At 46.8% G+C, this 70937-nt stretch overlaps 4 protein-coding genes across 10 annotated transcripts in view; 2 read left to right on the forward strand and 2 right to left on the reverse strand.

Moving 5' to 3' along the window:
- Window positions 1-334, forward strand: part of LOC114662149 (tyrosine-protein phosphatase non-receptor type substrate 1-like) — a 3645-nt gene extending 3311 nt beyond the window's left edge. The window contains exon 3 of the mRNA XM_028815506.2: window positions 45-334. Within this exon, the coding sequence (XP_028671339.2) occupies window positions 45-316 (272 nt within the window). The 3' untranslated portion in view covers window positions 317-334. The remainder of the gene's footprint in view (window positions 1-44) is intronic.
- Window positions 335-20535: 20201 nt separating this feature from the next.
- Window positions 20536-56181, forward strand: LOC114661607 (uncharacterized). Of its 7 annotated transcripts, none has more exons than XM_051934749.1 (10): window positions 20537-20769; window positions 25670-25894; window positions 27267-27605; window positions 27861-28172; window positions 29562-29894; window positions 30131-30442; window positions 34093-34362; window positions 36807-37145; window positions 37429-37740; window positions 39259-39724. In XM_051934749.1, exons 2-10 carry the CDS (start codon window positions 25852-25854, stop codon window positions 39294-39296), a joined length of 2298 nt encoding a protein of 765 aa, XP_051790709.1. In that variant the 5' UTR covers window positions 20537-20769; window positions 25670-25851; the 3' UTR covers window positions 39297-39724. The 7 variants fall into 7 exon arrangements, 4 of the variants coding, with proteins under 4 accessions (XP_028670573.2, XP_051790709.1, XP_051790711.1 ...); XM_028814742.2 differs by lacking the exons at window positions 20537-20769; window positions 25670-25894; window positions 27267-27605; ... (4 more) ...; window positions 36807-37145; window positions 37429-37740 and adding exons at window positions 37748-39084; window positions 41489-41790; window positions 52669-53010; ... (4 more) ...; window positions 55354-55732; window positions 55885-56181 and having other exon boundaries at window positions 39259-41306; XR_003717881.2 differs by lacking the exon at window positions 25670-25894 and having other exon boundaries at window positions 20536-20769; window positions 37429-39084.
- A 1936-nt stretch (window positions 56182-58117) lies between these two features.
- LOC127529825 (uncharacterized) lies at window positions 58118-60673 on the reverse strand. Its single transcript, XM_051934753.1, has 6 exons — window positions 60542-60673; window positions 59949-60284; window positions 59542-59826; window positions 59188-59454; window positions 58958-59053; window positions 58118-58667 (listed from the first exon to the last, which is right to left on the reverse strand). The coding sequence occupies exons 1-6, from the start codon at window positions 60579-60581 to the stop codon at window positions 58291-58293; spliced, it is 1401 nt and encodes a 466-aa protein (XP_051790713.1). The 5' UTR covers window positions 60582-60673; the 3' UTR covers window positions 58118-58290.
- Window positions 60674-66364: 5691 nt separating this feature from the next.
- LOC127529827 (tapasin-related protein-like) overlaps window positions 66365-70937 on the reverse strand; it is a 9491-nt gene continuing 4918 nt past the window's right edge. The window contains exons 5-6 of the mRNA XM_051934760.1: window positions 68507-68602; window positions 66365-68193 (exon numbers count right to left, since the gene is read on the reverse strand). Coding sequence (XP_051790720.1) covers window positions 68597-68602 — 6 coding nt within the window. The 3' untranslated portion in view covers window positions 66365-68193; window positions 68507-68596. The remainder of the gene's footprint in view (window positions 68194-68506; window positions 68603-70937) is intronic.

Consider the following 70937-nt stretch of genomic DNA (forward strand, 5'->3'; position numbering starts at 1 on the left):
TTCTTCATCTTCTCCATTTTCTCTCCCTCTTGTTTTTTTTCCAGTTGTTCCAGTGGTCTCATTGGTGCTGCTCCATGCCAGTCAGGTAGTCTGCCGTGCTGAGAACTTCTACCCATCAGAGGTGGTCTTTACCTGGAGGAGAAGTGAGGAGGACATGAAATCAGAGACCCCAGAAGCGTCACGGACCCCCACTGGCACCTTCACTGCAGAAAGCTTGTTAGAGTTCACTCCACACAGTCGAGATCGGGTGTCCTGTCAAGTGGAGCACATGACTGGCGTGTCTGAGAGGAAATACGTCACAAGTGAGTACACTTAATGGGGGCTGTCATCATGGGGAGGGGAGGGCAACGTGGGGGAGGGGATGAGGGACGCCTTTGAATGTCATTGAGTCCACAGTGGAATTCTGCTGTTTAACCTGAAGAATTAGGATGTGCAGTTAAAGACCTTAAAGTGAACAAAAGGTCAGCTCAAGTCATTTCATTGTTATACAGCACACTTCTCACGAGTATTAAACGTAACAACACGAGAGAACCAGACCTGTGTATCTGTGAACCAGGCAACCACCTAAGGCTCTGACTGTCTGGGGGTCCCACACACAGAGTCTGGAGTGGTACAGCGTGCATCTGGAGCTGGGCCTGGGGGGCAGTCTGTCTGTCTTCTCAGGCTAAGGGGTCAGAAATGTGACCTTAGGACCCTTCAGGTTCAGCCTGCAGTCCCGGAGCTCTGTCACCTGATGCAGGTCATTGTGTCACAGGCCTGTACTTAGTGCCCCTAACCCTGCTTAGCTCTTCAATGAAACCCCTAAGATGACACCGCCCCCCTACACCTGAACTTCTGAGAGCAGAAAAAGGTAAGAAACTGAAACTAATTAATATTAAAGAAATTAAGCAAATTTATTATAACACCAAATAAAATACAAGGATAAAAGATTAAATGTAAATTTAAGTTATAATAAGAAATAATCTTCTCACGACAGTCTGGCAGCCCTCCTCTCCGTCCTCGAGGTGTTCTGTGCTCTTTTACAAACCTCATTCTGTTTATATGTGAAGTTTCTGCTCCATCTTGTCCTGATCTTCTACATTCTTACTTCACTTCTTGTTCTGCCGTCGACTTCCCTTCTGAGAAGCACAACACTTGGATTGAGTGGTTTCTTTTATATAAAACGACCCATAAAGCTTAGAAATAAAGTAGACATTTGTTTGCAATCTTATATATTTATAAAATATATTTAAATTAATATTGAATCACTAGCCAACCCGCGGCGTACCATATGCCGCATAATCAGGCTGGGTTTTTAATGATTTTTAAGCACAGGGAAAAAATTAACATTTGAAAAATCCGGAGGAGAGGGGAAGGACGCCCATTACGCCCCATCCGTCATGCTAGTCTGCTGATTATAACACGTTTGAAGGAATTGTGTCGGAAATCGTATCGAAGCATTTAACACTCACCTCTCTAGTGACACCTCCTGGCCATTTTCATTAACGTTACAGAAACTTATGATACACTTCAATGATGTCTGTTAAAACTCATATTGCTTTTATTTTTTCGCAGCTACAGACTGACAACGAAGAGAAGGGTTCGTCAGCAGCTTCTAGTGTGTGATGTGTAAAAAATATAAATATAACTTCTTTAACTGCCTTGTGGCGCTGTAGTAGTACGGCTGGTTTGCAGTAAGGAGACAGTGGAAGCTTGTGGGTTTGCTTCCTGGTTCGTCCCTGTGTGGATAGCAAATTATCCGCGACAAACAAACTGTTTTACACGCTGCAAACCAACCCGCGCCGCTTTTTCAATGTTTTTTAAGCAGAGGGAAAAAAATGAACATTTGCAAAATCCGTAACGCTGCTTTCAGTAAGTACAATGGACACGCGTTTAGTTTGTTGGTGACTTTTTGCCAGCTGTCTTTCCTGGTTTGGGCTGTTTTTGCAGTGTTACCGCTTGTGCATATTAAATCTTGAATTCCTTTGACTAACTAACTAACTAACTAACTAACTAACTAACTAACTAACTAACTAACTAACTAACTAACTAACTAACTAACTAACTAACACCCACCCACTCAGCTTGTGTGAAAAAAATGCGCCCGTTCTTTCATCATTTTGTTGCAGCAATATACATTGTGTTTTCACTCAGCGCGGAGGTGCGCATTCATCTCGGATTAGTACATCCAGCTAAGATGAGTTTCACCGGCATTAATGATTAGGAATCTGGTTGGAACAAAACACTGCAGCCACAGGGGTTCAGCAGGACCGAGTTTGGGAAACACCGCTCAACACTCGTGGCTCTTGCCAACTCACGGCGTATCATATGTCGCATAATTATGTATTGATGGGTGAACGACACAGTTGTCCAAACAGAAGTGAAAGTAAAATCGAGCCTGGTGCATTCTTTAACTGTATTCTCTGTCTTGTAGCGCAGTGGTAGTGTTGCTGCTTTACAGTAAGGAGACTGTGGAAGATTTTTGGTTCGTTTGGGCTGCATTTGCAGTGTTACCGCCTGTGCATATTAAATCTTAGACTATCAAAGACTTGCTGCCCCCAACTCAAGGTGGGTCAGATGTCGATGTGTAGCGTACAACAGATGAACATAAATGACGGCGTTTTTTTCGAGGCATCGCGTCCCAGTTAGTGGGCGTGGCTCTGCGAGTTGTCGTCGTATCCAATGGTCATAGAGTTGGTGGGCGAGGCTCTTTCCTACTTGTCGGCGGCTTAGTGAATCCACGCCTCTTCCTGCGGGCTTTCATGGGTGTCTTCCCCTTCTGGCGTCGACTTTGTGATTTATATATATAGATATGAATTCTCAGCTTCACATTTACTTTGATCTCAGAGCACTCTTATGATTAGAATCTTATTGATTATTTCAAAGCATAATTAAACACTGCGGTGGGCTGGCGCCCTGCCCGGGGTTTGTTTCCTGCCTTGCGCCCTGTGTTGGCTGGGATTGGCTCCAGCAGACCCCCGTGACCCTGTGTTAGGAAATCGGATTGGAAAATGATAATAAAACAATTACATTTTTTCTCCAATCCCACACAGGAAACTAACAAAATGCTTAGCTCAAGTTTTCAAGCTAAATACGAGAAAAAAATAACAAACTGCTCAGTTCAGATCTTCATTGTGGAGTTTCAGGAAGCCCCCCAGTTTAAGCATCAGTGGCACCACCAAGAGGAGGCCAATATGCCCCCAAAAATAAAGTGTCTCCCTGTGTCCCCCAACAGCCCATCTGTGTTCATTTATTTACACCTGGAACTGTAAATGTGTGTCAATGTGTGTTACACTGGGACTTTTATAGCAGCACACCATTTGTTTCTTCTCTCCTCTTCATTCATATTGCAATCCAAGTTCAGAAGGTGGGCACCACATATGCCCGACTGGTTCAGTTTTTGTAGCTGAGAATTTAATTTGCAAATCTCTTTTGTCATCTTGTTAAGTCATTTTATTGTGTTTACGGTGACTACAAGTAACCTGCCTGGCCTGCTTGTTTGCTGTTTTACTCAAATGTTGTTCAAGTAGTCACTTCTGGAAAACGTTCTGTTGAGCTTCAACGCAGTGAGCTCAGACGTGAACAAGCATTTGAGCCGCAGACCTTCCTCCTGTCATTACGTTGAAATTCATCACGATTATTTAGCGCTGTGCTCTGAAACTTGACGGGTGAGTTGACCTTCCACTTGTCGCAGCCTCTCAGATACGCACAAGTCTGAGGCGCTCTGTCTTCTTGTTAATACCTTCATGTGTTGCTGTAACGGTTAGTCTTCAGTTGTACTCGTCTCTTGGTGAAGTTTGTTTGCACTGTTGCTGTCAGGTGAAATGAAATGTCAGCCAATGAATAAGCTTTTATTTGACTGGAAGTGTGACCAGTGAATGGGGTGGTGGGGGACAAGTCTTCAGTTCAAAAGCACACAATTACGGGAATTCCTTTCCTGCTTGCCTTCTGTGCTGCTCACGTGAGGGGTTACCACAGCTTATCATCTGTTTCATTGCTGCCCTTGTCATCTTGCTCTGCATGTCCTCTCTCAGCACATCCATAAACCTTCTCTTAGGCCTTCCTCTTCTCCTCTTCCTGGCAGCTCTATCCTTAGCACCCTTCTAGATAGACAGATAGATAGTAAAGGCACTATATGATAGATAGATAGATAGTAAAGGCACTATATGATCTATCTATCTATCTATCTATCTATCTATCTATCTATCTATCTATCTATCTATCTATCTATCTATCTATCTATCTATCTATCTATCTATCTATCTAATGTTAATGTTTACCCCCCCGGGTGTAATTGAAGAGTCACAGTGGAGCAGGATGGTGACAGCAGTCTGTCGCTGAAGCTGCTCCTCTGTCTGGAGATGATCCTGTTTAGTGGATGCAGTGGCTTCTCCATAATTGACAGGAGTCTGCTCAGCGCCCGTCGTTCTGCCACAGATGTCAAACTGTCCAGCTCCATGCCAACAATAGAGCCTGCCTTCCTCACCAGTTTGTCCAGGCGTGAGGTGTCCTTCTTCTTTATGCTGCCTCCCCAGCACACCACCGCGTAGAAGAGGGCGCTCGCCACAACTGTCTGATAGAACATCTGCAGCATCTTATTGCAGATGTTGACGGACGCCATCCTTCTAGTGAAGTATAGTCGGCTCTGTCCTTTCTTACACAGCACATCAGTATTGGCAGTCCAGTCCAATTTATCATCCAGCTGCACTCCCAGGTATTTATAGGTCTGCACCTTCTGCACACAGTCACCTCTGATGATCACGGGGTCCATGAGGGGTCTGGGCCTCCTAAAATCCACCACCAGCTCCTTGGTTTTGCTGGTGTTCAGGTGTAGGTGGTTTGAGACGCACCAATTAACAAAGTCCTTGATGAGGTTCCTATACTCCTCCTCCTGCCCACTCCTGATGCAGCCCACGATAGCAGTGTCATCAGCGAACTTTTGCACGTGGCAGGACTCCGAGTTGTATTGGAAGTCTGATGTACATAGGCTGAACAGGACCAGAGAAAGTCCAGTCACCTGTGGTGCTCCTGTGTTGCTGACCACAATGTCAGACCTGCAGTTCCCAAGACGCACATACTGAGGTCTGTCTTTAAGATAGTCCACAATCCATGTCACCAGGTATGAATCTACTCCCATCTCTGTCAGCTTGTCCCTAAGGAGCAGAGGTTGGATTGTGTTGAAGGCGCTAGAGAAGTCTAGAAACATAATTCTTACAGCACCACTATATCCCAGTATACCCAGCATTTCTCCTCTGCACATGTCCAAACCAACACAATCTCGCCTCTCTGACTTTGTCTCCCACCCTGAGATGACCCTCTAATGTCCTCATTTCTAATCCTGCCCATCCTCGTCACACCCAATGCCAATCTTCTCATCTTTAACTCTGCCACCTCCAGGTCTGCCTCCTGTGCCACCGTCTCCTGCCCATATAACACAGCTGGTCTCACTACCGTCTCTGTCACTCTTGCTGATACCCGTCCATCACAAATCACTCCTGACACTCTTCTCCACCCACTCCACCCTGCCTGCACTCTTTTTCTCTTCTCTTCCACAATCCCCATTATTCTGTACTGTTGATCCCAAGTATTTTAACTCCTCCACCTTCACCAACTCTACTCCCTCATCCTCACCAGTCCACTGACCTCCCTCTCATTCACACACATGTATTCTGTCTTGGTGGTCCTACTGACCTTCATTCCTCTCCTCTCATATCTCCACCTCTCCAGGGTCTCCTTGACCAGTTCCCTATAATAATAATTGTAATACATTTTATTTATATAGCACCTTTCCCATGCTCAAAGTGATAACAATGCTGCAGAGCTTTTTGCACTTCCTAATTACACTAATTATCAAACCATCATAGTAACAGTTAAGCACTACAATGACATTAACAGACGAGGGCCATTTTCAGAATCCAGGTAGCATGACAAGCCTTTCTAGCAGAGGAAGAGTAAGGTGTCTTTGTGAACGTCGTGCTCCTTCCTCCAACACACTGATAACTGAATGCGATGACATACACTAGCTCTGTTTTAATACCATTGTACTGAACTGGGACTGTAATGGTACGTGGATTCACACCCAACTCTCCCAGTGCGGGCGTTACGGTTTGGTACATGTAGCCATATGGAGAATATGTCGTGATTGTGCGAAGATTTATTAACGTAGCATGGAGTTCCACACAGAAACCTTAAATTGTAAGCCTTTAGCGAGTTTAGCCACAAGCTAATTGTACAGAAACACATTAAATAAGTCCAATCACAGGTGCTAGCCAGAAAAATAAACCAGGGGTCCAACTACTGACCTCCACGGTTATTAAGAAGCCTCTAGATGTGACGGCAGACAGGACCACATAATCACAGAAGCAACTGGCATTTATGAAGACCCGGCTCCAAGAATTATTAAGAGAGCTCAAGCCAGTCAGTGGTCTCTGCACTTGACCAGTGGTCTCTGCACAAGTTGTCCACTGTAGTATGAACAGCTAATGGATGGACTGCTCATGGTCTCTCCCACTTTATCAGCTCAGAGTGTGAAATGAGAAATCCAGTCCTTCAAACGCTCCGTGTGAGTTTGTCTGCTGCTTACACCATGTAGCACATGAAATCATTTTAGTTTTTAATTTTTATAAAGAAGTAACCAAAGTTACCAGATGGCAAAATGACACCTGACTCCACCCTCTGGGCTTCAGGCCGTCACTGGCTATCTGGTCACAGGACACTTCACTTGATCTCCGTGAAGCTTTATGGGTAGCCGTGGTGTGTGTGAGGTGTGCCACTCGGCTCAAAGTTGTATCCTGAGTGTGTCACATCTACGCTGTGCCAGCCACTTGTGTTGTGCCATGGACTACAAATCTAATGTCTTGTTTGTCACCTCAGAGAAAGTCTACAGATCAAAATGGAGCAAAACTGATAAGAACAGGAAAGACATTTAGAGCTGAAGGTCATATCAATGAGTGGTCAGCGGGGTCCATCAAATGAAAACAAGTGAAGTCTGAGGTGCAGAAATGGCCATTTGGTGTCCCCTTGTTTATAAGCCCTACTAAACTGTTCATCAGCGTCCGACACCTGGATCTCCTGCTGTGGGATCAGATAACAAAGGGTTAAAGTGTCAGACATCTGCTAACATGAGTTTATCTGTCTGTCTTTGTCTTCAGCAGACAGCGCCCTGACAACGCAGGAGTTCATGCGGATAGCTGTAACCATCATCATCAGCATCTTTCTCACCCTTTTTATTCTAAGCTGGTCCTCAGGTAAGCCCCCCTCTACTCTGTCGGTCCCATGTGTCCCCTACATGTCCACGTCTCTGTCTGTTCCTTTGACATTTTTAACTCAATGAGTAGACTGAGTTTCAGTCAATGGCAGATGGGCTCTTCTCTCATTTTTCTTTATGTTGTCTTCTTTTTAAAATATTCCAGTTTAATAAGAATGTCAAGTTTTTAAATAAACCAGGAATGACCTGCAGGGGTCTCATTCAGGGTCACCTTGAGTGGTAGGCTGCAGTCCCCCTGACCCAATGATTAGATAAAGAAGGTTTGAAACTGGACATCATGAAATGACTCTGACTCTTACCATCTGTTAGTGGCATAGTAAAGTGAGCCAAAAAATAAAAAAGGACATCAGATGGTCACATCAAACACAGAAACTGTTTAGGAATGATGGGTCTTTACTATAATCATGTACTGAACAGCCACAAGATGGCGCTGTGTCAGCTTTTGTGAACCTCATCCTATTCAATATAAATGGGTGCTATAAAAAAAAACAAAAGAAAGAACAGAAAACAGAAAACAGACAACACACTACAGACAACGGCTTATTTACTAAATTACAGAGGCACCAGTCATAGACATCCAGCTTCTGCTCAAGGCTGCAAGTTTAATCTATCTATCTATCTATCTATCTATCTATCTATCTATCTATCTATCTATCTATCTATCTATCTATCTATCTATCTATCTATCTATCTATCTATCTATCTATCTATCTATCTATCTATCTATCTATCTATTATATAGTGCCTTTCACTTTTCATCTTGTTATTTCCATGGTCATGTTCATAAGTGTGGCCCTCTGACTCTTCAGTTACCTCGCCATCCTCTCCTCTCTGTTCCCATTGACCCCTGAAGGTTTGTTTCCAGCCCACCCATAGTCAATGGAGTGTGCCAGCCTCCTATCCACCTTAATGTTTCTCAAGATCACCACCCTCACCTTCTCTTTTTCTGTCTCTGTATTTTTAGTGAACATGTCATCTCCCATGCTTTTGAAAGACATTAATGGTGTACCACAGGCCCTGCAGTGCACCCTCACAGGCTGGTGTCTCCAACTGGTCGCTGTGGAGTGGTTTAAGGAGATCGGTAAGGACACAAAGCCAAAAGACTTAAAAGATGGTGATAAGAAGGCCTTCAAAGACCCATTTGAATACAAAGTGAAGAGACTTCCCATTAAGAACCTCATCTGTTTTGAAGGGAATGCCCTCATACTAGAGATGAATCTCACAACAGAAGAGCCGGAGGAGTCCAAGTTCAAGTGCCGAGCCACCCACAGTCTGACCAGGAGGAGCCTGGAGTGCAGTTTTGAGGTATGAGAAGAACATGAGAACAATCTGGACGAGGACAGGCCATTCAGCCCAACAAAGCTCGCCAGTCCTGTCCACTTAATTCTTCTAAAATAACATCAAGTCGAGTTTTGAAAGTCCCCAAAGTCCTACTGTCTACCACACTACTTGGTAGCTTATTTCAAGTGTCTTTGGTTTTCTGTGTAAAGAAAAACTTCCTAATGTTTGTGTGAAAAGAATGTGGTAAGTGACTGGACTTCATTGTGTCGTGGGCATCATGATGTTTCACTTTCAGGAGGGTTGAGAAGGACTTGATAGGTTTCATGGTTTGATTGGACAGAGCTGGAATATGACTTGTGGAGGAGACCACTAGGTCAGAGGCCTCCTGGATAGTCAATCCTGTATGACCTCAGCTGGTCAGTCACATGACTCTTCAGTCCCCGCCAGTCCCATGTTGGTCTTTATTTCTGCTCTCCATAGATGCCATACTTCATGAAATTCCTCAACACTCAGTTTCACCCTCAATTTCTCCCCCACTTGAGTGATATTGAAGTCATGTGACTCTAGCTTGACTGTCACACAACCGAGCTGGCGAGATGATGCCAGTGGGCACTGTGGATGGCACTGTCTGCCTGGTCTCTTTTACCCCCCTAGATTTTAAGTGGGATGTGTCATGTGACCAGAGGTCTACTGTCCAATGGCTGTCACTTATCTCACTGGTACAGCTTTTTGAAGGTCAATCTCAGTGTCCAACCGTGTTAACAGGAGAGTCCTGTTCAAGACTTTAAAGACATATGATCAGAGAGCCCCTTATTGTTGCGATTATTAGACTTGTGTTACTTCATTCATCACAGGCTTTGTGTGTTGAGATTAGGAGTCCCAAACTAGGAAATTGCGTGTGATGCCACATAAAAGTCCCATACAAGTCAGGACCACAACCTAAACAGCCTGCCCAAGGAGCCTCACCCCAAATCCAGCCAGCCTCAAAACTGCAATCTGCAGGCTTCCCACCTAGCCGACCTCAAAAATGGAAAGCCAGCTGAAATAACCAGAAAAGTCTCAACAATAAAAACAAAACCCCACAAGATAAAGGACAACCCCAAACCCTCAACTTGTGTACAAAAGGCAACCAAAGGATCTTGATAAATGAAAGATTCATTAGAAAAAATAGAAACATTCAAGCAAAATCCTAAAAAGAGCAAGGACAGGCAAAAAAGGCGTTACCTGAAAGGTGATCCAAATCAGAAATGTCCAAATCTACAATCCAGGAAAGAAGACCAGGACCAGAAACAAAACAAATCAAGAAATCCAGAACATCCAAAGAAAAGTGAATGACCTCCTGGAGCTGAACCTGCTCTGCTCTGGTAAATAGAAAAAAGGTGGAGTCACGAGCGGTGACATCAGGGTGGCCCTGCCTCCTGCGGCTCCACCCACAAAGAACAAGGAATGGCAGGATATTTAAATGAATGGTACACAAGCACAAAACTGTACACATGGATACAAAAAAGAATAATTCATAAACAACAATAAAACACAGAGATACGTTAATGCATAACATTATATGTGTAGAGAGGTGGCGCCCTCTAGAGGTTCCTGTCTCTGCTAACAGTGTTTCAGTGTACAGTCTCTGACATCAGTCACCTGTGACAAAGAGCGTCCGGTGGCACTCTGTGACGATGGCACTGTGCTGAGACAGCAGTGCCAGGCAATATGGAGGTGACATTGTGTGGCTAGGGGACTGTCAACATGGCTCAAATCAGGCAAACTTGTGGATGGGACTGTAGCTAAAAGAAGATTAAATAATGAATGTGAGCATCTAATTAGTCTTCTTCTTATTAAATAGACACCTTAAGATAATGATTGTTTCTAAGTATACGTTAAGTGGCTCACTCTGGTCAAACAACACAAGTCAAAGACGATGTTAATCTGAGTACCTTATGACCTAAGATCCACAGCTGTTCTGTGTTTTGACCCTGTGCCCATTAGGGAACGCTGTGTCCATAGATGGACCCGAGTCAAAGCTGGGAATCACATTCTGGTTAGAGTGCTGCCTCAAAGCCATTATGGTGACAAAATGACCACAACAACCAGAACACCAAGGACCAGTCTTGGCTTATATGAATTAGTATTGTGGTGTACATTCAACAGCAGGCTCGGCCCTCACTTACTTGATGAACGTTGTGCTCTTCTTCTCTGTCTGTTCCTTGAGGTGCTCTCAGTGCTCTGTTTTCAGGTGCTTTGGATGATGGCAGGTGACAATTCAGCAGTCCCCGGCATGTCCAGGATACAGCAGATGTGCAGGGCTCTGGTGAGCTTTTTATTCTTCTGAGATCATATTGTGGACGGCTTAGTGGCACGGTGGCAGTTCTGGAGACTGAAGTTCAAGTCCAGTATGGTGCTTCCCGTATGGAGTTTGCATGTTCTCCCCATGTCTGTGTGGGTTTTATCCTACAGTTAGCATGCAGGTCAGGTGGGTTGGCTTTTCTACATTAGCTATTGTGTGTGTGTGTGTGTGTTAGTCACCCCGTCCAGGTCCTGTGAAAGTCATTGGCACTTCTAATAGCGACCATCCTTCAGAAATGGCAATGCCAGCACGACAGATTCTATTTCTAGTGGTAGTAAAGCATGTAAAGAGGAAGATTATTTTGTAAACTCTGACACCAAATGTCTGTGTTCTGACGAGAGTTTCAAAAAACTTCAAAGCAGCTCTTCACTGATTTCAGATTCATCAGGTACAGATAATCCTTTACAATTTCAGGCTGTCAGTGACAGCGCATGAGTTCTAATTGTGACAGCGGTGAGAAACCCTGTTTGAAAATAAAATCACTCTGTGTACTTTGTAAGCTTATGGCTAACGGTAAAGAGGAAGACGTCAGGGCAGAACTGGCAGGACCCTCCAAATACCACGGGGTCGCACTGGCCGAGGTTAATGGCCTTGTCAAAAATACATTTTAAATCTTCATTAACGTTGTGTAAATAAACGTCTTGAATATGAAGTACACTTGTCCAGGATGTCTGGCATATATGACAGTATTGTCACATTTTGCAGCTTACTGATTAGACTTTTTATCTGTAATATTTCTTTGAATTGGAATTTGTCTCCATTAATAAGTTATTTTGTCAGCACAAAGGTGTAGCAATGGGCTTCGCGTTCAGCCTGAACATTACTAACTTACACAGCACGTGTCCAATTCTCAAAAGCAATGTCTTCATTCCTGTGACAGAACATAATACTGTATCGTTTTGATATCTTGATGATGTTTCGCTAATTTGGAGTGGTGACCTTAGTTCATAAAGATTATGAGAAGTTGTGACCCTTATCTTACATTTATTATTCATGTTAGTTTAATTTCTCTTCCTTTTCTGGATGCTTTGGATAATATTGTCAATAATAATAAAATTTTTTTACATTGATATGGCGCTTCTCTCACTAAGTGACCGAGTAGCGGGGCCCACCTTACTTCAAGCAGCACAGCAGGCCACCCTCAGAGTCCTCGGCTTCAGATCTTGTGTGTATCTGTGTGACTGTCTGTCAAAGGCGCTATATAAAGTGGGCTGGTGTGGAAACGAGGAGAGTGAAATCAAAGAGTTGGCTGTGAACACGTCTGGAATGTTCAGCAGGTCCGAGTGACACCCAGTGACCCCTGACATTGAAGAGGGTCACCTTGAGCAAGAGGACACTTGGGGACCTGGGTCATTTGTCTGAGAATCTGTCCCTTAGTGAAGGTGGCTGTGAAGTGGATCATCAGAAGTGGACAGTCATTCGACACTCTGGTCATCATTACTGAGTGGACTTAAGGTCAGGAACTGAGGATCACTTGGGGACACAGGCAGACTTGACCTGAAGGGACCAACTGCTGCCTTGTGGCTTACTGTCAGCTCAAAGCCACGTTTGTAGCCGTAATGAAAAGCGATGTAAGTAGACCAAAGAAAACAAACTACACAACTGAAAAGAAAAAGATTTCTGCTCAATTTGATTTGTTTATTTCAGGCGCTATATCAATAAAATGTATTATTATTATTATTATTATTATTAGTGTTTCTAAGACGTCAAATCGCACCGCTCGTGACGCATGCGCTCTAACTGGCCAAGTCGACGTAGTGGCGAATATAATCCTTTGCGTGTAGTGCGCAGTCTGAGCCACTAGATGGCAGCAAAGACCGCGCTATGTGCAGTAACTCGCACTCACTTGGCTGTTCAGCGTTCTGAGGCATGCGCAGTCGCTCTCGTCCAAAGAACTCGTCCGCATATCTTTGAGAGTTGATTACATCTCACCTGAAGAAGGGGCCTGAGTTGCCTCGAAAGCTTGCATATTGTAATCTTTCTAGTTAGCCAATAAAAGGTGTCATTTTGCTTGGCTTTTCTCTACATTCATAATGGCTAGCACGGTACAACACCCTAGAGCTGTAGGAAAAAATGACAATTAAAAAATGACAGTAGTAGAGAAATAACGGAGTTTATATTCTCTGTCACGTTCCTTCCAGTGGCGTTGTTGTGGGGGACAGGGGGTGGGGTCAACTGGGGTTTTAGCCCCCTGATCTTAGACGTCCAGAACTTCGAGAGGATCACCCCCACGTTGTGTTATGATCTCCAGCTCCCGGCCCCTGATCTTTGAGATGTCATGATTGACTTGTGTAAAATTCCTAGGCAGACCACCAAGTCCTAGATTTGTGGAAGTAACATGGGGGCCTAAGCCCCCAGTAAGCACTAAAGCTAGCAATGCCCCAGTACCTTCTTTCAAATCTGTGATACTATATTAGACTACAATTAGATAAAGGGGTCTAAAATAAAGCAAAAAAGACCAACCTGCAGTGAGAAGGATCACCTACAGTCTGCATGGCTGGACCACCAAAGCCCCCAGGTCATTCTTCTGTATTAAGGTGGTCCTTCACATTACTTCATATTACAAACTGCTAATTTAATCAGTTGATCATGTCCCATCATCTCCAGTCAGTCATCTCTCCTGATGTTTTCTGCTCCTTCACAACCTTAAAGTTCACTTCCAGGACAAGTCGGAGCCCAAACTGCAGCAGGACAGCATGAAGGACGTGTGGAGTGGGACGAGGATATCAGTGGCTACCAGCAGGCTGTAAATCTATGTAGGAGTTAAACAAGAAAAGGTGAAGGAACTTAAGCAGGTCTTCAACAGGCATGTCCCGCACGTGACAGTACAGCCACTGTGTGCCAGCCGACTGTCATCTCCACCTTTCATGACCTCCCCTCTGAGGACTTCACCCCTGTGCTCTCCGTCCCTCTCCTTCTTCCCAGATCGACTGTCTCTGCTGACCAGGTGAGGAGAAACTCAGCATGAACAAGACTATGGAGACCGAGGGTGCTGAAAACAGGTGCCAACCTGCTCTGGGGGTCTTTCAGCAGCTGCCCTCCCTTTCTCGGAGTTTACAGAAGGTCCAATGCTGAGGAGAACATCTTGAGTAGTCCCAGTGCCAATAAAGGGGCAGCCCAATGCCCAACCAGGTTTTTAAATCAGTTGCTCTCACTTCATTCACTATGAAGACCTGTGAGAAGGTGGTCCTGAATCAGCTGAGACCTCTGCTTACAGCTCATCTTGACCCTCTGCAGTTTGCCTACCAGGCTCATGTAGATGTGCAGCGCAGCCCAATACGAAAGCCAACGACGTAGTCGAGAAACAGACCACAAAGCAAAGCAACGAGGCGCAAGAAACACAAGAAACACTCAATGAACCGCAAGGAACTCTGGGAGGTCCTCCTTTAAAGAGGGTGGAGGGACGTTACTGGCTCCGCCCACTGGGGGACCACCCACAAAACACAAGGGACATAACCAAGGCCCTCCCCCTTCTTCCAACATAAACTTTAAAAAGTGTACATAATAAATAAAATAAACTTTCAAACAAATAAATGGCATAAAATAACACAAAACAAACCAGAAACAACACTTTGAACTTCAGGCAGGGGGGACATGCGGGCACTTCAGTCTCTAAGACTCTTTATGCTGGTGGCCTTGATTTCCGTTGTCACACACGTGTGAATGGGAGGCGGCTGAAGGGCTCAGAGAATAATGTTAACATGTCCGCCACGGGGCGGCGGGGTGCACTGACTCTCTTTTAAGTCTCCTTCAGGAGCCAGTGCCTCAGCTCAGAGCACGTCACTTCTGGTCCCCGCTCCGAGGACGACATCACTTCCGCCAGACTCCCTATAAAGCTTCTCTCCCCTGCTCTGGATTTCAGTCCTGTAAACTACTCTGGTGTTACAATTCTTTATTTTTGCGGTCAGGAACATATTATACGGGTGGCTGTCCCAAACCTTCATCATGTCTGCAGTCTCGTTTTGTCACACTGTGTCCATCCCTGTGCCCTGCTCACTGGGGTCGAGTTCTTCAGTGAGTGCAGAACAGACTGGCGCCTGAGACATGTCCCTTTAGTGACCATGAGGTGACAAATATGACACCAAAAGAGATAAATGTATTGAAGTTGCTTTAAAACGGAGCTTCCACTCCCAGTTACAGTGCAGCCTAATCATTTCTACTTACTGTACGTCTCCAGGCCAGAGAGAAGCCAATGGAGCAACGCAGACATCATCCAGTTCTTCAGGGGGATGCTGATGAATGTACAGCCAGTTTTCAGCAGAGTCTACGGTGGCCTTGGGTACGACTTGTGGCTTCGTGACGGATCCTCGCCATTATGAACATTTTAATTTTTTAGCACCCTGGCCAGGTATGGGCGGCTGCCATCTGAGCTGTCTGTGTTATTTCTGGTCTGTGCCCACACAGCACCTTTCTTTGTTTTAATCACTCATGGCCTCCGCAGACTGTGACCCTGACCGTATACGAGGTGAGACACAGAAATAACCGGATTGGTAAAAAAAAATAATATTTATTGCTGAATTACAGCCTTCTAAACATCGTCACCTTCTCTATTGTCCCCCTCGTGATCTCCACACCGCTCCGTAACCTCCATTGATTCAAACAGAGCTGGAAGTCTTCTTGCTTGAGGCTCTTCAACAGGCTCTCCGTTTCTGTCTTCCCTTCAGGTCACTTTTGATTTTCGTGAGGAAGTAAATGTGACAGGGAGATAAATCGGGCGAATAGGGAGGATGATCGAGGAGAGGACAGGAATGTTTCTGACAGTCAAAAACTGCTTTACGGTAAAAGATTGTGTGCGGGAGCGTCGTCTTGTCTCGTCTTGTCTCGTCTTGTCTTGTCTTGTCTTGTCTTGTCTCGTCTTGTCTTGTCTTGCTCTTTGCTTTTTTCACCTGACATTGTCGCGGCAACTCGTGTAACGCTTGTTGTGCAAATACCGACTGGGCTCTTCACGTGATATACCTGGCTGGTCAGCGGTTTGAGAGGTCATGTAGGAGGGGATGATAAGAGTTCTAGGATTCACGTCCAGCAGATCTCCAGATGGTTTTCCAGGAAAGCCCCGAGTCCAGTCCGGTTATTTTTGTGTCTCACCTGGTATATCGATGAGGCCACATCAGTACTTTTAAAGGGCCTGCCTGTGTCACACGTCACATGTTTCATCTCCCTGGCAGATTCTGTCACTCAGCTGAACTGCATGGCTTCATAACAGAATGTGTCTGGAGTTAAACTTCACAGATCACAGTGTCACACTTCACACCCGGTGCTACAACCCCACAATACGTACCTACGTGACATCCGCTCGTTACTCAAATCTCAAACACGCACATCAAGTCGAGCCATCTGGCTGAGGCTGACAACCACAGCTTGAAAACTGAGCAGACAGGAGTCCCTTTAGAGGTCTAAAGGCCTGTGACTTTCCCTGGTCACCTCCTCACGGTGCCTTCACTAAGGTCACTTCACAAGCTCTGCTGCTGCTGGGACCTCCCAGATAAGCCACCTTTAGAGGGGCAGCAACAGAGGCAGGTGACCTCAGCTTCAGTACCTTAGCAGGGCCTCCTTCAGCTTCCTCACCGTTATTCCTGAAAGAAACGCTCGATTCTAGCAGAACGAGCACAGCTGGCACCACAGCAGACATTAAGGACATTCCCAGGCCCGATCGCTGCCTTCAAACGAGCCAAACAGACAAGGGATCACACGGAACAAGCAGATGATTTTAATAAATGAGGAGATATTCAGACTTCACGTTAATCATAACTTCTGATTATTGGCCGGGCATTAAATATCAGAAGTGAAAAGGAGAAGAGAAGAAGCCACCTGAACGATTCAAGACCGAGTCCATTTGAAGGACAGGGGGGTCCTCTCTTCTTAAAATGAGGCGCCATAGTGAAGCAGCCTTGGTGCTCCTGGTCTTTCCTTTTCCTAGCAGACGCTGCATTCTCACACTAACGCCGGTGTCACTCCTCCATGTTAATGTTGTCCACCTCACGCCATCTCTCTCCAGACGTGAATATCTGTCTGCGTCACACCGGCGGGTGATTTCTTTATACTGTGACTTGATGGCTATTTTTAGTAACGGACGTTAGTCAACAATTAGACGGCTGTCAGTTCCTCTTGGTGGTCCTGCACTTCTGTCAATCTGAAGTTATTTTAAGTTAATTTTATGATCCAAATTCACCATCAAAGTCCCCCAAAGCCCCCACTGCACATCTTCTTACAAGCACATACACTCTGGTGAGTTTATCATAAACCAGTCTGACAGGTTAACACTTCTGCCCAGCATGTGATGTACATTTGCATATTTCTCCCAGAGTCCTCTGTATTAGCATCTTTATTGTATCCCAGAATTCAAGGCTGTGTTCAATTACGTCACGTCTTCCTTTGATTTGTTGAGCCGATTTTTCAAATGAAGAGCAGATCTGGTGGACTGCCTTTCCCTAAAGTGGTTTCAGACTTGCCCACTATGTCTTGTAACACTGTGACCTTCCTCGCTAGCCCTTCACATACTCGTCTTCGTTCAGCGTCTCCTTTGTCACCTGCCCTCCCTTGACTGTCCCTGACAGTTTGATGTCACCACCTGCTTGTCCCCCCTTCTTGTCCTCTACCTGCATTACACATAGTGCTGGTGTTCCCTCAGGAGCTCGGTGGTGTAGCCAGTCTGTGCTGAGATTGAATTACAAGAAGAGGTGGCATCACCAGACGCCATTCATCAGCAGACCTGAGGTGTGGAAGACCCTCCAATCTCCATGGTCCACAAGGCCTAATCCCACCTGGACCACCGTCACCATCACGTTCTTTGGGGAATAAGCTGAGGGCTAAGCATCTTGATGCCCCCCAGTCCCCTGGATCTTGGACCACCTGACCAACAGACAGCAGTTTGTGAGGCTCAGGACCTGTGAGTCAGAAATGGTGGTTATACCTCACATGTCCACCTAGTCTTTCTTTAAACGCTGGTCACTTTTGTTACACATCACTTAAATTCATTGCCACCTGAGATGTGGGTACACCCTGGTTTTCCTTTTGGTTTGCCCTCCACACCAAACGGACTGGCCATCCTCAGATGTTCTCAGGCAGCCCCTCCATCATCAATGGAGATAAGTTGGAGTTTAGCTGGCTGGACGAGGACTTGATCTTGTGGTGCAGGGAAAACCACCTGCAGCTGAACATCAGCAAGACAAAGAATTGGTGGTGGACCTCCAGTGTGCAAACCACCTCTGAGACCACTCGCCATTCAGGGGGAGGACCTTCAAGTACCTGCAAACTGACAGCACAGTGGAGTCGTAGAAGAAGGGGCTGAGCAGACTGGACCTCCTGAGGAGACTCAGGTCTACTGATGTGTATAGCAAGCAGCTGGAGATGTTTTACCAGTCCAGTGTCACCAGTGTATTGTTCTCTGCTGTGGTCTCCTTGTGAAGCAACTTGAAGTAAAATGATGCAAAATGCCTGAATAAACTGAGCAGAAAAGCAGTCTCCACCATAGGACCGACTCTGGACCCTCTGAAGGCTGCTGTGCCAAAATTGAATACCATCCTGAACAATTCTGCCCATCCCATGCAGGGGGCACTCTCTTTAAGAATCCCAAGTCCACACAGTCCAGTGTTGAGGTCTCCACAGATACTGAGAAGAAGCTCAGACCTGGTTAGTCAGAACAACTGGATGTGGGAAAAAACTGTTTAGGTGACAATGTGACATTTCAGTATTCACCACACAAGGGTTCTTGGAGTTGGTGAGGCCCTGGGTAGGTGGGATCAGTCTGTGCCCTTACCCAGGACTCACAGAGGACTTGAATGGGTGGTCAGTCACTGCCTCTAGTCTTCTCACAGGCGCCGATGCTGTGCTCATATTGGCTTATCCTGAGCAGAGGCAGCACCAGACCTAACAGTTGGTGTCGAGGTCAGGATGGACCCCATTGCAGAATTGGACCAGAATTGTTTGGGCAGATTGGATTTCCTGAGCTGACGCAGAACATCCTCTGATGGGCTCTCTTGGTAGTTTATGTGATGTTTTAGTGCCAGCACTGCGCCCAGAAATTTAAATGACTCTACCATCTTGATGGCCAAGCAGGTGGCTGTTTCTGAAACTGAGGATCATCTCCTGAGATTTTCGAATGTCACACTCCATATGATTGTGGCCGCACCGCACTGTCAGATGTCCACCTCTCGTCTGCATGGCCTCAGTGAGTCGATAGCTTTGTGTTTTTTATGTTCCTGCTGTGGTGTGCATTTGAATGAACTCTTGGAGGTTAATAAAGCACATCTCATCTCACCGAAGAGGAGTTGGGGAGCGCAGAGGTGACGCTTGTCCCACATTGGGGTGCAGCTCTTTATAAAACCAGACACTGAGTGTATTAAATTAAAAATGTGGTCAGTGTCAGCGTACGGCTGGTCAGCATTCCTCCTGACCTTTACAGAACACCTCAGACCCTCCGCTGTCCCTCAGGATGTCAGCACTGCTACTCCATGGATCTGCGTGTCCTGAATTTGAATCCCCTCGTTATTTAATCTGTTTTCAAGGTCACTCAGTCCAGTCTCTTTACTTTATCTGTTTTCTCCAACAATCCTGCGTTATTAAATACAAATGTAATGAGCTGTTATGTGGGTGGTCCGTGGCCTCGGGTTCAAATCCTTGACTGCTCTGCTGTGCTGTGCCTGTATATCGCTGTAATCTGAAAGGCGCTATGTAAAAAAATCAATATAAAAAATAAAAACCAATAGAATGAAAAAAGTGATTTTGACTAATCAGGTGGGAGTGTGCGAGAGTGACCAAGTGAGTGACCAGTTCAGATTTGCACTGGGCTTTGACCCACCAGAATCAGGGGCCATCAAGAGTCTGTAGCTCAGATGGAAATGTGCTGACCCCTTAATTCTGCAGGTCCATTCACCTCCTCCTCCTCCATAATGAGGGTCCCCACGACAAACTGGACATCTGCAGCCTTCCATTGTACACAGGAGGACCAGGAGCTCAAGGGCAGGAGGGAGGCCATCACTTAACAAGGAAGGTCCTCCGAGCTCTGGTCATTTTGACAAAATGAACATGACATGAGTGACACTGTGGGTGCAGCGTCCACATGGGGGTCCAGTTAAATACGCAGACTGGGATATCTGGTCACTAACAAGTGGATGGTGTAGGTGTGAGTGAGTGGACCTGTGATGGACTGGTATCCCCTTCGGGTGATCCCCTGCCTTGTGCTCAGTGCTGTCAGGATAGGCTCCGGCCATCTGTGACCAGGACTTGGATTAAAAACATTTGAAAATGGAAAGAAAATCAAAATAACAAAATAAGAAGAAGAGCATCAGCTTTATAACCTGAACCTGTGAACACGAGTGGGGGGGGCAAGTAGTTTTACACATCAGGCAGTCGTATTTCATGATGTTTTATAATAAGAAAGTAGAGTGGCCATTAAAGTGTCCCTGTCACTTCGTAGTCAACACTAAGTGTCACTGACCGCCTGATGGACTGCGTGGTCCCCTGTTGTCACTGCAAAGACCCTTTGATTGACCTCAGGGTCATTGGACTGGCGGGCTGGAAATTTAGATTAGCTGAGATAAACTTTATGAATCCCATGGAGTGTAAAGGGAATGAACTGGCACTGAACCAGCATGGCCATGAACATTGGAGTGTGAGCCAGAAAGTGCGGAGTGTGCAGCTCGTGTTATGGACAGGCCTAGCGCTATATAAACAGTGACAGGGTGACACTGTGTTGTGCTATGTGGTCCTGTGTGGCTCTCCGTGTCTCGTCTGCTCCTGCAGTTTCGTTAGTCTCACGCGTCTCCTCGGCTCTTTACGGTAATCGCAGTCTCTTCAGCCTTTTAAAAACCTGAAAGTCCAATCCCAGAGTCACTCGGCTGGCCGTCTGTCACGATGGAGGCTGCGTTTGTCCTGCTCTTCTTTGTCCTCCGTGTCTCCTGTAAGTTGATCTTTACTTCTTTTGATTTATTTATTGTTCCCGCTCTTAACCACTCGTCATGTCCACTTGTGGCTTTCCGTCCACTTTGCTAAGCCCCCCTTTCTTCCTGTTTGAGTTTCTTCTCCTTTTATTTATCTTCCTTTGTCAAGCTGCACTCTTTTCCTTCGATTTCTTTTATTGCTCACTTCCTGAGCTCCGGCCTGCTGTCGTCGGCTGCTCTGATTTCCAGTTGCGCCCGCGTGTTTCCGGTTCTAAGAATGACGCATGGGGATGTCACTGTCATTGAAATCACTTCCGGGTTTTTTGTTGGGTGTCTCCTGACTCGCCAGAACAGAAATGTGACTCATGTGACACACCATTCAGCTTCTCGAGGTCTTTTTATGGGGGGCATTGGGCTTTTTTGGGGTTCCCCTTATTTTTGGCCTACTAGACCCCAAACAGCCATTTTTAGGCCTTCCTTTACGCAGGAAATGACATCCTTATGGTAAAAAGTAAACCAATGGGTGTCTTCAGCATCAATGATAAGATGGACACACCAGCCGACCCTGAAATGGATTCGAGGGGCCAAAGTTAGCGCTTTTCACAGCCTTGGGGCTCAGTGATATCGGCATGTGGAGTGTTACTTCAAGGTCGCTGACCCAAACATGAACATCATCCTGGTTTTGGTGTTTGATTCTTTACTGGTCATACTGGCCTCTAACAATTAGTCCCAGAGGACCAGAAGTGACCAGTTCCAAAGTGCATTGGGGTCTTGTTTGACTCTGTCAAGGTCACTGATTACGACTGTGATGTCACCTGGATTTGTGATCTCTATGGACGTCTATCAGAGGTGTCTGTCACAGTCGAGAATATTTAGACTTGAAATGAAGCACCAGGGACCCTGCAGTGGCCCAGGACCCCACCCATCTCCCCCATTAGCCAACGTGCCCCCTTTCTCCCACTAGGAATGAAGATAAAGCAGCGTGCGGCCAATGGCCGGCGTGGCACCCTTGTGATGTTTGTTGGGGCGTGTAACTCAAGTCAGGAGAGTCGCATTGCAGCTTGGTGGTCCGGGTGGACTCTCGCCACTGTAAATCTCTGCAGCCAAGTAGTAGAAAGTGACGGTAGAAGATGGCCAACTCGCTCACTCACTTCTGTTTACTTGACTTTTGTCTCTTTTTCTGATGTCACTTTTTTCGGTGGCGAGTTATGAGACATTTTTAAAACTAAAAAGATGAAGCACTGCGGAGTTAAGTACATTGGCACCAGTGGCGTAGCTCGAGTTCGCGCCACTCGGGGTGGCCGCCCTGCAACGTATCTGAATATGTTAACCTATTTAAATAGACAATTAAAATGATGTATAAAGAAAAATTAAGATACATTTTGCATAGATTTATTTATATATAAAGGAACAGCAATATTTTTTCACATATAATTATTTAGAAGCATCAACTAGACAAGAATATAATACAGACGCACTGATAAGCCGTGTTCTGATTATTAGTTTAATAGAATTACACTGCAAAAACCAGAACTGGTGTGGTGTACAAGTGACAAGTGGGGACGAGTAAGGACGCATTCGGATTGTTAACGAAACAAAATTATAAATTGTGAATTAGTTGTTTATCTTCCTAGAACTTATTATCGGTGTAATGTTTATTTATTTTTGTTATTGCCTTATAAATATCAACTGCCGTGTCTGATGGCGTCACAGAAGGACTGTCTGAAATGATTTTTGAAGCATTTGTGGTTGAAAATCAGAGAATTTGACTTTTTTCATTCATGAGTGATATTTTTCCAAACCCTGCTGCTTACACGTGAAGTGTTCTGAGCCTTTTGGCCAATAATACCACCCCCAAAAATGTGCCGCCCGGGGTGGACCGCCCCCTCCGCCCGCCCCTAGCTACGCCACTGATTGGCACGACTGAGAGTGCTTGGCAGGGCCAGAGTGGCACAGCCCAATGAAATGGAAAGAAGAAGGGGGCTGCGCTCAGGGGTCCCACAGATCACGTGACCTCACTGCTTTGTCGCCAGGGACACGAAGAAGACGGCAATTCTGTCACGAATTCACAGGACTGTCTGCACAGTCTGCTGACGTCTCAACGGCTCACGTTGTCACGCCCCGTCTTCACTGGAATTGTGGCAGGTCACAGTCGACACAAAGTCATTTTTAATTTGTCGCGTCTTTAGGAGACCCAGGATGAGAACACAACATCTTTTACTTAACACAAAGATGAGACAGCAGGCGTTTCATGAATCGTGTATAGCCGACCACTAGAGGGCATTACGAGGACGTTGCCGGCTTCATTTTATTGGTGAATTTGATGTGTGACGTGTGACAACTGAGGAAAGACTTTGGAAAGCCACAAGCTCTCGGAGTGCGAGTTCAGGTGAAGCAGAACAGTTGCTGGAGAGGAGGTTTGGCGCTACTGGTGAGGTTATCGATGGCCCCACACAAAGCGGTCGACATACTTGCTAAAGTTCATATGCTGTGGTGGTGTAGTTGTGTAATGTTATGAAATAAAGCACTTGTGAAATTCTACAAAGTACACGGCAACTGAAAATGGCGTTCATTCTGCAGAATCTTACAAAGGCAGCGGTCAATAACATGGCGTTCATTCAGCTTTAAAATCGAGGGGCGTCCAGCTGCAGACCTCCGCAGCTACGCACTTCAGCTGGACAGCCAATTGGATTGCAGGTTTTGGTCACCTGGGTTACTCGACTTGAGCCAGATAACTCCTCCCCCAGGCCTAATCTTAACTGTGACATCGCTGATGTGGAATGTAAGGGCCGTGACACACTTGATGCTACGCGACGCGTGTGCTTGTGGACGCCGCTGCTACTCCCCAGTGCACTGACTACTTCATGGAAATCTGGAGGAGGTGGCAGTGCCAATGAAAAGATGGCAGCAGTGACACGGAAGATGGTAAGTGAGACCTTTAACTGTATGGTGTCATTTCGATGGGGAATATGTGACGCTTGTATTGCCTGTGCGTGAAATGGATGAAGAAAAGCACCAGGGATACATCCGCATGTCAGCATGTAAGTGTGAGGATTTGCTTCACCACATCAAACCATTCATGAATCATCAAGGCGCACACACTGGTCCTGTTGGAGCTGCGATGCTCTGTACTATCACGCTACGTTAGCTTGCGATGGCCGAATCCCCACTTCTCTTCTTGGACATTTTCCACTTTGCACAGACGTATCTGCCTTGAATTTGCTTCCATTTCGTCTTTCACGTTTCCACATCCACTTCAGTGCCAGTTGTTGTCACAGGCCTGTCTGTCACTGTGGAGATGTTGACAGTAAACAGTGACGCTGACGTCACATAACAAACCCTGAGTACCACCCACATTTCTGCTGGGACTGAAACTCACACATGTGTTACACTAATTTCTGATGTTGTGCATCAAAAGAGCGCTGAGAACGCATGGCCGCCATGATGTGCGCGCGTTAAGCGTTCTGAGCGTCAAGTATAACTCGGCCCTTAGGCGGCCACCTCTGGAGATCCACACCCGGGGTCTTTTTGTGTGAGGAGGTGAAGTTCTGCTCTTCAGGTCCATTTGGTGTTCATCTGCTCTGCTCCTTCATCTTGTTAAGTAAACAGAGGCAGCAGTGGAAGACTTGTGTGTTTCCTAGTAATCCCACATAATCCGCAATCACGGACAAATATCTGTGCCAAGGCTGTGAACATTACGATGGCCCTGATGTGACCTCGACATTTTCAGGGACATTAAAAACACAGAATTCAAAGTGGGCTCTAATATGGAAATAAATCCTTTCCTGTAAAGGGTCCCTTGCCCAACCCAAGGTCCGTGCACGTCACTGCAGCCCACATCTGACGCCACTCTTCGTGTTTGGTATGCAGTTCTACTTCACAAAGTCAGTCCTTACATTTCTTATGAACGCTTACACAAATTCCGACTTTCTCATTCCATTTTTCTCAATATGCCGTCACTCAGATGTCATTGTCCTCTTTTCTCTCCTTGTGTCGAGTGGTCAACCCCATTCTCTCTGTTTCTTTAGTTTGTAACAATGGTGGGTCTGAGCAGCTGGACAGAGAGGGTCTTTTTAGAAAAGAAAAATAAAGAGTGACGTAAGCCAAGAATGAGGGTGCAAAGGGACGGACCACCGGGGTCAGTGTGCCAGCATCAATGCACAGCTCTCACTGAGGGTCTGTCACCTCCTCACCATTCCCCCACTGACCACACCCCCCTGATGCCCCTTTTGTGATTGGCTCACTGCTGATGGTGGGTGGGTGGCTCAGAATCAAAGGCGCTAAGCTGCTGTTTCGCTGAGGTGAGCCAGTTTGTCCCCTCCAGACCCTCACTGCCTTTGGCAAGTTGGCAGTGGCGAGTTGACTGGCTGGTGGTCTTCCAGTCTGGGTGGGTTGACAGAAAAAAACTGAGTCCACCAGAGGAGGGACCCTGCAGTCCACACTGGACATTCATGATAAGAGCTGCCTAGTGTCGTGACAGACCCCACACATGCCAGCAGCAGACTGTGTGCCCACTGCTGTCCTGCCAGTGCCATCATAGGACTTGCATGCCACTCACCTGTGGAACACATGCAAGTGACAGGACACTGAAACTGGGGGCCACGCTGTGGACTCAATAGGAGTGGGCTGGAGATACGGCCGTGTGTGTGTGATCTGCACATACGTGTGGGGTGGCACAGCCAGGGCAGGGGTGGCAAGTAATAAATCAATATTTTCAGTACAACATAGGATATTATCTTTAAACATCATTCCAAATACTCCAGCAGGCCCACCCAAACTTGTCAAAACTGAGCCCCCATAATGCCCAAGGCCAGCTGGCCTGCCCTGCTGTGCTCACTGTATCCAGTAGGGGGCGCATGTCCCTGTGAAGAGGCTTGTTGGAGATTTTACTAAACTGATATTTGTATTTTATATCTTTAGCTGGCAGTGTGGTGGTCAGAATCTGTGAGTCTAAAGGAAGATTCTACTTCAGCTTCTGTTTAATATCAGCTCAACACGCACAATAATGTAACAGTCCAAGGAGAAGGAGAGCTTTACTTGGCCAAAGCAGTCGGGGTCTCCTGCAGTCGACGCTTGTCCAACTTCGAGAGGCTTTTTGTCCAATGTGTGTCCGCCATGTCTTCGATGTCCTCCATCCACCCGTAGGTGAGCTCTGGGGCTCCGTGCAGTTGTCGAGTTTTTATGCTTTCTCTTTGAACGCACACCCTCCAAACATGGGCAGGTTACTGCAGGTTGTTTGCTTGGCAAGCCCTGAATTAGCTGGCAGCGAGCCTGGTGACCCTGGGCACATCAGTGTGGCGTAACATGTGACTCCTCTCCTGTCAGCTCGTTGGAGTGGCTGTTCTTAACAATGTGTTGTAATAAACCTCACAGATCATACTTCACACCTCGGCCTGCAGTCACCTGTCCTTGTCCTCCTCATCTGGACCCAACATGTGACAGCTGACACCTCAGCAGGAGATGGCAGATCAGTTGTGCCTCATGCGTCTCAAATTCAATCAACTGATGATGATGATGATGACGATGAGTCAATGTATATTTTCACATGCCTCTTGGGGTCCGAGCGCAATTCCAGGTTAAGGGCCTTGCTCAAGGGCCCAGTGGAGTGGAATCCCCTCTGGCAGTAACAGGACTCGAACCGGTGACCTTCTGGATATCAGTGCAGCTTCCTCTCAGCTTCTGTACCCATCCATCCACATCCTAGGCCCACCCACGCTGACCCCAAGCATCTCCCTTAGTTCGTCTTCCTCTATCAGTTTGTGACTGCTGACCTCAGCACACCCAGCTGGTATCGTCACTGTCCCGTGTTCTTGTCCTCAGTTATGTGACTTTTCACTTTTCTACTGTCCCGTTGGTGTGGCTGACCCTCAACTGCACTTCGCATGTCCACCTGCTCTTCTTTAGCTACCTGTCATGTGTCATTTTCACATGACACTAAAGTTAATTTCCACCTCAGACGTGTTCAGTCAGTTTGTCACACATTTGTCACCAGACAGTAGAGGAGAAGGAGTCCGTCAAGTGACGTGAGTGTCCTAGCGGTCATTTGGCACTGACAGTCAGAATGGACATTGTAATCATTTAACACACCAACAAATTAATGACATAAAACGGGTGAGAAGTGACCGGAAAGTCGGCGTCCACCATGGACTCACCTGAACCGGTCATCCAACTACAACAGTTACTGGGCTGCTTGTGTGTCCACCACAATGGAAACTCAGGCTAGAAGTGTTACCCCATTAGCCCTCCTCATCTGTAAACCACACAACAGACTGAGGCAGGGGGTCCGGGTCTCAACAGGTCACTAACTATGGTGGTGAAGTGGACACCTCACTGTGTCATCCATCAGTCCTCTTCCATCCATTGTCTTCACAGAGTCGAGTTGCTGGTTTCTGTACAAACTGTTCAGCTGGTCAGGTCGGGTCTTTCTGTTTCCACACTTCAGACTGCTGACGTTAAGCTACGGTGTGTCCACTGTGAATGTCCAGTTGCCTGATGTCCACTTCTTATCTGTTTCCAGTTTCAGAGGCTGGTCTCACAGTTTGGACACCACAAGCTCATCAAGTGGCTCACTTGTGGTCCGAAGTGGTACTGCACTGCGACTTCAAAGTGACGTCCAGTCCCATTGATCCAAATGGGTTAACGGTGATCTGGACACAACATGGACAGACTAAAGTGAAGTACAATCACGGGGAGGTGGACGGGACCTGGAGACACAGCCTGAGTGATAAGGCAGTGAAGAGTGGAAATGCATCTTTGGTCATCAGCCACATTGACCCTAATGATGACGGTCAGTACCAGTGTCAAGTGGAGTACGAAGGAGCAAAAGGAGAGGTGGACATCCATGTGTCTGTCAAAGGTAAGCCACTCAACAACACACCCTGCATGTGCGAGTGTCTGAGTGACCCTGTCCACTTGTTAATGGGTCTGTGACCACCGTCTACTTCTGGGGGTGGGCTGTGGTGACTGACAGAAATGTCACCGGTGAAGACACACTGAGGCGCACAAGTTCCCTACAAACGGTCAGCCTCTGATCTGAGTGACCACTCCTTGGCTGACCATCAGTGCTGTTTCTCTTTTTGTCCTACTGACCGTCTGCCATTTTCTTTTTAAGGTGCTCCTCAGGTGTTCTTGACACTGGACTCGGACCCTCCACGGTCTCAAGCTAACCTGACTTGTTCTGCCATATTTTTCTACCCACCTGCCATCAGCTTTGCCTTCAAGAGTAATGGCGAAACGTTAAAGACAGAGAAGATGGCATTGGGTCAAGGGTCATCCATGTGGTGCCATCCTGATGGGACTTTCAGTGCAAAGAGTGTCTACACCATTGATATGACCAGCAACAGGGACAGTGCAGAGACTTTCACCTGTGAGGTAACACATTCATCAGAGAGTCAGCCAATCAGGCGAGATCTGCTAATGCCAGGTGGGTGAGATTTTAGAATTGTGCCACAGCACCCCCTACAGACTGAGTGGTGCAAAGATCAGTGAGCTTAAGAGTGGAGGCAGGAGAGAAAATGATCACCTTGTACCAAACGAGAGACTGTGTAAGACATTAGGAAAGAGCCGGTGGGTTTAGGTGGTCCACTAGTCCTATGCTGACATGTGCCATTGAGGTTTGGGTGGGATTGTGTGGACAAGTCAGTCAGTGAGGACCAAGAGGTCAGTCAAGGTGACAGGAGAGAGATCAGGTCAACCGTGAAGAGTCCCTGTGTGACATAAAAGGAGCTGCCTGCCTCAACTCTGTAAGCCAGAGTCGGGAGGAAGAGGAGGAGGAAGACTAAGCTTGCTGGAGGAGCAGAGGAGGCAGAGAGAGAGAAAGAGGACGCTGGAGAGATGACAGACTTACAGAACATTGCTGTGTATGAAACTGAACTACAATTGTGGTTGTGGTGTGGGAAACATTGATTGTGGAAGAGTTTACCACAATAAGAGCTCCTGTGTCCGAGCCTGCGTGCGTTGGGTGTTGGTGGAGCTGCAGTGCCATCCGGTGGCCACACATTTAAATTCATTTCCACCTCAGATGTGTTCTGTCGATTTGTGTGTCACCAGATGTAAACATTTACAACTGTAAACATGACCCACTTGTCCCCTTCTCTTGAGGAGTAGGAGTTGGCCAGCACAGATGTGTAACTCAGTGGTCATTTGACAATGACAGGTGTCCATTGTGGCCATTTAGCACACTCAATGAAATGAATGACATGAAGATGGGCGAGGTCAGCCTGCATCAACCATGAGCTCACTTCAAGCCCCCCTGGTGCTGAACAGTCATTCTGTCACTTGTGTGTCCACCCAAATAATGGACATCTGTTCAGATGAACTCACAGACTTGGAATGTCACCTGGTTAGCCCTCCTCATCTTTAAAACACACAACAGACCGATGGGGGGCCTTAACCGGTCACTAATTATGGTGGTGTGGACCCCTCGCTGTGCTCATTCCTCCAATGCTGGATGCAGATTGGCATCATATGGCCATCTTTCCAGCAGTTTGTCCACCACTCTTGTTTGTCATCTTTCTCCTTGCACACACACACACACACGAGTTATGCTTAGCTTGTCAGATCAGGTTATCTTTCTGTCCATGTCCACTCTACCAGTAAAGGCCAACCTAACCAGCAGACTGACACCTTGCACTTTACTTGTGCCCTGCAGAGATATCCAGGCCAGTCGGTGAGTCTCTGTGTCCACACTCGATTTGTTACTTCAGCTGCACAAGGCTGTCATTCAGAACCTGGACTCTGAATTCAGTCCATGTCTGTCCACCATGAGTGACCTGCTGTCTGACACTCACCCGTTGTCTGTTTCCATTTACAGTGGCCGGTTTAAATGTTTGGACGCCAGAAAGTCATCAAGAGGTCCACATGTGGTCAGACGTTCTACTAAAGTGTTACTTCATAGTGACACCCGGTCCCATCAGTCCAAGCAGATTAAAGGTCTGCTGGACAAAAGACGGACAGACTATCGCGAAGTACAATCAAGAGGAGAAGAGCCTGGAGGAGAGAGCGATCCTGAGTGAAGAGGAGGTGAAGAGAGGAAACGCATCTCTGCTCATCCTGACCGAACAACATAAGGACAGTGCTCACTACAAGTGTCACGTGGAATATGAAGGAGAAAAGGGAGAGGTGGACATGTATGTGTCTGTCAAAGGTACGACAACTGGTGAAATGCCCTGAAGGTGTGAGTGTGAGTGACCTTGTCCATTTAAGAGTGTCCAGTGTTTGTTAGTCAATTCTGGGCTTGGCTGGTTCTGTCGGACTGGCATGTACTAAAATGTCACCTCTGAAGACACAATGAGTCCCTTAAAAAGGCCACCCGCTCCATGGCTGTTCACGAGTTCAGTTTTTCTTTTTCTCTCACTGACTGCCAGCTCTTTTGTTTTGAAGTGTCTCCCCAGGTGTTCCTGATGCTGCACTCGTACCCCCAGAAGTCTCAAGGTCACCTGAACTGTTATGCCTTTGATTTCTACCCACCTAACATCATGTTTACCTTCAAGAGGAAGAACGAGACGTTAAAGGCCGAGAAGGTGACATTAGCTGAAGATCCATCCAGGTGGCATAAATCTCTAGGGGCCTTCAGTATAAAAAGCACATACACCTTCAATGCGACCACCACATGGGACAGCGAAGAGCCACTGACCTGTGAAGTGACACATTCATCATCAGAGCAGCCAATCCGGAGACATGCTGAAAAGCCAGGTGGGTCTGCGGTTTCAGCAGCCCTTATTGACTTGGTGGTCTGAAGACAAAAGGAGGGCAGGCAGTTGTTCCTATCAGTGAGCTTAAGAGATGAGACAGGAGAGAAAATGGGCACTCAAGGGTAGAAGAGGAAGAGTAGGAAATGTGGGCATGAAGACAGAGTCAGTGTGTTCAGTCCTCTGTCACTGTGGGAGTTTGGGTGGGAATGTGTGGACAGAGCGGTCAGGGTTCAAGTGAAATTGGTGAGAGCTGGTGAACTGATAGGCCTGCAGGGGACAGAAAGGTAAGGGGAAGGTGGACATCTGTAAAGTAGTGGACGTTCTGAAAAAACACAGAGAAAGATAAACTTTAATAAAATAAAAGAGAGGATTAAGAGGATCCTAAAAGTGTCCTGAGTGGGGCTAACAAAGGGGGTCTGAAATCCACGTGGAATGAAATGTTAAAAATTTCATATGCAAAAGTGGAGATGCAGTGAGGTGAGGAGATACCCAAGAGATGTTAGTGACGAGTAGGAGCAGCGAGGAGAACCGGACAGGAGAGACAGAGGAGTGAGGGAGGAACGGAGAAAAAGGAGAAGGGTAGAGGAGTGAGAAGAGCGAGGGAGAAGAAGAAGAGGAAGGCCATATGGACAAGCAGGATGGCAGATCAGAATGACAGCAGGCAGTTAGGAAGTTGTGAACATCATGGGGTGCAAAAGTGCAAGGGGACTGAGCAGGAAGAACATAAAAAGGGCAATGGAGCCGACAGACGACTATGGAGAGGAAGAGAATGTGAATGAGGAGGGGACAGCAGCTGAAGTGACCACAATGGACCTGTGGCCAACTGGAAATGAAAGAATGAGAAGAAACGATGAGCTCAGGGAAAGAAGGACAGGAGTGAGGAAGGAGAACAGGGAGTGGAGAAAAGGGGACTGATGAAGGACAACTGACTCCATCCACTTGGACTGTCATGTCTGATCCAGAGGTTTAGTGGAGAAATTGCCAGCAAAGACTCAAAGGGCCACTGAAAAGGGCCAATAGACACAGTGATGGCGAAAAGAAGAACATGGTGAAGAGCAGCACAGAGGAGTAAGGCTCTTGGCTTTGTGGATGACTATGGCTGTTTATAGCTCCTTACATACTTTAGCAGCCCTCAGGTCTCCAGCTCAGACCGGTCGTAGCCTCTACTGGTCATCATCTGGTCTTCTCCTTAATTCATAGTCCGCCCTGTTCCTCTCATTCTCTTTCACCAGTTCCTCTGTCATGTTCTTCCTCCATGACTTCTAGCATTTTCTCTTTGTGCTCCTAGCATGATGGGCCAGCTGAGAGCTTTCATGTCAGCACTTCATTTGACTCGAGTGTGTCAGTGCCTGTTGCGCCTCAACAGTGCAGGCCGCTAGACCTTCTCAAGCAGACACAGCTATCCACAGTCTCTCTATATGTGCACCTCTCACAGTCCCCAGGATGGAGCAATGACAGCCCAGAGCCTTGGTGACACTCAATGTACTGTCAGTCTGATTGGTGTGTCATGCTCATTAGTTCACATGTCCCTCAATGCTGCTGTCCTCCCCACTTCACTCAGAAGAGCAACTCATCACTCCTTCTAGCCCAGTTAAGGGACACGCAGGCACCCCATAAGTCCAGGTGGTACGGCCTGTTGACTCTCGGCTGGATGATTTCGTGTCACTGATCCTTGGGCTGAGGTCGCTCCCGGTCACTGCTGCACCAAGACTTCACATTTTGGTGTCCCATTTCAGCTCTTTGCCATGCTCGTTTATTTTGATTGCTCATTTTGACCGCACATTTTAGTTTGTGTTGCCTTCATATTGTGCTTGACATCCGGTCTTTTGCAGACAGAGGTGTTGGAGCTCCATTTGGTGCCCTCATGACACCTCAGTGTCCCCTCGCAGCTCCAATAGGTTTTAGAACTGGGGTTTGACTTGGCTATTCCAGAACCTTCCACGTCTTTATGCATTTACTGGCATTTTGAGGGTTATTTTCATGTTGCAAGGTTCACTTTTGGTTGAACATTAGTCTTCTGACTGATGGTCTCCATTATCCTCAAGCACCATCTGGTACAATTCTAGTGAATTATGTGATGGTAGGCTGCCCAAGCTGTGATGCAGGAAAAACAGACCCAAACTAGAACATGTCCACTTCCAGGCCCAACAGCTGGTATCAGGCTCTTTTAATCAATGCTATCTTGGACTTTCACCAAACATCTCCTCTGTCACTCTGCTCACGTAACTCTGTCACTGCCTCCTGGCTCACCTCCCATGTGCAGCCTCCTTCTACCAGTAGACATCAACAGTGGCATGGGCGACCTGGAGGTACCATGATGAAATTCTGGGCTTCTTAGAAGCTCCTTTCACTATCTTGTGTTCTGATCTCAGAGTGTATTTGCTGGGACAGCCTGGCCTGGACAAGTGGGAAGTTGTTTAAAATCGTGTCCACTTGTAGATGATCTCCTGGAAGGTGAAATGGTTGATTTTCAAATATTTGGAGATCTTTTCCAATCCCTTCCCAGCCTTACAGCCATCTAGAACCTTCTTTCTGAAGGACTCGGAGAAACTCTTCCCATCCGACATTCTGATAAGATACACTTAAACAGCAAGCAAGAAGTTGGAGGTTTAAGTCAGGCAGTTTCTTCCAAGATCCCCCCTCACAATGTTCTAATCCTTTGCACCTGATTGTAGTCTGAGGTGCTTGAAGTCGTGGTACACAAAGTGGAGTGCTTACTTTTTCTACTACCGAAATTTGCATTTGTCTTTATTTAAATTATGGAGTGGACTACAAACGTGGCCTGATGTTTTCAATATTATAAGAGCCTTTTGTCTGCAGATACTGGTAAAATGAAGATCAAATCTCAATATCTCCAGATATTTTAAAAAAGTAAAAACATCTCATGAGGAGCACTTACCTTTTAACGTGACTATATATGGCTTCATTGGGAATGCTGGAGAAACACAGAAAGGCACGATGAGGAGGAACATCTGGTCTGATCTCGACCCAAGCAGTTCTCATCAGGTTGTGGACCTCCAATCAGAGGTCAGTCGTGTCACCTGACCCAGAGTTTCCAGTAATGCTAAGTGATCATTGCATGGTGGTCAGCTGGCTCTCTCAGACAGAGCATGGGGGTCTACTGGGGGATCAGAAGGACTGCAGCCTTTACCTCCAGAAGAATCAGGAGTCGTTAGGATCACAGAGTCTAAATGGACACTGACCAGGCAATCAATATGGGCGCTCCACTTGACATCCCCAAGGAGTGTTAGGTGGGACATAAACCAGGCTGTTCTGAGGAAAGTGGGAAAAAGAAGACACCAATTAGGAAATGAGGTGAGCGTACCAGGAAGACGTGTCAGATCTGGCACTTGGTATGATCTGGGTTCATCTCTGTAGTTGAAGCCACTGTTAGGATTAAAAAGCTATACAGTGATGAGGCTCATTTGGCTTCTCATTAATTTCCTAGAGAAACCATTTGCTCTCCAATAAACAGGTTGGACAAAAAAAAAAGAGAAAAGAATCAGCAAATGTTTCAGACTGGCAGCTGGTGATGTTCTCCATGAGGCACACAGGCACCTTCAAAGCGCTGCTCTTGGGCTCTTTCAGATTGTGATTTGATGTGAAATCATTTTAAGTCTCACACTTTTCTCAATTTTGCTGTTTTTCCAGTGGCTCCTGTGGTCTCACTGGTGGGCACCGCTGTGCTACACAGAGAGAGTTGGGTGATCTGCCATGTGGAGGGCTTCAACCCGGAAACACTGACCTTCACATGGAGGAAAAATGAGGAGGTCATGAAGATAGACATCCCACGTCGGCCATGGACACCAAACTGCACGTACACTGCAGAGAGTCACTATCGCTTCACCCCACATAGTCGAGAGCCGGTGTCCTGTGAGGTGGATGTCAACGGTGATGTCATCGAGAGGAAGAATGTCACATGTGAGTACAGCCAATGGGAAATGAGGGGTTGGGTCTTAGCATGACTGACCATTCAGAGTGGATGAAGGACAGCCCACGACACTCTGGCCCTCTTTGATCTTTCACAAGTGGGTGGGGTTAATAGAGACTAACAGGTGGACTTCCAGGTCTGCTCTCCAGGTGTCAGCCAGGACAAGGACAGCTAGTGGAGAGGAAAGGATAAAAAATAAGATTTAATAAAATTATTGACATTGATGATTCAAACTTTATCGAAACAGAAGGGTGCCTTCAGTCCATCTGTGAAGACAAATCATGGCAAGGATACCAAAGTTCCAGCCAGTCAGATGACACAGCAGAGAGCTGAGCAGAAAGCAGAAAGTGATGAGAGAAACCCAAACAAAAAGGAAAGGCAAGCTGATAAGCTGAAGATGCTGCAGAAAGCCTTTGGGCTTGTCCTCCTGTCTAAGAGGTAAAGTGCCAAGACCCCTTTATTCATACCAATCATCTCCTGAGCCCATCATGATCATGTCATCCACAAACCACCCAACTCCAAAGTCGCCAGAAGGAGCCTTTAAGCCTCAGCTTGCTTTCTAACTTCTGGCTCTGCCTTCTCACCTGCTTACTTCCCACATATCTTGCGAGTTTTCCAAACACAACAGGACACTTCAAAGCATTTTTGAACTTTTAATGTCAGTTCCCCATTTTGGCCCGAGAAGGCCAAAGCCTGCAGATATTAGTTTGTGATTGGCTACATCTAGACAAGCCAGTGAAGGTCCTTGCCTGCTTTTTGGCTCTTTTTGAGGCCTCATACCCCTTTCACCAGGTTTGTAACCCCCTAATACAGCAACCAGTGACTTCTCTCCAGATCTTGAATTGAGATGACCCCTCGGTCCATGTTAGATGGAGGCTGGGACATTATACTGTTAAGACCCCATTAACGGAATGTCAACTTCACTTCAGGGTTTGCAAAAGGAATGAAAAAACTACAGAGACTGTTTAATGTGGAAGACCACTCGGGGGTCTTTAATTGGCTGCTTTGTTTCTTCTTTAGACTATAAAAGTGCCACCTAGTCCACAGAAGACATTGTAGCTGGGGGTCTCAGAGGGTCAGTAACAGGGACAATAAAGGGGAGGGGCTTCAGGGTCATTGACCATTTGAGACAATGTTGTATTTGGTCCCTCGGACACCTTAAAGAGGTGGGGTTGGACAGAGCAGGACAGATGTGTGATAACAGTGTGACTGTGACAATCATGGCAGACAGCTATGGTCTTTGGACCTTCACACTTCTTCACTATGGAGAATTTGTTCTTCAGATTTGTAATGTGTTTGGAGGAAGTCTGGACACTGCAGATGTGCATGTAGTGGTGTGAATGTGACGAATGAACGAGGACTTCCAAAAATGAACTTCTTTTCATGGACATAAATTATGAGGACAGGAATATTAAAAAAAAGGAAAAAAAAACAGCTGATGAGGATTCCAAACTAGATGGAGGGGCAGACAATGGAGAGTCAGTCCGACCATCACAAATGGACTTGGACAGCCTGCAGGCTTGGGCACAGGCTTGTGGATGATGAAATTGAATGTAAGTAAATGTAAAGAGTTACACAAGACAAGACACAAGACACAAGACATAGCAATGTTAGATTTGACCACACAGTGGAGTGTTTGAAAATGGAAAGTATGCCTCATGAGAAGGACCTGAGAATCGAAGTGGACCGAGTGTACTCAAGAAGGCTAAGAGGATGTTAGATTGTTGTACTATGAATGCAGAACATCCAGTGCAGAACACAGTCTGTAAATCCGTACCTGAATTGTGTTTGTTTCTGGTTTTATATTTCACATTAGCAACTCATGGGATGTAAAGTCAGTCAAACTTATGGAAACGACATGGCGGTCACCCTGGAAAACCACCTTATAGGAGAAGGTGAGACCATCCAGCAGGGCCTCAGCTAAAGGAATGGCCTCAGTGTCACTAAGCCAAGTTTAGAGCTGTAGACACGTCCAACTTGGCCTCTTCACGGCCCCTTAAACCTCTTTATTTACATCAGATGAAGACAGAATGACCATGATGGACAACGGTGTGTGGCACTGCTACCATTAAACAATAAGCTGGATTTAAATGTCATAGACACAGTGATGATGACAGTGTCACCATGTGCTGGCCACCTGCGGTTAGGGTTTAGCCGGTCAAATCAGATCATCTTTAGGCCGTGTCCACTCATGGTCAAGTCCAACTTAGCCAGATTGACACCTTACTTGCGCTGTGATGTCCAGTCTTAGTCACCTTTGCAGTCTGTCTGCACTCTTGACAGGTCACTTCACATCAGCCAGGCTCTCTCGATCACTAAGGTGTAAACTGGCATTTTTCTCACCCAAGAGGGAGACCTCTGTGCTCGCCATAAACTATAGGATGTCCACTATGACTGTCCTGATGCCTGATATCCACACTTCATTTGTTTTCAGTTACAGAGGCTCATTTCACAGTGTGGACACCACAAGCTTACCTAGTGGCTCAGGCGTGGTCAGACCTTCTGCTGCAGTGCTCCTTCACAGTGACGCCAGGACCAATTGACCTGACAAAGCTGAAGGTCACCTGGGTACAAAACGGACTGACGATAGCAAAATATGACCAGAAGGACAGCAGCACAACATCGAGAGTGAGCCTGGATACGCAGGAGCTCACCAGAGGAAATGCATCTCTGCTCATCGGGCCTGTCCATATTGAGGATGAGGGTCAGCACAGGTGTGAAGTGGAGTATGAAGGAGAAAAGCAGGAGGTGGACATCCATGTGGCGGTCAGAGGTAAGTCGTCCCCTGAAACACCCTGTATGTTTTATACAGTGACCTTCTCCAGTTAATAATGTCCAGTAATCCTTTCTTCGACAAACAACGGTCCAGCATGTCAGGCTGTTGTCAGATAGTTCTGTGTGACTAAAATGAGTTAAAATGTCACCTGTGAAGACCCACTGAAGCACAGAATGATCCTAAAAATGGTCAGTCGCTGAACTGAGTGGCCACTCCTTGGCAGTTCATTACTCCTGCTTGTGTGTTTCTCTCACTGACCACCTGTCCTTTTGTTTTTAAGTTGCTCCTCAGGTGTCCTTAAAGTTGGACTCAGACTCTCAAAGCTCTCAAGCTACCCTGACGTGTCAGGCCACCAGTTTCTACCCACAACAAATCAGATTTTCCTTCAAGAAGGAGGACAAGATGCTAAAGACAGAGAGGCTGATATCGGGTGAAAGTCCATCCAGGTGGCCAGTAGGCAATGGGACCTTCAGTGCCAGGAGTGTCTACACCACTGACCTGACTGCCATCAGGGACAGTGCAGAGCCGTTCACCTGTGAGGTGACACATTCGTCACTGAAGCAGCCAATCAGGATAGAGTTCATAAAGCCAGGTGGGTGAGACTTTGAAATTGTGCCACATCACTTCTAGAGACTGAGGAGTGTAAAGGCAAAGGTCAGTCATTGACTATTAATGAAATGAAGAAGTGAGACAGGAGAGAAAATGACCACCTTGTACCAACTGGAAGGCTCTGTAGGGTAGAGGAAGAGGAGGATTAAGAAATGTGGCCCAAGGACAGACTCTGTGTGCTCCACCAGTCCTCTGTGCTGTAGACGTCTGAGGGGGGATTGTGTGGACAGTCTCAGACGTGTAGATCAGGTCATCTTTAGGCCTGTGTCCACTCACAGTTAAGTCCAGTTTAGCCAGACTGACACCTTTTATGTCCACTTCCCCCTTTGCCCTCTGCTTCCTTCCATGCCTGTTTGCTCCACTCGTCCTCACATCTCATTTTTATTTCACTCTCTCATGAACCACTAGCTCATCTCTGCTTGGTGCCCACTTGACCTCATCCCAGTTATGTCCACTTCTCCCTTCTCCATCTTTCGCATCTGTCCTTCATATCACATCCCCCTCCATGTCCTCCTCTTCCTCATCTTTTGCTATTTCTTCTTTTTTCTCTTTTTGCTCTCATGGAATCCTCAGTGCAGTCATCCAATTGACTCATCTTCATCTGAAGATCAAAGTGTTTCCTCGTGACAAATGTGGCGGCACACCCCCTGCTGTCCAGCTGTCTTCTGTCCACTCCTTTTGTATTTTGGTCACTCACTCATTCATTGGTCAGTCACTGTGACTGGTCCCATATCTGAGCAGACTGCAGTAGTTGTGTTGAGTGACCTTGTGGTTTATAACAACTCTGGTCCTGGTCACTTTGTAGAAAGCAGGTCACTCTGTCCATATGTCATCTAAATGCTGCTCTTAGTCCCAAAGTCACTGACCTAAGCAAAGCCATGTGAACTCACCTGCTCGGTGTCCACTAGGATGGCACCTTGGGCTTCGCTCCTGTCCTTAACATTTCTTAGTGCCATTAGGCAGCACTCCACTTGGGGTCCATATGTCTAGTGTGAAGAAACTAGACAGTCCAGTGACAGACACCAAATGATGAGACCTCAGTCACACAGTCCAGGATTACCTTGGCCATATGACAAAGTGATCCACTCAGTCCTGCTCCAAGGATGTCACTGGAGATCATCAGGGTCAGCTCAGTCACTGAGTCGCTGTGAGGCCTGAGCCCATGGGAAGCTGTTGGACCTCCATTGGTGTGATTGGATACGGTCACTGTGGTGTCACTAGAGAGGACTGCAGTGCTGGCCTTCATCCTCTGAAGTCACCCCAACAATTCAGATGGTTTCTGTGTTGAAGCTGTGGCCAGCAGGAGGTGCCAGAAAATCCCTGTGAGGTAACTGAGCCGAGTTTAATAAGAACTGGACAGGCAGTGACAAGTCCACATGGAGTACTGACTGGACACTTGGAGTCAGAGAGCCATGGGAGTGTCCATTGTCCCAATGTGTGGTGTGCCACTCTGTCTGCTGGTCACCTGAAGCTGACCACCTCTCATCTTTTATTCTTTCAGGATGGATGAAGCCTCAGGTGAGTCCAGAGGACAACTGAATGTGACACTGATGACCACAAACTGGCCCTGGACTGAGTGACTGGAGAAAATGAAGACTTCTGAGTGTCCACTCTGCCTGTGGTCCAGTTATCTGTTAGGACAATCCAGTGTGTGAAAGGCAGTATATCTAACATGAGTGAGTGTCCAGCTCTCATCATCTACAGCACTGAGCAGATTAACCTTTGTGTAGGCTGGACATGACATGTGGCCTGCTGACCACCATTATTGCCACTGTCATTGATGACCAACATTTGATCAAATGTAAATGTGAAGGCCAATAATTGGTATTAGTCCAGTGAGAGACACAAAAACAAACCATCTTTACATTATATAGTGCCTTTCCACAGTCACCACAGACCCAAGGCGCTTTATAAACCAGAGGTGCAGAGAAAGTCCACTGGGGCACCGACATGGTCAGACGGTCAGTCAGATTGAACCAGCATCCCTGGGGGTGGCTGTCCACTGCCTGGTTGACTGAACGAAGTGTCTGTTTGTTTGTGTGACTTTCATGTGTGTGTTTGTGACATCTCATGGTGGACACCAGCAGACCCTCAAGGTCACTCAGTCCAGTCTGTGTTTGTGACATCTCATGGTGGATACCAGCAGGCCCTCAAGGTCACTCAGTCCAGTCTCTTTACTTTATCAGTTTTCTCCAACAATCCTGCATTATTAAACACAAATGTAATGAGCTGTTATGTGGGTGGTCCGAGGTCTCAGGTTCAAATCCCTGACTGCTCTGCTGTGCTGTGCCTGTAAATCTATGTAACCTGAAAGGCGCTATATACCACTAATGTAAAAAAAAAATCAATACAAAAAATAAAAACCAATAGAATGAAAAAAGTAATTTTGACTAATCAGGTGGGAGTGTGCGAGAGTGACCAAGTGAGTGACCAGCTCAGATTTGCACTGGGCTTTGACCCACCGGAATCAGGGGCCATCAAGGGTCTGCAGCCCAGATGGAAATGTGGTGACCCCTTAATTCTGCAGGTCCATTCATCTCCTCCTCCTCCTCCTCCATAATGAGGGTCCCCGTGACAAACTGGACATCTGCAGCCTTCCATTGTACACAGGAGGACCAGGAGCTCAAGGGGAGGAGGGTGGCCATCACTTAACAAGGAAGGTCCTCAGAGCTCAGGTCATTGTGACAAAATGAACATGACATGAGTGACACTGTGGGTGCAGCGTCCACACGGGGGTCCAGTTATTGATGCAGACTCGGATATCTAGTCACTTAGAAGTGGATGGTGTAGGTGTGAGTGAGTGGACCTGTGATGGACTGGTGTCCCCTTCGGGTGATCCCCTGCCTTGTGCCCAGTGCTGTCATGATAGGCTCCGGCCATCTGTGACCAGGACTTGGATTAAAAACATTTGAAAATGGCAAGAAATCAAAATAACAAAATAAGAAGAAGAGCATCAGCTTTATAACCTGAACCCGTGAACACGAGTGGGGGGCAAAGAGTTTTACACATCAGGCAGTCGTATTTCATGACGTTTTATAATAAGAAAGTAGAGTGGCCATTAAAGTGTCCCTCTCACTTCGTACTCAACACTAAGTGTCACTGACCGCCTGATGGACTGTGTGGTCCCCTGTTGTCACTGCAAAGACCCTTTGATTGACCTCAGGGTTGTTGGACTGGCGGGCTGGAAATTTAGATTAGCTGAGGTAAACTTTATGAATCCCATGGAGTGTAAAGGGAATGAACTGGCACTGAACCAGCGTGGCCATGAACATTGGAGTGCCAACCAGAAAGTGCGGAGTGCGCAGCTCGTGTTATGGACAGGCCTAGCGCAGGGTGACACTGTGTCGTGCTGTGTGGTCCTGTGTGGCTCTCTGTGTCTCGTCTGCTCCTGCAGTTTCGTTAATCTCGCGCATCTCCTCGGCTCTTTACAGTAATCGCAGTCTCTTCAGCCTTTTATAAACCTGAAAGTCCAATCCCAGTCACTCGCCTGGCCGTCTGTCACGATGGAGGCTGCGTTTGTCCTGCTCCTCTTTGTCCTTCGTGTCTCCTGTTGATCTTTACTTCTGTTTACTTATTTATTGTTCCCGCTCTTTGCCCCTCGTTATGTACATTCGTGGCTCTCTGTCCACTTTGCAACCCCACAATGCTCTGCTTTTTCATGTTTGATTTTCTTCTCCTTTTGTTTTTGTCCTGCCCTGATACGGATGACCCCTGAACACCTCCTTGTGTAGGATTTATAGGCATAACCAGCTGGGAGGAGACGCCAGGGAAGACCCAGGACTTGCCAAGAGGATTAAATCTCCCAGATGGCCGGGGAACACCTTGGGATCCCACAGCACGAACTGGCAAGTGAGGCTGGGGAAAAGGACATTTGGGGGTTACTGCTAAGGCTGTTGTCCCCACAACCCAGCTTTAGATAAGCAGTGGAAATTGAAGGAACGGATGATTCAATCAAGGTGGTCTTAGCCCTACTAAAGACCACTCCCTGAAGGTCAAACCTAGCATGTGAGGTGTCGTTTTAGACAATTTCAAGGTCAGTGATTACGAATATGAGGTGGTTATTGACTTTTGATTCTTTACTAACCTTCTATGGACATTCATCAGAGGGAGAAAACAACAAATTTCTATTACAGTCTGGAGTTTGCATGGTCTCCCTGGGTCTCCTCTGGGTGCTCTGGCTTCCTCCCACAGTCCAAAGACATGCAGGTCAGGTGAAATTGAGATCCTAAATTGGCCCGTGTGTGCACTTGGTGTGTGGAGGTGTGTGTGTGTGCACCCTGTGATGGGCTGGCGCCCTGTCCAGGGTTTGTCCCCAGCCTGGCTCCCTGTGCTGGCTCCAATAGACCCCCGCGACCATGTCAGTAGGGAATGACCGACTGACTACTGCAATCGATAACAGTTAGACTTTAAGCACCTCAACTGAAGCACAGATTTTAATATTTCATGTATTTGATGCATTTCATCACATTTATTGTGTACATCCAGTGGCATTGCTTAGAATTCAGGGGTCCCCCTGCAATGACAGAAATGGGGTCCACTTCCTTAAAAAAAAAAAAATTACAGGAGGACGTAAATCGAACAATCCTGTGCTTAGAATTTCCACACATTTGATGCTCTTTTCTGCTTTTGAGGCCTACACAGTTGTTCACATGGTCCCGACTCTGATCCCGATTGTCTCAACCCTGATTTTATTTTTGAGTGTTCAGATACATATTGTGACTGACCCAAATCTGATGAGTGTATCCTGAACAGGCCCCACGTGCACTAAATGGTGTGCAAAACACATGGGGAACAGGCTAAACGAGAAGAACAGGCAGGATTCAGACCAGATGGGGATGATGCAATCAAATCTTCACCATTCATAAACTAATGGAGCACTGTGGGCTGTGAACCATCATCGTATTCATTGACTTCAAGTCAGCTTTCAGCTGTGCTCACTGGCCTGCCCTTTGGAGACCACTGGAGATTGAACCTGTGCCCTGAAAGTCATCACACTCCTCCAAACAGCGTACAATCATTCAGCCAGCCAGGTACGTATCTGAAATGAACCTTCTGAGGAGTTTACCATTCAGAATGGAGTCCACCAGGGGGACATAGCCTCTCCACTGCTTTTCAACATTGTAATCAACGCCATCTTGAGAAAAGCATGGAATACAGAAAAACAAGGACCACTTCGTGACAGACCTCATGTTATGAGGCCAAGGCCACGGACACCCTCTAAAATATTGCCTTCAACGCCTAGTTGTATGGTTTGAAAATCAATATGGACAAGACAAAGGTGCTGACAATGTACAGATCGCAGGCCAAAGTCCACCTTGAGGGCATCCAGACTGAGCAGGTACAGGACTTCAAATTCCTAGGGTCACTGTTCCAGGAAAAGAAAGTGGCATTCACAGCAGAGATCCACGGTGCCTATGGAAGAGAGCCAACATCTCCGTGAAGATCAAACTTTGCCTTTTCTGGATCCTGAACTTGCCAATTTTCCTTTATGGACCAGAAATGTGGACCTCGCTCAAACTTTATCTGAACAAACTCAAGGTATTCCAAATGTGATGTCTGAAGTCTCACTTTGTGATCGCATCACCAACAAAACCATTTGGGCAAGATGTTAACAGCAACCAACTATTGATGAACAAGTCCAGCAGCGAAGGCTGAGGTGGTTTGGCCATGTGTGGGCACAAACAGGCTACCACATAGACGCCTCTGGAGACAGCAACCCACCCAGTGGAGGATACAAGGGACTGTGCCCAAGAAAACGTGGGCCAAACAAGTGGAGGACAATCTGAAGATTCCACGACTTGACCTGAACAAGGCCAGGACCATCGCCATGGACTGCAAAAGCATCAAGAAGTGATCCTGTTTGCTCCATTCGCCAGCCATTGATCAGAGAGGGTGAGAAATGAATAAAACCATTTTGTCAGACAGATTCAGGACATGTGCAAGTTCATCAGCTCATGATGGCCAGGATGAGAATGAAGAAACAAAAGATCAGCGCTGTTGGGCTGAGTGCATTCATCACTGCCGGAGCTCTGGACACAGGAGCAAGTGACCAAAGGGCAGGAGACAGAGCACCATGGATAGAGCACCATGGGGACACTCTGGATGTCAAAGAGTTGTGAAATTAAAATTATGATCAACTATCTGCCTGTTAAGGAGACAAGTCACCCAGGGGCTTGTGGGGAGTCTTAATCTGGGCTTGGCCAAATAATAAGATAATTTCATGTTATGTTGTCCAACACACACTCTACTTTGACCTTTTTCAATCCCTGCAATTCTAAACATGTCCAACCAGACACAAACGATAAGCATTTACAAGAAAAATATGAGTCCTGCTTGGCTAACACGAGTGGGACATGACCAGAGCAGGTCTCTCTCATGAGATCGCACATTTGATGTTTTATAATGCCACAAAGAGAGAAAATGTCCTTGTGGACGTTCACTCAACACAACAGCCCATTGGTGCGGAGAAAGGAAAAGCAGAAGAGAGACAGAAACAAAGGGCCGAGCTGCGTTGAAATAAAACACTCAGTAAACACCGCTGTGGAGACCAACGAGCTCGACAGTAAGGAGAGGACAATAAGGAGAGAGCTGGGATCATCTCTTCTGGCAGCCTTAACATCCACGCACCATCCAGTGTGTCCAGGGAACCACAATGTGGCAGACAATCAGGCCATGGCAGGGGGTACAAGGCTGAACCCGAATGAAGGACCGGCTTTCTGGTATTTTATTTTGCTCCATAAGCCTTTTAAAAACATTTAATGTTTGTTAATTGTAATATCAAAAAAAACGACCGTTGAATTGCAGCAAACGTGATTTTGGACTCACCGGTTTGCTACTTTCATTGCAATGCACAAATTAACAAAAAGATGACTTTGACCCAAATGAAAGTTTTGGATGTGTTCCCTACTTTGATCCCTGTGCCCAGTTTATTATTTGCTTACATGATGTTCAGAATTTGTGAGCTTTGGTGGAGACGCCTTCGATGGAGGTAATCAGCTGGGAGTCTCAAAGCCACTGTGATCACATCAGAGCTAAGTTGCTGTCACTTGAACTGAGATGTAGTCGACCTTTATTAACAGGTTCAGACCAAATAACTTTGACAGCGGATTCTTAAACTCAAGAATGTTGGCGCAGTGACACATCAAACACGCTCAGATAATCGCATTTCTAATGTCCGTGTCCTCAGCCAGGCTTTCACAGTTGGAGAAATGACATGTAATGTTAAAGCATAAAGAATGGCTCATGGGACACCAAGGACAATCAGTGGACTTTAGCAAATCTGTGATTTATATGTCAACAAGGGCAAATATGTCATCAAAAGGAAAATATTGACCTCAGGTTAATCAAATATCGATACAAACCAACACTTCCGCTCAATATAAAGCCTCTAAAACACTACTGACTCCACGTCTGACACTTCACAGGCCCAATGGGGTGTTTAGTTGCATTTCAAAAGTTAACAACGATTTTATTCACTTTCTAAAAACCAACTGCATTTCCTTCTGCACTGGAATGGACACATATTATGATATAAACGCATATTTAAAGCACATCATGAATTAATAGAATGCTCAGCAAAAAAAGAAACATTTGACAAGAATGGTGACATATCACCAGAAAAACTGAACGGCTTTTGGGTGGCAGGAGGAGTGGATGGTGGAAGACAGTTACACTCTTCTTGGCTACTTTCTTTGTAAACATTTTCCATTTAGCAGATAGATAGATCTTTATTGTCATTGTCACTTTTACAAAGGAACAACTAAATTAATAATGGGAATCAAATAAACCACAAGAGCATGAAATGCAGCCCTGAGGCCCATCTGCATGTGGCACACTCTTCATCTCCATTGTTCTCTCAAGTGATCATCACCTATGGGGCATAAATGTCACCCCTTCTTTGTTTGGCACCATCTACTGGAACACAGTGGAAGTGCAGAAGTGAACAACACTTTTTCATGGCAGTCAGTCAGTCAGTGTCCAACCCGCTATATCCTAACTACAGGGTCACAGGGGTCTGATGGAGCCAATCCCAGCCAACACAGAGCGCAAGGCAGGAAACAAACCCCGGGCAGGGCGCCAGCCCACTGCAGGGCACACACACACACACACACCAAGCACACACACTAGGGATAATTTAGGATCTTTGATGGCATAGAATAAAAACCTGTGAGTTGAACGCTGAGTAAGCTCATTTATAGGAGTGGCCCAGATGGAGGACCCCTTGCTGTTGCTCACTTGGTACAGTCCAGCAGATTTGGGGTGCCTCTATTTAAATGGGGAGGGGGGGGTGCTGTAAACACAAATGCGTCTGAGGGACGACAGGCAGGCAGGCCGGTGGGCAGCAGTTAACTCCTGACCCTGACTGTCCCGCTCATCCTGCCCCACCAGACGTCAGATTATTCATTTCCGTGGTCCACACCCTCACCATAACCACCTCACAACTAAGTCCACCCCCAGGGTCACCTCCAGTTCAAGTGTCCTCTGCATTTTCATAAGGACATCCAGCCAGCCCTTCAGTTCCACGGGTGCAGTGCGCCAGGCAGGTTTCAATGAGGAGAGTGTGGACCCGCTGCAGTGGGACGCCTGTCTCACTTGACCGGCATGAACACGGCGCTGCTCTTCATCATCCTCCTCAGAGTCTGTGAGTCAACACTTCAACTCAACCTGGCCAGTCTACATTATCCTAAATACGTGTCATTCGTCATACGGGTAGACCTGGGATGGGTGGGCCCACTTGGTGTGTGCTGCCCACCTACTTGTACTAGCAAGCTCTGAATGTGAAATGTGTTGTCACTCAGATCTAAAGTGCCTTAGGGTGTCAGTGTCGAGTACTGTGAGGGTTCAGCAAATTCATTGTCAGCGAAGTCGTCGTGTCTTTTATAGAAGAGTCTTACACAACTACAGGCACAGTATTGTCTGTCTGTCTGTCTGTCTGTCTGTCTGTCTGTCTGTCTGTCTGTCTGTCTGTCTGTCTGTCTGTCTGTCCGTCCTTATCTCATGTAGCACCTGTCACTGAGTTCATCACCAAGCAAACGTTTTTATGCGTAAGCAAGAGCATTACAACAAATCCTTAATAAACGTAACACCTCCTGTACCGAGCAGAAGACATGCTGTTTTTCTGTAGTAGCTTACATAACTTTCACGACTTTCCCATTAGGGACTGTAAGACAGAGTCATGAAAGCAGCTTTCAAAAAGGCGCTGCAGTTGATCTTATTTCATATAACACGCGCTAATCCAAACAACACGAGTATCTCTACAGATTGACCAAGACAACGTCGCTGTAATGAGCCTTAATACCTTCTCGGTCAGCAGTCAGCCAGTCGAGGTGGACGTGAATTAAATGAACGGAGTCACACAGACAGATCACCCACTCATTTATTATCAGGCCCACATTATGGGGGGCTGGCAGTGCACTCAGCAGCAGGCAGGAATCAAAATAGAATGAAACACTGCAGTCCATCGGTGTCACTCTGACTCACCCACGGACCTCTCAAACATGTCTTGGGGACGTGGGAGGAAAACCAGAGGGACTTGGGAGAAGATAAAAAGTCAGTTTGTGTTCAAATGAACGGCAGTTAGAAAAATGGTAGAATAAAGACAAGGAGCAGAAGGGGGTGATGACACGTTTGATATCCTGGATAGTCCTGTTGACAAGAGGTCAATGGGGGGCAACTAAAGGGCATTTGTTTGACCACAACATGTGATAACCGCGCCTGATGTCACCTTATTTTGCAAAACTGTTTTTCTTAAATGCATATTTTCATACAGGTGGTACACAAGTTAGCTACAATTGAAGTCTTTGTGATCTTCATCCTCCCCGTCGCATGTTACAAAATAATTAGTTATAACAAAAGACTGAAAAGAACCATAAAACGGGCAAAACCTGAGGGCTTTGCATTTCTTTCCTCTTCCTTCCTTTTGCTCCCTTCTTTCTTTCTTTCTTTCTTTCTTTCTTTCTTTCTTTCTTTCTTTCTTTCTTTCTTTCTTTCTTTCTTTCTTTCTTTCTTTCTTTCTTTCTTTCTTTCTTTAACTTTACATGTCATCACTTCATTAACTTCATTTTCTCACAAGGCACTTCGTTGATTTCTCTCTCTCGTGTGAATGGCTCTTCTCTTGCTCTCTCATTTCTTGCTGTTTGTGTGTGAGGTCGGGAAACGGGGAGCACCGACTGAGGGAGGAAAAAAGGAATCAGCTGAGCGGGTTTGTCACGAAGTCAAGTGCAGCTGACGTGAGCCTGACAGGTGACCAGAGTACAGGGGATTATGACTGCCACGTCTGCTCTGAACGGGGACATGAATATAGATAATCAGTCAATCAATCAACCAATCAATCAATCAATCAATCAATCAATAACAGAGTGCCACATGTATACACAAAGGTTCAACACTTTAAGATGACATCCTTGTGCCCTCAGTCCTCTCTGCCCACCTAACTGTATGTGTAGATAAAGAACAGAGGAGATCATAAAGATGAGCCGTGACAAGCTCAGGTCATGAAGAAATCTTTGGAGACAGTCAGAGGCAGACATTTTTATCCATAAAGCACTAAATGACCTCCTCACTGTCAGGGCAGGATGGCAACAAATAAAATCAAGTAATATTGTAAGGGGCACCAGGGTAGACTACATCATTACCGCTACTACACCAGGGAACAAAATGTATGCACAGTTGAAATGGAGGTGCAGTACACAGTACTTCATGCTAAACTCCAATCTCTCATCAGACAAGGATGTTAAGTGACAAACAATTGAAATTTACAATAAACATAATTACACTCTACCTCTGTGTGTGTGTGTGTGTGTCTGTGTATATATATATAAAATGTGTGTGTGCTGCGGTGGGTTGGCACCCTGCCCAGGATTGTTTCCTGCCTTGTGCCCTGTGATGGCTGTGATTGGCTCCAGCAGACCCCCGTGACCCTGTGCTCGGATTCAGCGGGTTGGTAAATGAATGGATGGATGTGTGTGTGTGTAATCTTTAGAGACCGGTCAAGTGACTCTACTATACTGTATGAGCACAGTCGGCCCGAGTGACTTGACACCGTCGGTCGCTCAGACTCCTGTATGTGTGCACTTGGCCCAGATGGACGTTTTTTATCCCCAATGACGTTTTGCAGGTAGCTTTTACACAATCAAAAGAAAAACAAATTCTATGGCCACAGGCTTCTCAAAACATCAACAAAGAAAAGAGTAACGTGGCTGGCGTTCATTGTGCGGTGCTCTGAATTGGCTAGGAAGGCCCTAACAATACGTCTGTCTGCTTACAGAGGTAATAGGCAGGTACTTTAATCTTAGACATGTATTGTTGTCTGATTATTTTGGGTTCTTCTAGTAAACGTTTGGCAGTGTTGCCTTGTGCATGTCCAAACTACCCATAAGCCATTGTGAATGTCTTGTATTGTGTCAGCTTCTATGCACTGCCATTATAGCAGGGGTCTTCAGTCCCAGTCCTGGAGGGCCGCAGTGGCTGCTGGTTTTTGTTCTAACCCGGTTGCTTAATTAGAAAGCAATTCTTGCCAATAATTTAAGTTCATGACTTGTTGGTGCTTCAGCTCTGCCATGCCAGCTCTTTCTCATATCCTCGATTTTCTTCCCCTTTCTAAGGATATCATCCAAACCATATGAGGCCTAAAATTCAGAAGTGATTCTCAGTTCTTCACTTTTTTCTCTTCACTTTCCTTCTAAGTATTTAATTAAATGGTAACAAGCTAAATGGAGAAATGCTGGTCTCTTTTGTCATTTGCATGTTATTGCTAGTTGGCACCCTGCCCAGGATTGGTTCCTGCCTTGTGCCCTGTGTTGGCTGGGATTGGCTCCAGCAGACCCCCGTGACCCTGTGTTCGGATTCAGCGGGTTGGAAAATGGATGGATGGATGGATGTTATTGCTAATTAGGAGCCATTAAAAAACAAGAATACGGTAGTTTAAGACTAAAATAAGCAGTAAGGGGTCAGAATCTTAACAAGCGAGACCACTAAAGTGAAGCACAAGTGCTACGTGAGCAGTAAGGGCTTCCTATTAGGCCATTGGGTTGGAACAAAAACCTGCAGCCACTGTGGCCCACCAGGACTGTGATTGAGGACCCCTGGCCTTATAGCATCATTTTCAAATTGCCTTACCCTCGTGATTAATTGTTATTTTCCTTTTAGTAATTACTATTCTATTGGGGGGTACTTTAAAAATGTTAAGTTTAAGAGAACTGAACAACAGTTACTGACCCCCCACCACTAACAAACACCAATCAATGCCATTTCTGCGTCACTTGAAGTCGAGTCTGCGGCATATGACAACTATCGAGTGGCACCACAAGCCTATTTAGGTTACACTTTTAAACGACATGACATTTGTAAAGTGCTTTTATAAAACGTGTTCAAGGGAGTCTACTAACATTCAGTTATCACTGTTACTCTGAAAGTAGGACTCATTGTTACAAAAATTATTTATAAAAAAGAAATGTGATAGCTGACTCTTGGAAGTAACTAAAAAATGTGAAATACTCCAACCTTCTTCTCAGGTCGCAGTCTGCGGCCACTGCCCCCATTATCATTCTGGGATGTTTCCAGTAAATGAGTACATTTAGTACATGAACCACATGAACCACGAGGGACTTGCACAAAGTTTCTGCACTTTTTTAAACTCGATTTATTAAGAATTTCAAAAACAAATGACATCACATGTCTACAGGGTCACCTTGGTTTGCGATGCCATTTTCCCAGCGTCGTACCAACGTTTTAATGCCCAGTTACTCCTCCTCCTCCTCCCGCCTTCACTGTTTCCAACGAAAATCTAAAAGTGAGGAAACTTTCTGAACCTCCCTCGTATTCCTTACTGAATGAACGTGCAGCTTGTTGGCACATTTGCACCTTTATGGTCGTTGAGGTTCATGAAGTTGGGGCGGAGCTGATAGAGCAGGACGGCGGTTAAAGGCAGCACCGCCGACTCCTGACCAGCAGAGGTCGCTGAAGTGCCATTAAGCAGCAGTAAGTCTTTCTCTAATGTAGCGCCTTTCACTTTGCCAGCATTTCTTTGGTCTGCTGACTCGTTGAAGGTCTGGCTGTTTATTCTCTAAAACCTTCGCCTTTCCTCCTCGGTTTGTGATGGGCACCACTGGACAGAGAGACAGACAGCACTTCACTGAGAAATGTGGCTTTTTACAGAAGCTCAATAAATAGATAAACAATATGACAAACCACTCTAAAATAAACACCAGACTGACTAAAAAGAATTAGCCTTGTCACTTGGCAGCCCCAGTAAGGCGCTATATTGCTGTCAGTATCAAGGAGCTCCAAGTCGTGGTTTTTTTTCCAAACTCCATCTGAATAATTCATTGTCTGGAAGTCCTCACCTCAGCGTTAGTGTGTCCCGTAACTGAGCCTGCCCTTTGGAATGAGTTTGTTGATTCGGTGGTCCCTCTTAAAGTGATGTTACAGGCTCAGCTCATCACACCGGTCATCACAGAGTTGTAGAAGATGTGAAGGATCTCACTTCCCACACTAAAGGGATCTCCTAAGAGTTGAGAGTCTGCTCTGCTCCCTCTTGTACAGCTCTGTCATGTTACGATGCCAGACCAGCCAGTAACTGTTCCTTGTGGTGCTCCAGTGTGGCTCATGTCCATATTGGAGGCACAGCCCTTGAATCTCATAAACTGTGGCCTGCCAGATTGATACGTCCATCATCTGTGACTCCATGTGACTAATGTCCTGGTTTGTCCATCTTATGTTTTATTTTTTGTTCAGTTTACACAGAAGCAGTCTAGTGGTACATCTAGCTGTGTGTGAGTGTCGGCCGGTGCTCTTGACCTACACAGGAATGATGGGAACCAATGAGATGGTCCATTTATTGTAAGGCGAGGAGACCACAGAAGTGCAAAGGAATTAACTAATAACTGAGATGTAGTCAACAGTTTGTTTTTCACCCAAAACATCAAAATACCAATGAGAGGTGAAGCCTGAGCCAACTTTGTAGTTTGTGATAATCAGAAGAGGAATAGTGGCGAGGTTGGATTGTGAGGGGGCACTGGTGTCCTCACAGGGTGGGCCGATGCATCATTATAATTCAAATCAAAGCCTCAGGACCCTCAGTTTACCTGACAGTGCATATCAGACAGATGAGAGCAAACCAACCTTCACCCTACATGGACTAGAGGGGGACCACAAAGTCTACACACAATAAATTAGACAGAGACATGGACCAACTAGAACATGTCACTGGACAGTGGCAGTCTAGAGAGGTAACATCACAGGTAACCAAGCTGAGTCTTCAGCCTCGATTTAAATGGAGCATCCTGGACAGACACCAAGGGAGAACCACAAAATCCACACATTGTCCTCAGAAAATGGTGTCACAAGGCCCTGGCATCACAAGCTCTCTATCGCCTCTAGTCATGTCATATTCAGTTTAGTCCAGTAGAGGGCAATCAACACTGTACTGCTGTTTCCATGTCTTTTCAATGAGACAAACTAGGACACATGAGGGGTGCAGGCTTGTGTGGGGGTCCCGTGGACCACTAGCACCCCAGCAGGGATCCAGGGAGACTCAGAAACTGTCAGCACTACACGACAAGGGAAAGTGACAGAGCAACAGGTCAGCTGGCCCTCAGTCACATCATATGACTGGCCACATGGCCATGTTGATCAGTGAAAGGCGCTTTGTAGTTTCCTTCCCTGTCTTGCTCATGTTTCACTTGTCGAGCAGCTCAGTGAAAGGTGTGATGGTGGCACCTGTGCTCGGGGTCAGCGTCTTCTCTCTCGTTGTAGTTTTCTTTCTTATTTCTTTCCCTGTCTGCTGGTCATTTTTTAATGCTGATCTCAGCTTCACCTAGACTGCCATCTGGGCAGACGCTTATCCAGTGCCACCAGCTCTCCATGCCCTGCTTTTCTGTTTGGTCACTCTCTTTTTCCTCTCATCTTCCAGATGCAGGCAGTACTCTCAATGTCTCTGGACCACCAGCCCTGCTCATCACTCGTTTCCAGTCGGACATTCGGCTGCCCTGCTTCTTCAGTGTGACGCCCAGACACATTGACCCCCAAAGGCTCAGGGTCACCTGGAGACACAAAAATCACACCGTGGCACACTACAGTGGAAGAAGAATCGTTCTACTTACTCCACGAATCTATCTGGCAAGAGAGAACCTGAAGAACGGAGACGCCTCTCTGCTGCTGAGTCCAGTGGACATCGAAGACAAGGGTCATTATGTGTGTCAGGTGGCGTATGACCAAGAGAATCAGGAGGTCACCACTCATGTGATGGTCAGAGGTAAGAGTCTCAGAGGAACCTAAATGACCGAGACACAAGTGACAGTTTTCTCTGGGACTTTGTGCTAGTTGGAGCAGTACAGGCCCAAGTGACCAAGACCTGAGACCTTCATTGTCCAAGAAACCCTTTTCACAGAGGCCTGCATCATAATACCACTATTGAAATATCTAGATAATGTGTATTATGACGATTATCATTATTTATCTGGACCTTCATTTTCTAAGGGACAAGGTCCTTGTGATAAAGGTGACCAATGGTGATCAAGTCCTGTCTGGTGCTACCTTGCCTTGTGATGAAGCAAATCTACTGACCAGATACTGGGTGCCCACTCCTAAGAGGTTCCCCCAAAATTACCAAGTCTAGAATGCAGCTTTCAGGCTAATTGAGATGTCAGATCTTGAGGGACCAACTCCTTAGCTGTTGTGTCCTGGTTACAGCTGTCCAGTTCCAGTTCCTCCCCCTGTGTGACTATCTTCTTCTTGCATTCTGTGTTTATAGAGTCCCATGCTGTAACCCAAGCAGGTGTCCACTCAGTTTGCCCACTCCACAACTGAACACCTTTGTCTTTTTGATGTCCACAGCTGCCCCTCGGGTCCTCTTCACCCAGGGGCCTGACAGCGTCCTGAACTGCAGTGCCACAGGTTTCTACCCTTCTGCCATCTCCTTTACAATTGGGCAGCGTAGTAAGGAGGTGAAAATGGAGCACCCAGCTGGACAGCTCCTGCCGGATGGCACCTTCAGGGCAGATAGCACAGTAAGTGTGAGAGCTTGGAGGGCCGGGAGTGACCCGTTCTACTGTGAAGTCAGACACGAAGCTCTGGATCAGCCAATTAGGACACGCCAACAAGAACATGGTCAGTGAGAGTGGACGCAATGTCTCTGACATCTTAAGCTTTGTGTCCTGTCTACTCAACCAATCCCCTTGTCTTTCTCCCATACAGCCATTCCAAAGGTCTCTTTCAAGCTGTACTCAGAGGTGGAAAACCTGGAGGACACAGTGCAGTGCATTGCTACAGGCTTCAAGCCACCTGAAATCATATTCACCATCTTTAGCTTTAACACTGTTGTGAAGCAGAAGGAGCTGCTGGGTGAGAGCCTGCCAGATGGTACCTATGAGGCCAAGCTGGAGTACACCTTCATGAAAAACCACGAGAACTTCAGGGAGTTGCAGTGCATGGTGACTCACGCCTCGATGGATGAATCAATCCGAAAGCACCTCATAGGTGAGTCAGGGAGGGTAGTGAGCCAGCTGACCCATCTGGGAGGGGCCACACCAGATAGACATTTTCACAGCGGGCCACCCCTATCCAGTTAAGCTACCAGGCACATTATCACCCACACTGAGGTCATGACTGCACATGCTGCCCCACCCTGTTGAAGTACACCTTCATGAAGAACCAGCTGAACCCTCCGGGAGACCACTGTCCAAAAGCACCCAATATGTGAGTGGGCTGGCCTGCCTAGAAGAGGCCACTCACTGTTGGTGCCACACCCCAATGGTATCACGTGACAAAGCCCTCAGGTGCATCATCACCAAACAGGGCCCTGGCCACACTCACCAACCTCACGCATCGCCTCACTCACCTACACTGGGTCTACACTGATGCCCTGCCCACTCGGACCTGCAGCCATTAACTTTGAGGCCACATCCCCATGTAATGCCTCAATGTGCTGCAGCACTAGACAAAGCTGACTTGGCAGGCATAGTGTCCAGTAACTGAAGTGGTCACTTTCAAGGGGTCCCACCAGGGTGACTCTCGTTCCTGTCATTCCAGTTCCTCTGACCATCGCATTGCAGAATCGAGCTGAGCTGGACAAGGTGTCAGACATGATCTGTGTGGCCGAGCGCTTCCTCAACCCCGTCGAGTACTTTGTCTGGAGGAAAGGAGAAGAAGTTGTTTACTCAGAGGCAGCACCCAAAGGACAGATGCCCGATGGCACCTACACAGCAGTCAGCTGGTACCGTTTCACTCCAAGCAGCCGTGATCAAGTGTCCTGTGAGGTTCAGTACCAGCACACTAAGACAACTAGGAGATATGTGACATGTGAGTGGACTTAGTGACTGCTCCAGTGTCTTGGTATAGTGGTGGTGGGCACTGAGGGGCTATAATGCAATCCCGAGATGCTGTCTAACAGGTTGCTTGTCACATGCTGTGACCTCTTTTCCAGATACTGGTCAGTCCTTCACGGAGCTGTTCATAGTTGGCATAGTCATCCTTGGCCCCCTGCTCCTCATCCTCATTATCATTTTATGGCACTCCTCAGGTAAGTTCAAATCCCCAAACAACCCCAAGTTGGACCTCATCTAGGCACCAGAACCTGTTGTCTGTATTTGTGTTTCAGTGTTCCTCTCACCTATCGTCCCTGAGAAGATGATCTACGATGAGCCTGGCATGCTGACCTGCAGTATGTCTGGTTGGTGCCTGCGCATGGTCTCTATAAAATGGTTCCTGAATGAAGAGGAGATCCAGCTGGATGCTGAGGAGGATGAGGACAAGGATGAGGATGATGACAACATGTGGGAGAGCCAAAGTGACATGTCTGGCTACTCCATGAAGAGGGGCCACATCAGCAGGAAGGGCTGCTGTAAGGCCGAGACTACCATCAGCCTTAAGTTCACTCCCACTGAGTCCGAGCATGAGGACAGGGCCTTCAAGTGTCAGGCCACCCACCGAATGACCAGGAAGCGGGTGGCACGAGTGCTAGTCTTTGAGAGTGAAGGGTAAGTCGTGCAGTCATTTCAGCCTGCAATGTGTTAAAGGGTGGTCACCGGTATGGACACTCTAATGAGTGGGCCCTTTGGTCACTATTACTCATTCACATGTGGTGTCCTGCCCATGTTGACCATTACTCTTCTTTGTGTTTCTCTTGCAGGCAATGAAGCATATGACCTTCAACCCCAGGAGCCTACCCTACTTGAAAGCAAGTGTCTTGACACTGCACACTGGACCAGGGGCTTTGCCTTCCTCATACAGTATGTGCCTGCTATCTTGGCAGTCCAGAAAGTGTGTCCTGTTGGGTCCAGGAAGCAGAAGCCATGGATCACTGTTTGCAGTCTTGAAGTCATGGACAGATAAATGGTGGCCGGCCGAGGAGCTGTCCAGGTGCAAGAAGAGGACACTGTGTTGTTGGACGGCGGCTGTGTATATAAAAACGGAAAGCTTAACTCTGCTTCCTGTGTCATGCAGTTTGATTTCTGGGGGTGAGGAATGAACCCCTACTGGATGTAGGGCTTGGGACAGGCAACTGGTCCTCCAGGCATTCCAGCACTGACTGTGTGCCAGCTTAAGGAGGGGCCACACCTAGAGGGTCCTCAAGGAACAGCCATGAGAGGGTGAGAGATGTGAGGGAAAGAAGGAAGCACACACACACACTCTGATTCCTCATCAACACAGAGCTTTGTTTATTAAGGTTGAGCTAAACCTGGGGGGGGGGGGGTAAAGGGGAGGAGTCAGAAAGAGAGGGGCGAGCCAAAGTGGTGGTGGAAAGAGGGAGGGGTATAGAGAGGTGGGCGTGTCAGGATAAAGGGGAGGGTGCAGAAGAGGTGTGCACCGAACTGGTGGTGTGAAGAGATTGGAGTACACACAGGTGGGTGGAGCAGGAAAGTAATGAGTGGTGGTGGAAAGAGTAAGTGAGAGTGTATAGATGTGGGCGGGGGGGAAGCACAAAGAGGAGGAGTTAGGAGAGGCCATGACTTCTGCTTATTAAAGATGTGGTACACAAGCTCCCTGGCCATGATGGGACAAGTGACCAAAGGGTTGGAGTAAGGATAGGGGAGCGGGATGACCAAAGTGATGGTGGAAAGCGGTAGATGTGCAGACAGGTGAATGGGCAAGACAAAGGAGAGAATACAGGACGCGAAATTAATGCCAGGGGCGAGTTAAAGTGGGTAGCAACACAGAGGAGAGAGAGAGAGAGAGAGAGGTGAGGGGGCAAAGGAGAGGGAAGAGTAATCTGGGGGACAGACAAAGTTGGGGCTCGACGTCACATACTCCAAAGCAGACTTGGTCACATGGAGCGCTGGCTTATCCCATTGAACCCCACTTTATGTGCAGTGGTGGCTGTTCACTCCCAGTCCTCAGTAATTGCCTGATGGCCAATGGTGAATAACCAATCATTCATAATTCACTATCAGCTCTGCCCAGTAAATCAAGTATGACCAGTAGGAGACTCCAGCCAGCTAGGGTGCAATTGAATGTTTGTTACAATCCTCTGAATGGACCGAGTGCTGGGCACCGATGTACAAGATGGACTACAGTACTACAGGGGGTTTCGTCATTTTCTCAGCAGAGAAAGCCCCAGAGACTGGTAATAAAAGGGATCTCCCACAGTACCTGAGAAGATGAGATGTACCAGTGGCAAACTGAGCAATCCTCCCTTTACTGCCTTGTCTGCTGTGGGCACTGAGGTGTATGTGGGGGTCCATGTCAAAACTCCTGCATTTAAAGAAATTTGAGCCTCCCTCTGGATCGATGCCTGTATGTTAGCCAAATCACTGGGAATCAACATCTGAGGTCAAGAAGCCTTGTAAGATGACTCTGGATGGGGGTTAATGATCCTTACAGCCCACGTTTATGCCCCTGACCCTTCAGATGCCAACGGCTGACTGACCGAAATTTGAGGGTGCTGCTGCAGTGTGGTGCCAGGTCATGTTCTCACCCTGTCTGTACTAGGACAGATCAGATAAAAGGCTGGGTACTGGGAGGGCACCAGTACTACTTTCTGGTCAGACTGTACTGGGTGGCACCTGCAGGTATTGGGTTAATGATCCTATAAGGGTCAGTAATGGAGCTACACACAGCTTTGTGACGAGGTCATCTTACTGGACAGCTGCTTACCAAGGGGCATTTGGTTTGGTTTGGTAGGATGAATGGCCCAATACTCTGAGGATCTAAGGGTAACACACAAGGGGGCAATGGGGTGAAAGCAGAGTCACTGTGGACCTCAACAAGGGGAAAAATAAAGGAAGCAGACACAGAGGACATCTTGGCTTCAGCATTTATTACACATGTAGGCAAATCAGAGTTGGGTGGGGCATGAGGAACATCTGAGGGGGAAGGGAAGAGTCATGGGGGGGATAGAGAGGACAAGCTTTGAGTCTAGACAAAATGGGGAAATGGGGTCAAGGTCACTGCAAAGGGGAGGAGCCTACAGATCACATGACTGTGAGAGGTAGGACCAGTGGCCTCATGTAAGGGGGAAGAGTCAGGGAAGAGGGGAGCACCTAATGACAAGTCATCCTGCACTCCAGGTCCACACTGACCACCTACTGGCAGTCAGTCACATTTTACTTTCATACAAGTACTGGGCTATCACCCGCCGTCTGGTCAGCCTGTGGAGGGCCCGGCACCGGATCAGGCTGTTTTCTGATTCTAGTTTCTCTGGTGTGAATTTAAAGGTGATGGTAGTCTCTCCTTGGCAGCAGCTCATCTTGGTAGGACCTTTCTTCATGGAGAAATTAGTGGTTTTGTCTGTTGACAACCACAACTTCTCATCAAAATCCCCTTTCTCACCATCCAGAGGTTCCATTTCAATTCTTTTACCGTTGACTGACCACCGCAGACTGATCAGCCTGAGACACCAGCCAGTCAGCGTGCAGGTGATTGAATGAGTTTCACTCTTTCTCAGATGAACAGGAATGAGAGGCGTGAGGGACACTGAAACACAAAGATGGACAGAGTAAAGTGACTAAAAGATTAGAAGAAGAAGACTATAATTTCGAAAGAGACGTGCTGGACAGCTGAGCCTGGGATGCTGAAGGACCAGTATTCGTGTCCAGTGACATCAAGCTCCACCAGGAGAGGTTCAACAGTCTGGACAGAGATCATGTCTGTCCAGGAGGGCCGAATCTGGAGGACACTGGCCACATACTCATTGACAAGAGTGGCCCTAGATTAAAGCAGGCCCAGGTTTACATCTGGTGCATATGATATCTGAAGTGACCCACCTGATGTCTGCCGTACGATGATGAGGAGTAGAAGGAGAAGAGGAATAAGGATGACCACTCCAGCTCCAGCAATCTTTACCCGAGAGTGTCCTGTGTCTGTCCAAAGGGAGGAGACAGAGAGAGAGAACATCTGATTAGGATTTCCTGACTGAACAACCTGTAAGTCCCAACCCTCCCCAAAAGACTCAGTGTGGACCTCCCGACTGGAGTCTGGGATGGTGTCCACTCACACTGTACAAATTTCCTCTCAGAGAGCCCTGATACATAATGGACCTCACAGGACAACTTCTCTTGGCCGTTTGGGGTGAAGCGGTAGCGACTCATTACGGACTTGTGCCCATCCAAACTTCTCAAGGTGTGGGGGGTGTCTATCAGGAGGATCGTTTCATCCTTCCTCCAGATGAATTTCTTCACAGATTCTTGGGTTTCATCACATAGGCAGACCACCACGCTATCAAGGTTTGGCACTGCCATGGTCAGCAGCACTCCAGGAGACTCTGTAAAGAAAGCACAGACACAGACAGCAGTATGATAACCAGGCAGAGAAGCTGTATCAGCTGTTCAGAATAAAGAATCCCGCTGACCTCTTCTGGAGTCCGTCCTGATTGGCTCTTCCAGAGCATCATGGTTCACTTCACAAAAGAACGGATCTCCAACCCTGGTGCTCCAATTGAAGAAGTGGGCACTTGAGGCACTGAATGTCCCATCTGGCTCACTCCGTGCTGAAGGACTCTCGGACTTCAACATCTCGCTGCCCTGCCGGAGGGTGAACTTGATGTTTGCAGGGTAGAAACCTGTGGCGCTGCAGTTAATGACCCCATCAGATCCATGTGAATTTGACCTCAAGGTGACATGGACCTGAGGAGGAGCTTTAAAGAGGACACTAACTCACTGGTCAGCTGAGTGGACAAGGATCTACTGGCCACTTCAGGCTCATACTCATTAAGACTGGACAAAGTCATTTACTGTAGGTCATAAGTGGTGCCCTTACCTCTGATCCTGAGGTAGACCTCACTGTCCATTTTCTCTGCTTTATATTCAACACGACACCAATATTGACCCTCATCCTTCATGGACACTGGACTCAGGTGCAGAGATGCATCGCCAGCCTTCAAACGATCTTCTTGCAAACTGAACCTCAGCCCACCAGACACCTTGCCCCACTTATACTGAGCCACTGGCACTGACTGTCTTGTCCATGTAACTTTTAGCTTCTGAAAATCAACATCATCGGACAAGCCAGTGAAATTACATGGAAGCCATATGTCAGACTGGACAGTGACAAACAGGGGACTGGAGACTATGTGAATACTGAAGCTCTGGGCACCTGAGAGAAAAAAGACACAGTGATGGGAGACCAGCAGCGGAATGGGTACAAACCAGTGAGCAAGAGCAAAAAGAACGGGTAAAACCAGTACAATATGGATAAAGAGAGCAGAGACAGAATAAGGAGAATAATAACCGGCGACAAACAATCGGGAAGTCCTCTGCCCTGTCACTGGTGTGCAACAAAACAGACTCGTAAAAGAGCATGGGATTGACTGGGGTGCGCGGCGCTATAAAAGCGTCACAGTGCGTGCTTACAGGTGTGGAGGAGCACAAACAGCGGCAGCACGGACTTCATCAGCCGAGCAGAAAGATCTGCTTTCCCGCAGCGCAGCAGGCGCTCCACTGGACGGCTGAGGCAGATACGGCTGAGCTTATCATCGCGCGGAGGACACGCCCATCAGGGGGCGGGGAGACATGAAAAAGGACGCAAAACCCCTGATCGACAGACGGGGCAGCGAATCCTATCCATGAGTAAGCATTAGGCGGGCAGGCACCCGATAGGACGAACCTCCTCGGACTCGTTTTACAGTAGAGCCAATAGTGCTGAACCGCCGCGACATCCCGACTGGTGATTGGCTCTTGAGCCCGTCGGTCACACATGTCACGTCTTTCGAGCCGCGCGGTCTTTTGACAAGTGACAGCTGGCGGCACGCGACCAAAGCAGAACGGCAATTAATTAAAAGCAATAAAAAGGTCAGCGCTTGTTTAGTTAAGTCGGCGTCACAAGGCGTTGACTCTTCAAATAACTTTCGGTCGATGAAGCTGCGCGGCGGCGGTGACTCGCGCGATTCCTCTTCAGTATCCGCCGGTGGGTTTGGGCTTGCTGGGCTCGCGCGTTCTCCGCAACATTTGTTAGAAAATCGGCGGGGATTCGCAACGTGGTAAGGGCCGCAAGCTGCCCGGGGATTCCGCACGATGGCACCGACGTGCAATCCCAAATCGTTCGCATCGCTCATGACTCCACACGGTTAGGTTAGCAGGGCGCTGTATGCTAAGGCTCGTCTTTGTCGCGTCATCAAGCCATTTTATTAGAATTCTGACTTCGCCCAGGAAGTTTCCGAAGTTACAGTGCCGAAATAATCAAAGAGTTTTCAATTTTAAGGTTTATGTTTACGTGTTTGTTTTGTTTTCTTAACAAAGGGCTGCTGTAAATGGCGCTCAGTGGTGTAGCAGTTAAAGCTTTGACCCCGAGGTCGTGGGTTCACATCCCACCACTGACACTGTGTGACCCCCAAACACCTGGCTGTGCTCCAGTTACAAAACGAAATGCAGCAGCTCATCGTATTTATAATTGGGTAAAAGTGTCAGCCACATAATAATATTAATATAGTTATTAGTCACTGCTTACCTTTAAACTTACTGAACACAATTTCACATTCTTTTTTATTTAATGTCACCAAATTTCAGTGAAATCCATCAGCTTGCTTGTGAGAGTTTTGGGGTGTTTCAGTTTTATGTTTTAGGGGATCGGTTTAATTGTCCTTTCTTAGCAGAGACCTGCTGGGCAGACATGCCATCCTGCCACAGTTGGGCTCTTAAGCTAAATGGGAACGCGTCAGTGCCCTGTGCACCGTGTGTGTAGATTTTACGAGGCCTCTTGTGGGCTTCACATCAGACAGACATTTCAAGAGTCGGGGTGCACACCATTTCAGACCGCGGCCTCCCAGGCTTTCGGTGGCAAGGTGGCTGCTCAGCCACCATTTCTTGACTCATCCTGTGTGTGTGTTTCTTATTTAGGATACCGGAGGGTGGACGTCTGATGGACAGTAGCCTCGTGTGTCTTCTGACTGAGAAATTCGATTATCTCAGATAGCATCAGCTAACTCACTAATGGAAGAAATGAACAATTTAATTTAGAAGTTTGTTCGAGTAATATTATTGGGTATTTTTAATAATTATTCAAGCACATCGGGTTGGGACAGTTGGTTTTGTTCTTCTAGAAATGTGTTCTCGTTTCTCTGTCCATTGTGGTATTTCATTGGTGTTTTCTATGAAGATTTGATTAAAAAAATGATTAAACAAATGTTGACACCATCCTCAGGTAGACCTAACGTTGAGTATCCTTTTCAATGAAATCTGCTGATTTCTTATTGGGCAGCCTGTTAAGAAGTCAAGCTTTGTAAGGAAAGTTTGAGGACCTCTGGCTTAATAATAATACGTGTGTTAAAACTAAAAAACAGTTTGGGAATGTGCCACAGACTGGACCTGAAACGCTCCATTTATTCTTAGAAAACAACAAAAAAAGAAAAAGCCCACCGCGATCAGGCAGGGAAGAAGCCAACATTAGTCTGGTCAGGTCTAAGGGAGAGGCGGCCGCCATGGCAGTCTGGAGTGGGAGAGACACAACGGGGTTACTGATGAAGATGATGATGAGGAGGAGGAGGTTGGAGCCCAAGGGCAGCCCTATGACTGGCAAGTGGCAGATCAGCAAGGCGCCACTTCATTTCCTAAAGAAGCCCTTTTGGTCTTTGCTCGTGTTTCTATTTCTTGTTCACATTTGTTCACATTTTTTATTCGTTTCTGCTCTTTTGTGGATGGCTGATCGTTCATTATTGTGCTTTGCCTTTTTCTCATCTGTGTTGGAATGTCATTGACGACTGTAGTAATTATACTTCTTTTTTATTTCATATCCTTACCGGTGTTGTGCATTTTGTTCACATTCTATTAGCCTGCTTTACTACAAATAATTACGAAGGTCTTCAAAGGATGCGCCCGGCCATCCAGCAAGAAGAACTGGAAGAAGACGCCATTTAAAGAAAAGTGAAACCCAAAATGGTAATCAGACAGAAAGCAAGCTTCAATGGACATTTGACCACTTTGTAAATTTTGTGTCTGCTGGAAGGGCCATCAGCATGGTCATTCACAAACAGAGTGATGGACAGATTTATACGTAATGTGAAAGGCACTATATATTAGACAGATAGACAGACTATCAACACAGGTGACTATACAGCCCTGTCCCTCCAGTAAATGGGGCTTCTGACCAGGCAAGGGTCCACTCAGGAGGCCAGTCCATCCCTGCCTGATAACTCTTATCTGTCCAGCTAACTGTCTACTTTATTATATAATTACAGTCACATACAAAACGTTTGGGCACCTCTGGCCATATTTCACATTTCGTTGACATCTGATATCAAAAATAGTAAATTCTGTAGATTTGAGAGCAAATAATCTAAAGCAGTGGCTTTTTAAGAAGACGTGAATGTACAATTGCAGTTTGTGTGTTGACCTAAACCTGTAAAACGCTAAAGTGTATTTATTTTTCGAGCCCAATGAAAACGAAAGCTGCCGCCGTTTGTGTTTGGGCAGCCAGACGGTCAGTGGCCGCAGTTGCTCCGCTCTTCTCTTGTCGGACGTCCATCGAGTGTGTGTGTGAGACTGGACGATGTCGCCATTCTTTCAGACCCGTTTATTGCACTACAATGAAAATGCCGGATGGCTCAAAATGCACTGAAGCCCCTGAGCCGAGTTGGGTTCTCCTTCTTTGTCAGATTGTCCTTCCATTAAAAACTGACAGATTTAATCTGACAAACGTATTATTATTTTTATTGATTGAAGAAAGTAAGTTTTAGATTTAATAACGACAATTAAAATCGTTGAAGCCATTTATGTAACGTTAGCACACCTGCGCATGTCCCACCTGCAAGTGAACGCCGCAGCCCCGCACGTGTGTCCGGCGCGCCAGTAAACCCACGTGGGGTGTTCATCCTTGAGCCCCGCCCTCTTGTCGTAATCCACGCCCGCCGGGTGTCAGAGCTGATCCCGGACAGCCGAAGTAGGACTGACCCGCTGTAGTGACCGAGTGGCCGAGTCAATCGCGTTCTTCAGCCTCCTGCCGTTCCCAGGAGTGTCAGTCGAGCCTCCTCGGTTCAACTAATGTTTAGCCAGTTGGGGTTGGAAAGAGGAACTCGTGAGTCCAAATATTCGGCAGAAGACCGAGTGACACTGACGTAAGCGACAGCACCGTCAAGGCCGTGTGTCCAGGGCAGCCTGACACCCCCTGGTGACATCGAGGGAAACCAACCATGGCTGGGCGGCCAGTGCGACTCAGCACAAGAGCCAAATGAGGAGTTAAGGTAATGAGAAGAGAGGAGTGAGCTAAACATCAAGGCGCTATATGCCCTCTGATTGGGGGGGCTCAGGGGTGTTTCTGTTTTAAACTCCAAGCCTGCATGATGGCGACTGACTTTGCACTTCATTTCCAGATTTAAAATGTCCTCCACTCTGCGCCGACTGCGTGGGTTCAAAGCGGATTTGTGGTCAGTAAATGGACAGGAGGTCGGAGGACAAACAGCAGCAGACGCTGATCTCTTTGCCGTTTCACCATAAGTCGTTTCTACCATTGCATCTTTAAAAGTCCAGGACCAAAAAAAAAGGTCAAATGAAGTGGTGGAGGCGAATATTAAAAAATAACCCAACAACATCTGGACATAAACGAGATGCAGGGTAATATGCTGAGCTAAAAGGCACTATATAAGACACAGTGTCGTATCGTTATGGACCCAGCAAGGTCAGCCCCGCTCTCTCTGTTCTCACGTTTGCGTCTGTCCTGTTGGTCTTCAAAAGGCACAGATGATTTCCTGCGGCGCCCTGCCCGGGGTTTGTTCCTGCCTTGCACCCTGTGCTGGCTGGGATTGGCTCCAGCAGACCCCGTGACCCTGTGTTAGGATATAGCGGGTTGGACGATGACTGACGCACTGACTGACTGACTGACTGATTTCCTGCTCTCGAGTTTTGCTCGTGTTGTTGGCCCTCCTCTCCTTCTCATGGGTGGGAGTTAATTTGATTTGATTTTAGTTTTGTTACGTCTGACTTGATTGTGTGGAATGGCCTTTAATAAATTCAATGCAATTTAAAAATAAAATAAAAGGCACAAGTTATTTTCCTTTGTATGTTGCGCTGTTTTATCACTAACTCTGAGGCCACGCCCAATCCATTACATCCCATTGGTCAATGTTTGCTGGGCCTGGTACTGACTGGACACGTGACTGGAGCTCAGGGTCAGCCTGGACTGCTCATTCTTGTGGGCTCCTGCGCAGGGGGCACTCGCCTCCTGGACTTCTCCTTGTCATTCCCTCATGTTGGGGTTCAAAGCTGTTCATCCATTACTTTTCAGAAGAGCATTGTGGGTGCAGCTTGATGATTCATCTCTCTGGACCACTGTGGTGTGTGTGGACGGATGGCAGCAAGTCCACTTGGCTCTGTGCACCAGCGATCATGCAGCCAAAGTGGACAGGAAAAAGCCTACTGAGATGTGGCGGTCAGTCCAATGTGAGTGACCAGGGTGCAGCGTGAGGAAACCCCATCCACATCTCAAGTGTTGTGTTATCCAGCTGTTCACTATCTTTTCTCATTAAATTATTTTTGTATAAATTCTGGGTTTATTGTTTTCAGATGCAGAGAAGTGTTGTGTTAAGTTGGATATCAGAAATCTCTGGTCACCCTGTGGGTCAGCAGGCCTTAGTGACCACTGTGGCTCAACCTTGTGGCCCTGACCTCCAGTATAAATCTACATGATGGTGGGGTCACATCTGCTTGCCCCCACATGGTGTCTCCACTTCTCATTTCTGGTCAGTTCTGTTTTGCAGTTTATTGGCTTTAACTGGAAGTGTGTGGTCAGTCTTACTGGACTCTACTGGGAAGAAAATTAGACAGACCAGAGGAGATAACCAGTGGTGGGAGAGACTTGAGGACTAGTCACTGTTACCACACCACCACAATGAAGCCCCCAGTCAGGTATGGTGACATCATCTTATTTCGAGTTCCTGTGACAGACCATGAAGTGCTTGACATCTAATGGCCAGCCTTTGGTGTGGACTATGTCCCACAGTGACACACCAATGAGTGGCCTAGACGGTCTGCTCACTCTGGTCCTGAGGTTGATCTGCGTCAGTCACTCCAGTGAAGCTTACCGGCTGTGTACAGGGGGGAACTACAAGCTTTGAGCATCTTCTCATACTGGGCAGTTTCTTCTGTCCTGGACGCAGGTCACTTACTTATCAGTCCATCTGTCTTTCCATCTCCTGAGGAAGGTGCAGCACATGGGGGTCATGATACAACATATGTGAGGGGCAGAGGGGTCTTAGAAAGTTTGAACCTCGTAAAGGGAGCACATAAAGCAGAATCCTTGTGTTGAGACTGATCTTCATGCTTTATTAAACAATTTGTGATGATCAGAGGAGGAGGATGAGGATGAAGGGCATTGGAGAACAAGGCAGGTGGGGCCAGGGTAAAGATAAAGGGGAGGACGACATACATATGCCAGGGCTATGAATAGAGGACCGGAGCTGACAGAGAGAGGCGAATGAGGTGGAGTCACTTAAAGAGAAGAATGTGGGAGTCATTGCTCAAGGGAGAGGGGAGGAGTTACAAATGTGGGAGTCATCGCTCAAGGGAGAGGGGAGGAGCTACAACAATCCAAGAACTTTTCAGGTCACATGAGGGAATGTGCAAGAGGTGGAGATTCATGCAGTTGGCTAAGAGGAAAGGGGAGGAGCAGATGAGGAGGCATAAACTATAGAAATCAAATGATGTCAGGCATAGTATAAAGGGGAGGAGCCAAAAGGTGGAGGAGCATACAAATACCTGGGCTTTACGTGGAGGGACATAGTCGTGTTTTGTCTGTAAACAGGGGGAGGGGTTACAAAATAATCCAGGGTTCCTCAGGTGACATGACAGGAAATCGGGAGCAGTGGGCAGGTAACAGCTCAATTAATGTATATGGGAGGAGCCAGTGAAGGGGAGGAGCATATCAATGTCAGGCCTGTTTTAGAGAGGAGTGGAGCTGAGAGAGTCAAGAAAAAGCCAAATGGGGTGTGGTCATTTAAAGAGAAGAGGGGAGGGGCATAGAGGAGTTACATCTCAAAGGAGAGGGGTCACATGAGACAATCTGCAAAGGGGAGGAGACTGATGCAGTTGGCCAACAGAAAAAGGGAGGAGCAGATGAGGAGGCATAAACTAAAGAAATCAAATGACACCAGGGTTAGTGTAAAGTGAGGAGCCAAAAGAAGGGAGGAGAATACAAGTGCCCAGGCTGTTAAGAGAGGGGCGGAGCTCAGAGACACAAGAAGAAAAATGTCAGTTAAATGGAAGAAACTAGAAAAGAGGAGGGGCTTAGAGGTGTCATGACTGGAAGGACCAGGCCAGAGCTAAAAACAGCAAATGGCAGCTCACGTTGCATGAGAGGAGTTCTGAAAGGGGAGGAGCTGATGAGGAGGCACAGACAACAAATGGCTGCTGGGGTGGTTAGGGTGGCTTGTAATGGCCGAGTGGCACTGGGCATCATGGCTGTGACTCGTGGATAAATCAGCTGGGTTCAGGGTCACATGTGGAGAAGTGGGAAGGGCCAAGAATCCAGGTGGCTGTGAGGACAAAAAGTGACTGAAGAGGTTAGGGTCAACAGTGGAGACGTAAAGGGGCTTGGGGCTCACATTGGCCACTCGCTGCCATTTTCACAGATCACCTGGTCACCATCACTCCCAATCTACATTGGGAACTGCTCCCTGTGACACTCCATTAGGCAAAGGTCACATGTCTTCAGGTCTCACAAAAGTAAGTGGAGCTGACTGTGCGCCTGGTCAATTTGTGGAGGGCACGGCACTTGATTACATTGGCATCCAACTCCAGGTTCTCTGGCGTGAACTGTAAGGTGATGATGGTCTCCCCTTGGCAGCAACTCTTCTTGGTGGGACCTTTCTTCATGGAGAAGTCAGTGACATTGCTTATGGACACCCACACCTTCTCATCTTCATCATCATTCTCATGATCCAGCACCTGCATTTCGATTTTCTTGCCATTGAGGTACCATTGTATAGAGACCATCCCAAGACACCAGCCGCTCAGGGAGCAGGTGATTGACAGAGTTTCTCTCTTTGCAACCATCACAGGAATAAGAGCTGAGAGGGACACTGAAAGAAGAAAACGACCAAAAGATGGCAATCAATGTATCTATTATTAAGTCCACAAATGACATAAAATAGATTGGTCCAGAGCTCTGAGCAGTGGGCCCAACCTGGACACGGGACTGGGCGACACAAGGACATCTTGAACCCCAGCTTCAAAAATGGGAACACAAACTCATACAGATCAGTGACAACATCCTCCATAATAGAGGGACATCTGAAATGGGATACTGGCCACATGCTGCAAGAAAGGAAAGACCAGAGTGGCACGACAGGCACAAGGTGGCATTGGGGAACCATGCATTTTAGAAAGACCCACCTGAGGACTGGCGTACGATGGTGAAGAGAAGGGCCAGCAGTAGGAGTAAGAGGAACCCACCAACTCCAGCAGCCATTGGCAGAGAGTTTCCTATGTCTGTCCATTAGGTAGAGAAAAGGAGAGAGCAGGTGAGTGAAGGCACAAAGTGAGACGTCCAAACTCGGGGTCTTCTGATTTGAGACCCCACAAGTGAACACCTGCCAAAGACCTAAATCAGGGTGCCACACCATGGCCTAAGGTCACCATGTGAATGAAATTCACAACTGAGAATTTGATGAGGACCACAGAAGAACCTTTGGGGAAACTCCAAAGGAAACTGCCATTGAGACCTGGAACATCAGGTGAGGACATTAATAATAAGATTATCAAATGAGATAGCCAGAAATGAACATCTCACAAAGACCTCCTAACTGGGAATGCCAGGAGAGCTTCCCAGAGGGGGCATCTAAAGAGACAGAAGACCAGATGGTTCAGGTCATCCAATGAGAGTGACATCAGGTCAGACACTCATGACAGATATCTGCCGAGGACCTCTTTAGAAGTGTAACTGAATGACCCTATCATGAAGTGCCAGATGGAACCTTCTGAACTGGGTGAACCCACCATGGCTAAACACCAGGGTAAATACCTTGGGACTGTTTTGAGATGTCTTTAATGGAGCACTTAGTGTGACCTGTCAAGTTTGGACAGCTGAGGAGAACCTGTGAGTTTAGGACACCCTGTGAGAATCTCCTGATTTAGAAAACACTTGTGATATACACCCTGAATGAGGACCTCTCACTATGGGGAGACATCTTAGTGCCCTGTGAAACCTTTTAAATTTGGAAATTTGATGAGGACCTGTTTGTGATGCCAATGTGAACTTACAGAATTGGGACACCAGATCAGACCCTCGTGACATACACCTGGTGAGGACCTCCTAAAATCACTGCGAGTAATCCACTCGTGATGCACCAGATGAGATCTCCTGAATCAAGGTACCAGATGAGAACCTGTAGACCTAAGGTATCTGGTGAGATACCCATGACTAGTGAAAGGCTTCTAGGAACCTGAGGTGAGACCCTCAATGACACACCTAATGAGAACATCTGGGGCTTCATGTATAAACGGTGCGTACGCACAGAAATGTTGCGTAAGAACGTTTCCACGTTCAAATCGCGATGTATAAAACCTACACTTGGCGTAAAGCTACGCACTTTTCCATGGTAACTCATACCCTGTCGTACGCAAGTTTTAAGCTCAGTTTTGCAGACTGGTGGCACCCAGCGTCAGAGCAGTGCAACTGTTCCTGTGTGGTCACCCTTTCTTTTTCAGATCCACATCCCTGATGCACTTTATAAATACACTGAAATTAACTGCATATTGTTTATTAGTTTGATGCATCTGATTGTAATTAACCAGTAACAATATAATGGTCCACAGAATGGTCAAACTAGTCCAAATACCATAGCTGCTTTAGCGTTGTTCCTCTCACTGCACCTTCTTCTTCTTTTGTCAGCTGATCCCGTTAAGGGTTGCCACAGCAGATCATCTTTTTCCATATTACTCTCACTGCACCACTCGGAGTATTTATATCACTGTATCTGAGTGGGGAATGACAGATTAACAGCGATCGGAAAGAGAATTATCGGTATACAGCACCAAGCACTCGCTGCCTCAGCCATGCTGTCTATTTGAACTGCTCTCATATGGCTTCACAGCCTTTCCTGTACGGACCTCGCGTTTCACAAACAGTTTCATCCCAAGAACTCTAAACGCACTCAATCAGTTCATGAAGTGCTCCTTGTAGAACTGTTTGTACTTACAGTATAAGTACAATTACCTCACTGGAAACTTGAGATACAGTTATAATATTGCACAATCTGAGCCACTTTATAAAGTGCATATTTACATTTGATGACAATATCATTTTTAAGATGAAATGCAGAAAAATATATTTATTATATTATACAGATAAAACTTTAACTTTAACTACACGGTGCCGCAGCGCTAGCAGGAAGCTTGATGTTCGTTCACGGTTTGTTCCTGCCTCGTGCTGTATTCATGCTGTAGCTGGCATGACACTGGAAGGATAGACAGATAGAATAATTAAAGACGTACTACGAAGATATTTCCATGTTCCTTAAACGTTTTGAAGAATCGGAGTTCTAAGCTTACATATGGCTTGACGTCTATTACAGAGCTGATTGTGTGGCGATTGGGTATTTGGAGAAAGAAAAGTAAGGACAGGAATTGGGGGTTAGTACGTTTGAAAGAGACAGTACTGCTACAATAAAATATTTCATTGAAGGTCGCACATGGCGCAGCAAGCCTCTTGCGTGAGACACGACTAATCACTGCGTCACCGTGTTCCCAAGTTTAATAACATGCTTTAACTCCTATTATCATGAAAAAGATATCATGTATACATCTCAGTATTTAATTTTTTCAG

The sequence above is a fragment of the Erpetoichthys calabaricus genome, chromosome 12 (assembly GCF_900747795.2).
Source record: "Erpetoichthys calabaricus chromosome 12, fErpCal1.3, whole genome shotgun sequence".
NCBI lineage: Eukaryota > Metazoa > Chordata > Cladistia > Polypteriformes > Polypteridae > Erpetoichthys > Erpetoichthys calabaricus.

Coding starts and splice junctions, on each gene's coding strand:
- LOC114661607 (XM_028814740.2), top strand. CDS start 20,724: ATGGAGGCTGCGTTTGTCCTGCTCTTCTTTGTCCTCCGTGTCTCCT. Junction 20,770..27,266: donor CTTTGTCCTCCGTGTCTCCT/GTAAGTTGATCT, acceptor ATCTGTTTCCAG/TTTCAGAGGCTGGTCTCACA. Junction 27,606..27,860: donor CATCCATGTGTCTGTCAAAG/GTAAGCCACTCA, acceptor TTTCTTTTTAAG/GTGCTCCTCAGGTGTTCTTG.
- LOC127529825 (XM_051934753.1), bottom strand. CDS start 60,581: ATGAAGTCCGTGCTGCCGCTGTTTGTGCTCCTCCACACCT. Junction 60,285..60,541: donor GTTTGTGCTCCTCCACACCT/GTAAGCACGCAC, acceptor TTTTTCTCTCAG/GTGCCCAGAGCTTCAGTATT. Junction 59,054..59,187: donor TGAGAGGAAATTTGTACAGT/GTGAGTGGACAC, acceptor CCCTTTGGACAG/ACACAGGACACTCTCGGGTA.